This window comes from Cavia porcellus, unplaced genomic scaffold (assembly GCF_034190915.1).
Source record: "Cavia porcellus strain 051 isolate PalLab524CR breed Dunkin Hartley unplaced genomic scaffold, mCavPor4.1 scaffold_25, whole genome shotgun sequence".
In the NCBI taxonomy this organism is placed as follows: Eukaryota; Metazoa; Chordata; class Mammalia; order Rodentia; family Caviidae; genus Cavia; species Cavia porcellus.
This window is the reverse complement of record NW_026947508.1, coordinates 23467394-23536228: the sequence shown is the minus strand read 5'-3', so window position 1 is coordinate 23536228 and position 68835 is coordinate 23467394. Positions and strand designations below refer to the sequence as shown.

The window sequence follows — 68835 nt, the reverse complement described above, 5'->3', positions numbered from 1 at the left end:
AATGCATTAGCCAGCGTGTCTGCACCCTGACCATGGGCAGCTTTCGCCATGACCTTGGAGGTTCTGCTCAGGAAGGTGTGTTAGGACTGTTGTCCTTGGCTCTGTTCCTTTTCTTTCTTTCTTTCTTCTTCTGTCTTTTTTTGAGACGGAGACAAGGTTTCACTCTGTAGTCCACGCTGGCCCTGAACTCATTATGTAGCCCAGGATGGCCTCGAACTCACGATGATCCTCCTGCCGCAGCCTTTTGAACGCTAGAATTACAGGTCTAAGACAGAAGATTCGCTGGGTTTCTGGGTGCAGAGCGCCCCCTGGTGGTAGCGTGGGAACTCTGCTGCACTGCTCCGTGGTGGAGGTGGGGCCCAGCGGCCAAATTCTCTGCTGTGCGGGGCGGTGGCGGGTTGCCTGGGCGGGGTGGGGAGGAGAGGCAAGGAGGCAGTTTTCTTTCTTTTTGTGGGGGTGAGTGGAGCCAGGCTGCTCCATTTTCTGAGACACGTGGGGGCCCCTAAATGCAAATCTGCCACCAACCTCTGTCCTCAGAGAAACCTGGCCAGCTGAGATTTCCCCTTGATTTTCTAATCACTGTCCGGTGCTCTGAGTCAGCCGCTCGTCCCTGTGAGCCGAGTGGCCCTGTGTCCACCTTGTGAGCGAGCGACTGGGTGCCTGGAGACCCCAGCACGGCGCCCTGCTGCTGCTCAGCCTGGGCTCCTGCCCCTTCCCTGGCCTCTCTGGGGGCTCAGCCTCCCAGCTGGACCTGTACCATACCTCTCCCTTCTCTGGAGAAAGGGGCTTCCTGCAAGTCTTCTCTCCAGTGCTCGTTACTGATTTTCTTTTTAAATCATGGCGCCGCCCTAAAGCATAGAGGTCACCACTTCACCTCGCTCTCAGTCCAGTTCAGCAATATTAGGTATATTTCAGTCACTGGGCACCCATTGTCACCATGCATCTCCAGAACTGTTCATGTCCCAAACTCAAACTCTGTCCCCATCAAATAATGACTCCCCTGTCTCCCTCCCACTCCTGAAAACCAGGATCCGACTTCTGTCTTTATAAATTTGACTGTTGTGGGGACTTCATATAAGTAGAATGATGTAATATTTGTCTTGTTGGCTAATTTTTTTTTTTTTTTGGTCTTTTTCGTTTTTATCGGTACCAGGGATCGAACTCACGACTGCCTGCTTGCAAGGCAGGCGCTTATGCCGCTGAGCTAAATCCCCAGCCCCTTGTTGGCTAATTTTACATAGCATAACATCCTCAAGACTCAGCTATGGCCTGGTGTGGTGGAGCACGTGTATACCAGCATTTGGGAGGCTGAAGCAGCAGAATCGCTGTGAGTTCAAAGCCAGCCTGGATACATATTGAGTTTCTGGGTTCAAGGCCAGCCTGAACTACATAGCAAGAACATGTCTCAAAAAAAAAAAAAAAAAAAAAAAAAAAAAAAGACTCCACTATATTGAGTCTCAGCATTTCCTTCATTTTTAAGGCCAGATAATATTTCCTGGGTGTGTACCACATTCTGTTGATCCTTCTATCCCTAGATGGACATTTGAGTTACTTCTGCCATTTGAGCCTCTGTAAATATTGTTGCTGGGTACATGCAGGCTAAAGAATTACTAGTTCAGGTTCCTGCCTGCAGTTCTCCTGGCTCACCCTCAGGAGTGACTCTGCTGGATCATCTGGCACATTTATCTTTAATTTTTGGAGGAAGTGTCACACTGTTTCCCACACAGGCTGAACCATTTTATTATTCCTGCCAGCAGTGTACCAGCTCTACAGCCTCAGCAACATTTATTATTTTCTAGCACCCTTAAAAAAATATCTATCTATCTATCTATTTATCTATCTATCTAGCTATAATAGCCTTAATGTGTGTGAAGTGGCATCTCATTGTGTTTTGATTTTTTTTGTTTGAGACAGAGTCTCTCATGTAGCCCAGGCTGGCCTCGGACTTGTGGGATCTTCCTGGCTCAGCCTCCCAAGTACTGGGATTGCAGGTATGTGCCACCATGCCTGGCTTCATTGTATTTTTAAGTATGCATTTCCCCAAGTATTAGTGAAGTTGGAACCCTTTCATTTGCTTATTGATCTGAGAAGTTATTGGAAATGCAGATTCTCAGGCCTTTCCACGGGCCAACTGCATTGGAAGCTCTGGGGCCCTGCCCTCTGGGTTTTAACCAGCCCTTTCTTGGGGTGGGTCTGATGCAATCGTGTTGGGGGAACCACTGGTGTGGGTGTTGTGCCAGGCACTTTGCATTATTTCATTTATGACATTATTAGTATCCCCACTTGGCAGAGGAGAAAACGGAAACCGGAGAGGTAGAGGCGCTTGCCCAAAGTCACAGGGAGTTTGAGGTCTCGTCCCTGGTGCGCTAGGGGCGCCTGGGAGGGCTTTTCCTGCATGGCCAGCAGGGGGAGCGCTTGACTCAGGACACAGCACCCAGAGCGGCCCGCAGGAAGCATGGGCACCATGCAGGGGCTGGAGAAGCAGGCAGGTGCTGGGGACCAGAGCTCTGCGGTCAGCCCCGTGTCTCCTAGATTCTCACCTCTCCTTTCCCTCTTAGCCCCTGAGGGTGAAGGACTCTGGGCTGGGGACTCTGGACCAGTTGATCCAAGTTCGTGAGATTCCAGTGTCCACCTGTGTGACTCAGGGCATGTGGCTGCACCAGGCTGAGCCTCAGTTTCCTCATCTCTACAATGGAGATTGCCATGGCCGCCTTGAGGACCCATGAGGAGATGCTCTTGAACGGGGCTTTGCAGTCGGGTGACGCTTCCTGCAGGGTTCAGATGCTTATTTGGGAGACGGGGGAGTTGGGTGTTTACTGGGTGCCGTGCGAGTGCTGAGTGCTTTTATTGCGGGTTTTATTATTCGTCAACATAAAATGAGGGGCACCATCCTCATGTTACAGGGAGGAAACTGCCTTCAGAGAGCAGGATTGCCGGCTGTAGGACAGCACAGCCAGGAAGTGGCAGAACTGGAGTCCAGAGCCAGGTCCTCTTGTCTTCCGGCCACCATCCATATCAAGGGCTACAGTGCAGTCCCAGGAGGGCGGGCTGAGGGAGCGTGGCTGTCCTCTCCCGGCACGTCTCTAAGGTCAGGTTGCTGCCCTGGCTCCACCGCTGCCAGCTCTGCCCCCGGGGCAGCTCACTCGCCTGCCTGAGCCTCGGTTTTCTCGTGTACACCACAGGCATCATGAACCTTGGACTGCTCCGGATTTTAACAGTGAGACGGAGTGTCCTGGCTCCCTGCATGGGAAGCCTGAGGACAGAGCTGGTGTCAGGATGACAGCCATGGCGGAGCCTTCCCTGGCTGTTTTTTTCCCAGCAGTCTTTGTTTCTCTTGGTTTTTCAGTCTGCTTCGCAAATCTCTTGGTGCTATTTGTCTCTGGGTGGTGGCCTCACTTTGTTCCACTGCAGAAGGGCTGAGAGCAGTGGGTGAGGACAGGAGGAATCACTGCGCTCACCTCTTCCCAGCTTAGCTACCCTGGGAAGGAGAGAGTTTCTGCACCATTATCCCAGTGTAAAATCCCAGAGGAAGGGTCTGACTGGCTGGCCTTGTCTATTCCTTGGTTGATGACCACGGTCACCCGGAGATGAGACATTCCAGTTGACTGGCTACAGGTCAGGTGTGTGCCTGTGTGGTTGGGGGGGGGGTCAGAGCAATTAGCATCAGCTAATGGGTCAGGGGCCAGCACTGTTCTGAGTGCCTTAGTATACCCATTCGTTCGTTCGTTCATTCATTCATTCAATTTTCACAACTATGATCCCATTTGACAGATCAGAGGACTGAGGCTAGTGAGAGAAGCAGCACTGGGATTTGAGCTTGTCTGGTTCTGCAACTTGTTTATGTGCTCTTGGTTCACCCGAAGGGAGGAAGTGCTGATTGGCAGATGAAGGCAGTGCCTCTCCTCTGTCCCCATGATGGCAGAGGAGGCACAAAGCCTGGACCCTGGCCTAGTGGATCTGTGGAGTGAAGGGCCTCTCCATTTCCCTTGGGAAATCGGGGCAGACAGTTTTACTTCCAAGGAGCCAGACAGAGTCACCCAGTTAGGAGCCTCTATGGACAACAGGCCCAGCCTGAAGCTCCAGGTGACAGGGCTCCCTGCTGGGAACTTGGAGCAGAGCATCAGTCCATTCCCTGCTGTCACCTGAACAGAAGCCTCTCAATGGGAGGGAGCCCAGGTGAGGGGTGTGGAGTGGGGGTGGGGCTGGAGCCTGGCTCTGGGCTCCCCCCACGGTGCTGCCTGCAGTGTTATCCTTGGAGCTGGGGCTGGGCCCTGGGCTGTGGGCTCAGCAGGGGCCCGATGGGCCTCTGCTGGGTACACAAACACCGCCTCTTGGTCCAGTCCTGAGGAACAAGGCGAGACTTGAGCAGGACTAGATAAGGTTTCCAAAAACAAGATCAGGCGCTGGGAAGGCTGCATTCCTCCTCCTGCCAGCAGCTGTTAATTTATGCTAATCAGATGCGTGAAAACCCCAAGTCCCCAGTGGGTCCCCAGGGTGAGGGGAGGATCTAGCTGGCTGCCAGGAGGATGAAGTGGACCTGTGTTCGGTGCCTGCCCGCTGCTTGCTTTTCCTGGGGCCCCTGTCCCGCAGTGTTCCTGCCCTGTGGGCCCAGAGGGGCTAGGGGCTGTGGTCTCAGTGCTGGGGGTGGAGGAGGGTCAGGGCCGCTCTGTTGCTTGGGCATGATGAAAGCCAGGTGCTGCGCTGGGCCATGGTGGGCACTGACTCACCTGGAGAGGGTGAGGCCGGGTGGTTCCAGAGCTGCTCAAGGCTGCCTGGACACGGAGGCTTTCGGTGATGATGTAGGGAATGAAACTCCCGACCTACTAGATGTGCGTGCGGTAGGAGTTCGTGTTCTCTACAATCCAAGAATGAGTTGTGGGAACAACGGAGGTGAAGAGCAGAATATATTGATTGAGAGAAAGAAAGCTTCTGTCTGAGGGAAAGACAGAGGGGTCCTGAGTGGGTTGCTAGAGACTGTCTTTTCTAGCGACTTTTATAGAGTAACATCATGAGGTGAGATGTGTTTAAGGTGGAGAAAACCTGGGAAAGTTCGAGGTGGGCATAAGGTGGACAGGACGACAGTCAACCAATTAGATTAACTGCTCAGGTAAAATTGAAATCAGGGACAAATGGGAGAGCCAGTCCTTAGCACATTCTCTCTCTCACCAGGGATTGAACTCATGACCTTGCGCTTGCCACGCAGGGGCTTACACTACTGAGATAAACCCCTACCCACCTATAATGTTTCTGTAACAGTGACAGCTCTAGCATCTCGCAGCCAGCGGCTGAGCTCCTGGACTGGCCACTTACAAAGTGCTTCGTCCCTGCACTGGCCCTCCTCAGTGGGGTGGCAGGAGTACTTCCTCCAGGCGGCGTTGGGGGGTTAAATGCAATGTGGGCCCCTGGTAACCCGAGAGCAGTGGAGTTGGCCACTACTGTGTTGTGCTCTGGAGCCCAGGTTAGTTCTCCTGAAGGCCCCCGGCTCTTTCCCTGCTGCCTCCAGCTGGACAGCCCAGTGCAGCCTGGACACAGAGGGGTCCCGGGCCTCTTCTGGCTCCTTTGTGTCTCTGCCTCCTTCTCCAGGGCCACCTTCTGTGGTGAGCCGACAGGCTTTTGGGGCTCCTCTGGTGTGTGGGGCGGACCTGCGCCATGCTGCCTGCCATCTCACCTTTGCCTCAATGGACCTGCTTCCGAAGGCCCCCCACGCCCCTTCCTGGGCCACCCTGCTACTGCAAGGTCCCTGTGGACTGCCCCAAGCCGAGCCCCAGTTCCTTCCAGTGCCTTGACTTGGACGGATGGCTGCCCAGATGCATCCTTCTGTCATTCACGTATTGTTCTTCCCCTCTGCCCCTCCCCTGTCACCTGGGGAGTCACGCGCTCCTCATCCATCCACTCAGTTGCTTTCACTGTCACTAACCTGCAGCCCTCTCATATGAGTTGTCACACGCCCACCTGAGGTGCAGTGGCCTGGTGGTTTGGCACATTGGCTGCCTGGTTTGTGTCTTCACACAGGGAAGAGACTAAGCCTCAGTTTCCCCAGATACATGGGTAGAAGGATGCTAAAGACAGTCCAGCCTCCCAGGACTGTTGAGGGATTTAAGTAAAGGCCACAGCTAGCCTTGAGTCACCCTCAAGGACTGCCCCTGGTGGAGGGTGGCCCCTCCTGCCGTGCCCTCTCACCAAGGCCTCGAGGAGCTGGCATGGGCTCAGCCTTGCCCTGGCTTCTCTTGGGGAAGCCCTGAGATGAGCAGGGCTCCCTGGGCTTCCAGCACTTTCTCCGGCTGCTGCAGCCCTCGGGATCTAGATGGCCCCTCTGGGAACCTTGACCCTACACTCCTGAGAAATTAACTTAAAATTTCCATGGAGGAGCCACTGCCATCTCTGGCCTTCTGAGTTATTTCTGGACACCCTGACCAGGGCACCGAGCCCTCACCCAAGCACACCTGCCCTATGATGGGGCCTGCACACCCCCACCCATTCTTATTTCAGCTCTGCTGGGCTCTGGGGCTGGTCAGTGGCCGGAATCCAGTGTCCTGGACCCCTTGACCCCAGGGTGGGTGAAGTGGGCACAGGGCTGTAAACTGTCCCAGTTTATTAATGGCAAGGCGGTCTCTGGGACAAGCAAGGGCATCCTGAGCTGAAAAAAAAAAATAAAAATAACAAACAACCACCACATTACCCTCTGAGGCTTCCAGCATGTGACAGGGCGTGTAATGCAGTGTGAGCCCAGGAGAAAACTAATTATGGTCACCTGGTCACAGGGCCTGGGACGGCTTCCTGCTCCTTCCCACTGGGTGCCCCCAGCCAGAGGCTTGACCTCAGCTCTGAGAAGTGACGCTGAAGCCTGTGTCCTTGGCTTTCCTGGGGTGGGGCACAGAGGTCCTCTTCAGGCTGGCCTGCATCTTCCCAAACCAGTGACCCACACTCTCAAGATGAGACTACCTCAGAGTGTTTGTGGGGTCCCCTCACGGTTTGGGGCTAAAAGACTCACTCCCAGCAGGGAGAAGGAAAAGGACCAGGCTCCCTGTCTTTCTGGGTTTTTTTGAGAAGGGTTCACTGGATAGTACAGGTTACATTTGAATTCACTCTATAGTCCAGGCTGGCCTTGAATTTATAGGTAATTTCTCTGCCTCAGCCTCCCAAGTGCTGGGATTACAGGTATGTACATGACACCTGGCTTTGTTGAGAAAGCAGCAGATGCCATGTATTGAGCTTCTGGTAAGTCCCAGGCAGTTTTATTTAGTGTCCCAGCATGGCCCCGTGGGGCTGGTTCATCTGTCTAGAGGTGTGCTGGTGAACACAACTCAAACGACTGTTTGTAGCATTTGCCGCTTTCCGTGGTGTAAATGCTTCCATGAGGCTGAGGAGGGCCCTGGATGCAGAGTCAGGAAGGCCCAGGCCCAGTTAGCCCTCCCAGGTGGGATGAGCATCCTGCGCTGGGTGCTGCTGCCCCCACCATGGCTCTGAAGGGGTCAGGCACGGTTGACCCAGAGCACTGTCAGCTCTCTGCTTCCCTGTGTCATACCTGTTCTCCCAGCCTTTGTGGGAGACTCACCACTGAGTCTTCCCTTGTTCCAGCTCTGTCCCTTCAGCCACCAGGCCCTTGGGGCCACACTGGCACCATCCCCGTGCCTCTATGTGTCCAGGGGAGGCATCTGATGGCAACTGCTCCTTCTGGGTGCCTCCTGCACCCACACCTGGTCTCTCTCTGCGTGTCCAGAGGCATCCAGGACAACTCACAGGGTGCTCAGGGACCCTTGCTTTCTCCACTGTCCCCTGCACCCCTCTCTGGCCTCCAAGGTGGGACCCCCCTCTGTCCATCATGTGAGTCCCCACATTTGCTGAGCCATGGCAGGAAGCCAGGGGATCTACCCACAAGGGAACTGCAGGCCAAGCCAGACGGGAGGGAAGAGACATCCCAGAGGAGCTGGCGCTGGTGACTATTTCAATGCATCACCAGGTAAAAGAAGCAACTGCAGAGGGCAGAGGGACCTGCCCAGGTCATCCAGGAGCTCCAGCAAACCAAGCGGAACCCACATCCCCTGACCCCCAGCTTCCCAGAGCCACTGAGAGCCTATGGGATTGGACTTGCGGTCCACTTTGTTGGAGTGGAGGCCCAGAGTGGGGATGAAATTTCCCAAGTGAGTACAGCAAGTCCCGGCAGGGAGAAGGCTGGAGCTCGGGACTCCTGTGTGTCGGCTCTTGGCTCCATGGACGATGGCTTCGACACACCAGAAGGAAGGAGTGGCTGCCGGTGCCACCCTGCTGCACTGCTGCAGGACCTCAGGCACAGCTTTGGCCTCTCTGGACGTCCATCCCTCATCTTATTTGCTGGGCTGCTTTGAAAGCAGAGGGACACAGGATGCACCCATCCTTCTCTCTGGTGCTTGTCTAAGCTTCTGGGCTCTGGCCTTAGATCTGCAAAGCCTCCTTCCCGCCCTGACAGTACCAGGTATGCAGGAGAGTGACAGGTGCAGCGGGAGAAGCTCTTTTTCCTTGATCATCTGAAACTAAGTTGCCTCTATAGCGCTCTGCTGCCCATCCCCATACCTGAGTGTCTGCTTCTCCAACACAAACACTGTGGCCTGGGAACACATCAATCCCTGGGCTTTCCTCGGGTCCCCCTGGGGTCCCAGGCCCTGTGAGTTGACTTCCTGTCTCCTTGGCCTCCTTCAGCTTGGAAAGGCCACTCCTGGCTTCTTGGCTTTAAGTCCTTGATCCCCGCAGATGGTGGCCAGCTCTTTTCCGCGTGCTCCTCCTGCTGGTCTCTTGCCTGGGTTAGATCCAGGTGGCAACTTCAGGGGGACTGGACCTCTACAGAGCCACGCTGGTCCTCTCACCCTGTCCACCGGATGCTGCAGAGCTGCTGAGGTTAAGTGGGGTCTTTGGGAGTCCCAGCTAAAGCTGAAGGCTCCGTCAAGTTACTCTGTGTCTCTGCTAATGGAAAAGGTTTTGGGGCCTGAATTCCGGTGCCTAAACAGCCCCTTTCCCACCCATGTGGTCTTTCATTCATTCACTTATATCACTACGGACTTCCGGTTCCCTGCTTTTCAGTGGATGGTTTAATGGGGTTCCCTGCTTTTCAGTGGATGGTTTAATGGGGTTCTCTGTTTTCCAGTGGATGGTTTAATGGGGTTCCCTGCTTTTCAGTGGATGGTTTAATGGGGTTCATTATTTATTTTGACATTCAAAGGAGGCTGGAAGGGGCCCCTTCTTGCTGGCTTCCTGTTCCCAAGGGTGTCCCCATCTGTGTTTGAGGACCTCCTTACTTTCCTGCGCACAACTGTCCTCTGAGCTGATCTTGTCTTTTCCAGGCCCTGCCCTGGAATCTGCCATTTCCCCCAGGGCTAATTTTAGCTTTTTCACCCGATTCCCACGTGGTTATGGTATCCTGTGGGTATGTGTATGTGTGTATGTTGTGTGTGTATTAAAATAGTTTATTTCTGAAGTTCAACATTAAGGAAAAAAAGCCTGTGAGTTTTATAACTGTGGCTGGGCAGCGCCTGTTTTTAAAAATACACTGGCGGCTTTAAGGAGGCGGGACACACAGGAGAGCACCGGCCCTGCGGTTTCTGCCTCGCCCCTCAGCCTCCGGGCCAGCCGGCCAGCAAGAAGCCCAGAGGGGCGCAGGTGAGGCTGGGGCCAGGCCAGAGCAAACACAGCCCCTGCAGCCAAAGCCAACAGTCCGCTGGTGCTTGCAGAAGCGCCTGGCGCCCTGGAGGGGCGGGCTCGGGAGCACCAGGGACTTGCCTGGGTCCCAGGGTGGCAGGGGCCCCAGGACGCATCCCTGTTTCCTTCCTTCTTTCCCTTGGGGTGTGTCTGCTTCCCCCCACAGACTCTCTGAGTTGGCAGAGGGCAGGTCGGAACCCCGGACCGGGAGTCAGGAGTGCTGAGTTCCAAACTCATTTCTGTCCAGTCTGCTGCAGGGCTCTGGCGGCGTTTATCACAAAGATTGTCTCTCCCTGCAGACGACCAGCTCTGACCTTCTGCGCATCCTCTAAGTCAGGCCGGAGGGAGCAGAATTCCTCAAGGCCCAAGCAAGGGCAGCGGGTGGGAGGCTGGGTTAGGGAGCTGGGGGTTGCGGTTTCCGGTGGGAGTGGTGCCTGTGCATGGCTTCCCTGCTCCCTCTCCTTGTCACACTGCCTCCCGTGGGTGCTGCTACCCTGCTGGGAGCTGCCAGGTTGGACGATGACACGTGGCCTCCAGGGAATGGTCAGCCTCTGTTCCAGCCTTGGTGCTGCCCATCCGAGTTCCCCCAACTCCAGCTGGAGCCCTTGAGCCCTCTGCACAGCAGCCTGTTGCCCACCTTCTCTGTGGCCCTGTCACCTGGGCCACCTAGTTTTCAATTCAAGTTGTCCCTATCCCCTTCAGGGAGAGTCCTGAAGCACATCCTGGGCACATCCTGCCCCTGTGTCTTCTGTCCCATTCAGCCCTCGAAGAAGCCAAGGATCTGCTTCAGCTCATCCCAGGCCAGTATCTGACTTTGATCTGCCAATCACTGTCAGCTGCTGACTGGCTATGTCGCCAACCCCTCAGAGCCTTGGTTTTACCATCTGTGAAATGGGAGAACAAAACAATGGATCTGTAGGTGGTGGAGAGGCTGTAGGTGGTGGAGAGGTAGTGTGCTACAGTGCTGGCACTCCATGCACATCCTGGCTCCAAGCCTGGATCCCACCTTTGCACAGCAGGGCCTCATGCAAAGCCTGCCTCCTCCTGAAGCCTTCCCTGATTGCCAAGGCCTTGGCTCTACTGTCAGACTCAAAGCAGATCTAATTAAAAAAAATTTTTTTTATATTTTTAAAATTTATTTTTATAAAAAGGTAAAATTAAACATAACAAAACAATAAAAAAAAATAAGAAACCAGTGTAAGAGACACAGATTTCAAAGCAAGACCACCGGAGATCTTCATTGTCTATCATATTGTCTCTTGTTTTCTTCCAAATAGTTGTCCATATCTTCACACACAGTGAAGTCATACCGAACAAAATAGTATTAAACTGATCAGAACAGGATAATGAAGACATTTTAGGTCTTCAAGACCAAACAATAAAGAAGTCAACAATGGCTGCCATAATGTTTCTCATTCTCTTCAAAATAGCTGTCCATACCTTCACGTATGTTGAAATTAAACAAAACAAAACAGACTTGGGACTGGGGATTTAGCTCAGTGGCCTAAACACCTGCCTGGCAAGCATGATGTCATGAGTTCGATCCCTGGTACCAAAAAAAAACAAAAAACAAAAAAAAAAAACAAAAAACAAAAAAAAACAAACCCAAAACCAAAAGTCAAAAGAAAAAAAAACCAGACTAAAATCACTCTGAACAAAGAATATTGCTGGGTTTCATATCATGATGATATGGAATCAGCACTGGGTGCCTTAGTGTCTCTTTTTCTTCAAAGTACCTGTTCATTTCATCATGCATTATATTATTGATTCTCATAAACTTTTAAAAAGTTCTATGCATGCACGAGTCTCTACATGTATACCTATCCTTTCTGTATTACAGAGAAAAATATAATAAACCAGGATAAAACAAAACAAATTCCTAGAAAAACATGAAATGAAAAAAAAAATATAAACAATAGCAAAGAGCCCAGAACACTGACAATGTAGGCCTTCAAAACAAGGTGGTAGGAGCATAACTAGGGTGTTATTTTACATAATGAGCTTCAAGAGTTTCTCAGATCACCATTCAATAATATGCACAATTGTTCCAATCCTATAAATGTTAACTATTTTGTTCCGAGAACTTATAGAGTTTGTAGCGCAATCATCTTAGCTATTCTAAGTGTGTTTATATAATTTTAGACATTTTTTCTTTTCCTTTCTTTTTTCTTTTTCCTCATTTTCCCTGAGATATTATTTTTCTCCCTTTAAGCAGAGTCTTATCCTTTCACTCTATTTATTGAGATGTTTGTATCTTATGTACTCTTACCATTTCTTAACTAGGGAGACTATATGGTATTTACACATGTGAGTTTGATTTATTTCCACTTATGAGTATGGTCTTGTGTTGCATCCTTTTACTCATAAATATCTCAATGTGATCATTCTTTATAATAGAGTAGTATTCCATTGTATAAAAATACCACATCTTTTTTATCCATTCCATTCCTTTGATGGGCATTTAGGTTGTTTCCAAGATCTGGCTATTACAAATTGTGCTGCTATGAACATAGGTGCACATATATCATTGTGGTATGATGTTTTCAGTTTTTCTGGGAATATGCACAGAAGTGGAATAACTGGGTCAAATGGGACTTCCAATCCCAGCTTTTTGAGGAATCTCTAAACTGACCTCCACAGTGGCTGCACCAGTCTACACGCCCACCAACAGTGCAGAAGAGTTCCTTTTTCCCCAGAGCCTCTCCAGCATTTGTTGTTGGTAGTTTTCTTTATCTTGGCCATTCTTTCTGGAGTGAGAAGGAATCTCCATGCTGTTTTAATTTGCATTTCTCTAATGACAATGACGCTGAACATTTTTTCATGTATTTATTTGTCATTTGTATTTCTTCATCTGAGAACTGTGTATTCATCTCAGATGCCCAGTTTTGGATTGGGTCTTTGAATTTTCGGTCTTTGAATATAAAGATTTAAAAATTCTTTATATATTCTAAACAGAGTCCTTTGTCTGAAGGACCATTTACTAAGATTTTTTTTCCCAATTTGTGGGTTTTCTATTGGCTATGCTGGAGATTTCTTTTGACACACAAAAACTCTTTAATAGGACTCTGTCCCATTTATTGAATCTGTGAAGCATTTCATGTGCAGTTTGATTCTTGTTCATGAATTCTCTACCCACCCCTATGTCTTCAAGATTTCTACCTACTTTGTCTTCCAACAAATTTAGTATTTCTGTTTTTTTTTTTTATACATTTAGACTTTAGTATATGGTGATAGGCATGGGTCTAGTTTTAGTTTTTGGCATATGGAGAGCCAGTTTTTCCAGCATCATTTATTGAAGAGACTATCTTTCTTCTAGTGGATGTGTTTGGCTCCTTTATCAAAATAAGATGGTTGAGCGTGTTTGTAGTTGTGGTTGCATCTTCTAACCTATTCTATTGATCTTCAGGTCTGTTTTTATTCCAGCACCCTGCTGATTTTATTACAATAGCTTTGTAGTATAACTTCAAGTCAGGGATTGTGATGCCTCCTGCCTTGCCTTGTTGATTAGAATTACCTTTGCTATTCTGGGTCTCTTCTGGTTCCAGATGAATTTTAGGAGTGACTTCTCTAGAACTATGAGGTATGCTAGTGGTATTTTGATTGGGATTGCATTAAATCTGTAAAACAATTTTGGGAAAATGGCCATTTTCACAATGTTTGTTCTTCCTATCCATGAACAAGGGATGTCTTTTTATTTTCTGAGATCCTCTTCAATTTCTTTTTCAGGGTATTATAATTTTCCCTGAATAGATCTTTTGCTTCTTTTGTTAGATTAATTCCTAAGTGTTTCATTTTGTTGGATGCTATTGTAATGCATGTGGCTTCTCTTATTTCTTCTCAGTGATTTTGTTGTTAGTGTATAGGAATGCTATTGATTGTTGACTTTGTATCCAGCTACATTACTGAATTTATTTATTATACCTAAGCATCTTTCAATGGAGTTTTGGGGGTCTTCTATGTACAGTATCATGTAATCTGCAAATAATGATAATTCAACTTCTTCTTTTCCTATACTTACTCCTTTTATTTCTCTCTGTTATCTAATTGCTCTGGCTAGTATTTCTAGCACTGTATTAAATAGGAGTGGTGATAATGGACATCCTTGTCTTGTTCCTGATTTTAGGGTAAAGGCTTTCAGTTTTTGGCTGATTAATATGATGCTGGCTGTTGGGTTGTCATAGATGGCTTTTATCATATTGAGCTAAAGACCACCTATTCCAATTTTCTGTAAGGTTTTTATCATGAATAAGAGTTGGATCTTATCAAAAGCTTTTTCTGCATCTATAGAAATGATCATGTGGTTCTTATTTTTGGCTCTGTTGATATGGTAGATACATTTATTGATTTGCATATGTTGAACCATCCCTGCATTCCTGGGATGAATCCCACTTGGTCATGGTGTATAATCTTCTTGATGATTTGTTGCATTCTGTTTGCCAAAATTTTATTGAGAATTTTTGCATCTATGTTCATTAGGGAGATTGGCCTGTAGTTCTCTTTTTTGGTTCGGTCTTTCTCAGTTTTGGTATTAGAGTAATGTTTGCTTCCAGGAGTGAGTTAGGGAAAATTGTTTTCCTTTCAATTTCATTGAAGAGTTTGAGGAGTGTTGGCATTAAATCTTCTTTGAATTTCTTGTAGAATTCTGCAGTGAATCCATCTGGACCTGGGCTTTTCTTTGTTGGTAGAGATTTAATTACATTTTCAATTTTGTTAATTAAAATTGGGTTATTTAGCAGTTTTACATTTTCTTGACCAGCTTTGGTAATTTATATGTTTCTAGGAATCTGTCCATTTCTTCTGTGTTATCAAGCCAATGAGAGTAGAGGTCTGTAGTGATTTCACCCTTTTCATTCCTTATTGCATGAATTTGAGTTTTTTCTTTTCTTTTGTTAAAATAAGGTTGGCTAGGAGCTGATTGATTTTATTTATTCTTTCAAAGAACCAACTTTTTGATTCATCAAAGAACCAACTTTTTGATTCATTGATTCCTTGTATCGTTTTCTTAGTCTCTATTGCATTGATTTCTGCTCTGACCTTTATAATTTCTTCCTTTCTTTTGGCTTTGGGCTTGACTTGCTCTTCTTTTTCTAGATGTTTGAGGTGTAGCATCAGGTTGTTTATTTGTGTTTGTTCTGTTTTCCTGGTGTGGGAGTTTACTGCAATAAATTTTGTTTTGAGGACCATTTTCATTGCATCCCATAGATTCTGGTAAGTTGTATTTGTATTTTTGTTTGCCTACAAATATTGTTTAATTTCCTCTGTGATTCACTGATTGCTTAGAAGTCTATTATTCAATTTCCATGTGTTTGTGCAGTTTCTTTTGTCATTAATTTCTATTTTTATGGTGCTATGATTTGATAACATGCATGGGATAATTTCAATTCTTTTGCATTTACTCAAGCATGTTCTGTGGGCTAGTATATGGTCTATTTTAGGGAATGTCCCATTACTGCTGAGAAGAATGCATATTCTGATGTTGTTGGGTAGAACACTCTGTATACATCTACTAAGTCCATTTGTTCACAGGTGTGATTCAATTCTATCATTTCTTTGCTGATTTTCTGTCTAGTTGATCTGTCCCTTTGTGTCAAGGTTGAGGTCTCCTGTTAAGGTCTCCTGTTATAATTGTGTTATTGCTTATTTGATTTTTCATTTCTGTTAATATTTGTCTAGTATAGCTGAGTGCTCCCAAATTTGGTGCATCTATATTTAAGATTGTTATGTCTTCTCTTGAAGTTTTCCCCTAACTAGTATGTGGTGGCCTTCTTTATTTCTTTGGATCATCCTTGGTTTGAAGTTTACATTGTCTGAAAACAGAATAGCTACCCCCGCTTTTTTTGGAATCCTGTTGCATGGAGTATTGTTTTCCATCCTTTGACTTTCAGTCTATGAGCTTCCTTTTGGGTTAGATGGGTTTCCTGTATATAGCATATGGTTGGATGTTGTTTCTTGATCCATTTTGCCAGTCCGTGTCTTTTAATTGGTGAATTGATTGCTATAACTGATACATGTTGGTTTACTTTTGACATGTTATCTTTCTGCTGTTGATTTTTTACCTTTCCACTCTGTTTAATTGTTTGCCTTGCTTAGTTTTTTTTTTTTTTTTCTATGTCTATCTACTGAAATGTCTTTCAATATCCTTTGCAGGGTTGGTTTGGTGGTCATGAAGGTCTTCAGCTGTTCTTTGTCATGGAAGTATCTTATTTCTCCATCCATTTTGAAGGACAGTTTTGAAGGATACATCAGTTTGGGTTGGAAGTCATTTTCCTTTAGGATCTGAAATACTTCACTCCGTGCTCTTCTTGACTTCATTGTTTGTGCTGAAAGTCTTCTGTTATTCGGATTGGCTTTCCTTTATAGGTGATCTGTCTCTTCTCTCTAGCAGCTTTTAATATTTTGTTCTTATGTTGTATTTCTGGGATGGTGATTATTATATGTCTGGGCATAGTTTTATTTTGATTATGGTTATTTGGAGTTCTGTCTATATGCTTCACTGATCTGGATGTCCGTTTCCATTCTCATGTTTGGGAAATTTTCAGCTATTACTTCTGTAAATAGCCTCTTGATATCATATGTGTTGTCACTTTCCTTTTTGTTTAGCCCTGTCAATCTTACGTTGTTTTCCTTTGCATCATCTTGCAGTTGTGTAATTGTTATTTCCTGGTTCCTTGTTATTTTAAAAGATCTCTCCTTTCCTGTTCACCAGCTGCACTCTTGTCTTCGAGGTCTGAAGTTGTATCTTCACTTTCACTGAGGTTTTGCCAACTTTCGATGGAATTTTTGATTTCCTGTGTATCTCTTTGAATCTGCTTCACGCATTCTGTTTGTTTCTTATATTCTTCATTCATAGTTTCCATCTGTTTGCACTGTTCCTCTAAGTTTTTAACTATGTCTTCTTAGACGTGTTCAGCATTTCTTTCATTACATTTATCATTGCTTCTTTTACCTTGGAGACTATTTCTGATTTGAGTTCTTTTATAGCTTCCCAGAGTTGTTTCTTTACTTCAATTGATATCATTTCAGGCATTTCAGGTGTGTGGCTTATATTTTCTTCTGTGTCCATGTCTCCTAGGCTTGCTTGGGTTGGGATGGAAGTTTGAGATTGCATTTTGCTCTTTTGTTTTGTCATTTTCCTATATTTCCGGGTTTCAAGCCATGTTTCAAGGCTTTCCTCATGCACTGAGAATCACCTGGCTCACCTTTGGCTTCAGAGCAGACAGGAGGCAATAACTAGCTGCTTGGAGTTCACTGGGTGTGGCCCAGTTAGACCCTTGGGGACTCCCATGCCACCTCCTGTGATTTCAGGTGGGAGTGTGGTCTTACCACCTGGGAGCAAGTTTCCAAGGCTTCCCTGTGTCCTGGGTTTCAACTCATGCATGCTCTGAGCCCGAGACTCAATTCAGGCCCATGCTGGTTCTTTTTTTCCATTAAAAAACTATATAATATGTATATATTTGTCTTTTTGAGACAGGGTCTCTCTATGCAGTTTGGGCCTGCCTTGAGCTCATTCTGTAGCCTAGGCTAGTCTTGAACTAGAAAAGAACTTCCTGTCTCAGCCTCCGGAATGCTGGGATTACAGGCATGAGCCACCACACGTGGCTCAGCAGAATGAGTTTTGAGGAATGGGAGAGATAGGGAGATAGGAACCAGCCTTAAGAGCACCTCACACAACCTTTGCATACCGAAGCTCACCAGGAAAGTTGCTCTGATTGTACACAGGGGTAAACTGAGCGTTGGAGGAAAAATCTGGACACAAAGCAAGCAAAACAGGGGTGACTTCTAGGGCTGTACCCAGCACAACATCTAGTCTTGTGATGCATACTTTTTCCATTCAGGTAGCTCAGGGCAGAAGCCTGGGTCATAGCAGTAGACCATCATGTTTGCACAGCCACTCGGTGCCTAGCATCAGCCTGGCCTGCTGGAACCTCCAACCCAAACCAGCACACAACTAGGAAGGTGAGACAGCATATCTGAACCTTAAACATAGTAAAAACCAGGACGCATAAGTAATTCAGAAGAGGGAGTGATTCCACAATAGCATTAAAGTGTTAAAACCATACAGGAGGGATGCTTTTCTAGTCATATAACAGATACTGTTAAATTAAAATATCAGTGCATTCAAGTCTCCTTTAAAAATGGCAGGAAAATCAATCAAAAACCCCCAAAGGTTCTTGCAGATTACATTACAAGCCAAGATGAGTTTTCTTAATATGTAAAGAATGCCTCCAAATCATTAAGAAACAAACCAATTAGCAGAAAAAATGAGCAAAAGATAAGAGCAGTTTCTGGAAAAGAAAATGCAAATAGTTCCTAAGCATATTTATTCTTCATTTTATTCTAAAAAGAATTGAACTGCAGTGCAAAACATTTGCACCTATCAGATAGGCAAAGATTACAAAATTTGATAACCGTGTTGGCGTGGCTGTGGGAAATGAGCATCGTCTTACTTTACTGGTGAGAAAATAAATTTACCCTCTATGAAGAGCAATGGAGCAAGGTTTATCAAAACTGGAGAGCTCGTCCCTTTTCACCTAACACTTCTTCTTTTAGGAGTCTAATGTAACATGTGCTCAATCAGGCGAAAGCCATGCTTGTACAGTAGTACTTACTGCTATAACATTTGTAATTGTGAAAGGCTGGAAATCATCTGATGTCCTGCCATGACTGGAATGTGTTCCCCAAATGTCATGGGTTGGGAATCTAATCCTCAGATTCCTATGTCAATGAGATTTGGAGGCAGAGCCTCTGGTAAACACTTAGGGTCAGCTGAGGTCCTGAGGGAGGGGTATCCTAGGATGCGATTAGTGGCTTTATAAGAAAAGGAGGGAGCTCAGCCTGCTCTTCCCGTATGCTGCTTCTGCCCTGTGGTGTGAGGAGAGGACCCACCGCAGACGCTGGCGCCAGGCCCTCGGACGTACTCGCCTGCAGTTCACTAAGCCTAAAAATCCCCTATTCTTTTTAAAGCACTGCATTTGTGGTATTCAGTTATAGCAGTAAACAAGGACTAAGAACTTTGCCCCGTTAAAAGGTTCCTTATCATACTGAGGTGGCTGCTGCTCACTGTAGCCCTAGACAGCCTAAGGTGGGATTAGATGGAACCAGCTCCAAACAGAGGAACATACACCTAGGAACCCAGGAACTTGTGTGTACTTCTGTGTGTACACAGAAACCTCTGGAAAGCAGCCTCAGAGGCCAAGTGCTAGGGTGTGCCACGGGATAAGGTAGGATGGATGATACATCTACTGGGGGCAGGGTAGATACTTGTTTTTCATTGTGCACCCTTTTGTATATTTCCAATTGTATACCATGTGCTTTTTTTTTTTTTTTTGTGGTACCGGGGATCAAACTCATGACCTCATGCTTGCCAGGCAGACGCTTATGCCACTGAGCTAAATCCCTGGCACCATGTGCTTTTGTTATGCGCTCAGAAGTCAGGACAAGGTGGGGCTTTATCCACAGGGAGACTGGCTTGTGGGTCACCTCAGGCATCTCTACGGGGAAGTGCAGAGGATGTTTGCACCTCTCATATATCAAGTTCTTTCCTGTCCTGAGGAGCATTCAGAGGAGGTCACACAAGCGTGGTGGAGGGCACACGTAATTTCGCACCTCAACCCCTGCTATAAATGTACTCGGGGGCCCAACCTAACTCACTGCTGGTATCTCAGTTTGGGTAGTATGTGATCACTGCTGTCCATCAGCCTGAGAGAGTGGACCCCTCTGCTTCCTCTGTCATCTCAGGGAACCCTCTGTGGTGGGGCCCAGCTCCGTCAGCTCCCAGGCAGCGGCACACGGCCACATCACTCAGCAGAGCGGTGGGGCGCGTGGAAAATGTTGACATCAGATAGCTGGATGGGAAATGGCGTGCCTCTCCAACCACAGACGCCCCCACACTTCCCTCCCCTGGAGGGATTTGGGGGTGGGGCTGAGGCTGGTGACAACATGACATCACCAGGCTTTGTTCCTCCAGGCCTTCTTGGCCAAGGCCCCTTGAGTTGGAGAGAGCATGGCCTGGTAGAGGTGCCTAGACTAGACCGGGCCACACAGGTCTTGGCTTTACTGGAAGCCACAGGGGGAGTGGCAGCCACAGTTCAGGGCTCTGTTGTTGGTTGGGAAGGAAGGGGTCCTGCAGGCCATAGGTGATATAGGGGAATGAAACTGCAGACCTACTATATCTGGTACTAGCTCATGTTCTCTAGAATCGAATGAGTTTTAGGAACAACGGAGGTTAAGACTAGAATATTTATTGAGAAAAAGAAAGCTTCTATCTGAGAGACAGAAGGGGACTGGAGCAGGTTGCCCAGGACTCTGTCTTTTCCAGGGACATTTATAGAGTAAAATCCTGGGGTGAACTGGGTTTAAGGTGGAGAAAACTGGGAACTCACAAGGCAGATGGGCATAAAGTGGGACAGAACTATAGTTAGCCAATAAGATTATCAGTTCAGGTAAAATTGATTACATTAGGGACAAATGAGAAGGCAAGTCACTAGGAAGTGGCATTCTTGGAGCTGTGGCCTTTCCCCTAAGGGGATGGCATAATAACTCCAGGGTGATAGGGAGCTAATTAGAGTATCAGTCCTTAGGATGTGGATGCATTTGTTTGATCCTTTGTCTTGAGGCCTGGCCCACAGCAGGAGGAGTCTCTCTCCCCCATAGTTGTAAGGTTTTCTGCACTGGCTCCTTTAAGGACCTAGCCCTGTCTCACTGTCTATAATATTTTTAACTAACTTGGCTGCCTGCAACATAGGGAGCCTCTGAAAGTTCTTGATCGAGGCAGGGCTTGTTAGGAGCCAGCCTTTAGGCAGAGCAGAAGGTGATGGGATGGGGGACGTGTGGGGCCTCACGGCCACCTGCCCAGTCTGATTCTGATACCTGCACCCGTACCTTATCTTCACAGTAGTTCTGCAAAAAAGGTCGACCTACCATCACCTCCATTTTATCGACGAAGAAACCCGGCCCCAGAGAGGCAGCGAGGCTGACCCTGTCACACAGCTTGCGGGCAGAGCTGACACGTGAGCCCAGGTTTTGTCCCCCCACCCCCCAAACCTGTGGACTTCCCCACACCCGCTACCTCTCAGAGGAGGTATTTTTAGCCCACTGGTGTCATCTCGATCCTGCCTTTTACTAAGAGGTGGTATTGTCGCCCACTCCTGAGATGCTCTTACTAGGGCTGTGGTTTGATGGAGACCACTAAGAAGTGGCTCTGAGCACGACTTCAAACTAACCAGTTGGCTCTCTGTGTTTACTTGTGTGTCTGTCCCAGGCCTTGGCCCCTTGTCCGGAGATGGGCAGTAGATTCATAATAAGTAAAGCTCTATGAATCACTGCTCCTGGCTGAGGCCCTGTAGTGGTCTGTGATGCCGTGAGGCCTCAGAGGACAAGACGAGGCCACAGCTGAGGATGCCTGACTCCAACCCCAGTTAACTGACTAGAGACTGCAGTTGCAGGTGTCTCACTCCTGTGGTGTAAGTCAGCCTGGAGACAAGGCAGTTCTCCTGAGTAGCATAGTTTACTACTTGAGGAAGTCTTTGTACTGACTCCCAAAGTCCTGCTTGGTTTCCCCAAGTGGTCCTCAGTATTCTCTTCCTTTGTTCAAACACCAAATAAATATGGGTGTCTCAGCCCCCAGAGAATCTTGAATTCTCTTAGATGCTTTATCCTCCTGGAACCCTAAAATCAAATTTTCTCAAATTTAAACTTTTGCTGTCCACTCATTTGGGAGGTTGTGGGTCTGGTCAGCCCACAATATGGTTATTTCTGGGCCCCGGTTTCCCATCTGGGTTTTGGAGGGAGTCACTAGGCTGCCAGCTATGGCCCCAGCCTGAGGCACAGGAGACACGCATGGAGACCTGACCCTGACTGCCATGTGTTGGTCACTGCTGCACCACCAAGGCTCTGTAGCTGGCACACAGTAGGTGCTCAACAGTGACTCTGTGTTCACTGGGTAAGTAAAGGAGCAGATGCCTGCCAGGTAGCCTACCGTACTGACACCCAGAGGAGGAGTCCAGCACAGAGCAGTTTCCCCTTACAGTGAGACTGGCATATGCCAGGCCACAGAGTCTCTGGACGGGGGCACCTCTGGACAGGGTGCCCTCAATGCACTGGGACCAGGTCTCAGGGGCCTCTTCAGAGTCACTTGGGTGGTGCACCTTATAGTTAGGCACATGTCCTGGTTGATCCTTTGCAAAAAATCTTACTTGTTCAGCTTACAGCTGTGCATTTGGTAGCCCAGCCACTTGTTCCCGTATGTTAGAAGACAGAGGACCCAAGTTTGGGGTGTTACAGCAGACCCCAGCCCTCCAGGCTGGGGGAGGAGCGGAGTAGGCTGGGCCAACAGCCTCTGGAACCTGCTCTCCTGGCCCCTTCATCTTCTGCCCACAGCTAAGGCCAGGAGAGGTGGCAGGGCTGGACCTGGTGACAAGGCAGGAGAGAGATGGAAAGACTTGGGAGGTGACAGGAAGCAGAGTCCACAGTGTTGGGTGGAGACAAGGGAAGGACATGGAGGAGGCTGAGGCTGCAGCCCCGGCTGTGGGAGATAGAACAGAAAGTATGAGATTGCCCTGCGTGCACCGTGCAGGGGCAGAGGTTCGTGGCTGATCGGGGCAGAGATAGTGGCCTGAAGACCCCAGCAGAGTCAGCTCCTCAGCCCAGCCTGCAAACTGCCCAAAGGCAGTGCCCGGTGCTGTCAGGGAGGGGCCTCTGCCACAATTAGGCTCTTCAGCTTGCAGCGGGCTGGGCACAGCCCTTTCAGCACTTGCTTGCAATTTATAGGTGTCCCTGCAAGAGCTGCAGGCAGGAGGCCTCCCGCTGTTTACCCAGCGCTGAGGAATCTGAGGGCGGTGACAGCTCAGTCTGGCTGGAGGGGTCCAGCCAGGCACAGCAGCCGCTCAGAGGAACCTGCCTGGCCCCCGTGCCTGGCTGAGAAGGCCAGGCTCATAGCATGGCCTTGGGCCTGTCCCTGAAATTACAGATGGGAAAACAGGTTAGAATGTGAACTGTGACCGTCCCAAAGTCCCACACTGAATCTGTGCTCCAGTGAAGCCCAGAAGACAGGCTATGATGGGCAGAGCAAGAAATTCCCTTGCTGAAGAGACTTTGTGCATGGTGCTGTTTAGTGGCTCCCCCACTGGAACATTCACTCTGACAGCATAGATCTTGCAGGTCTTGTTCATGGTGATGTCTGAACATCTAAAATGTGGATCGTTGTGAATGCAGGAAGGAAGTCAAAAAGCTGGTCACATTACAGTATGTCCAGGGGAAAGGAGTGCAGACACTGGGCAGAGGCTTCTGATGGCACCAGAGTCCAGGCTCTACCCATCTCTGCACTCCTGTTGTTGTCTGAGTGTATGGCGTTTTCCCCTGATTCTAAACTGGCTGCTGTGCCTCCGGGCAGTGCACCTGCATTTCTGGCAGGAAGAAGAGATTTAAGACAATGGCTAGAAGGCATGTACTCGTGGGACCTGTCCCCTTTAGATCAGAAAAGCTAGTTTCCTAGAAATTCCTGAATAGCACCTTGGCTAAAGCATTCTCTGCCTTGCTCTTTAATTTTAATCTCTCCTAAGGGCATGACCTATCGCTTGTTTGGCTGGTTTTATTGTTGTTTTTATTTGATTACTTACACAGAAACCTGAATCTGAGAGGAAAGGCCCTTTTACCACCAACCTCCTGGGGGGCCTGGACCAAAGAAGTTCTGTCCCAGGGTGGGGCTATCAATTGGAGAGGGAGCCGCCAGAGGTTGGGTTTCACAGGGTCACCCTCTGGCCCTCCCAGCAACCCTGGGCAGGGTGTGATAAACAGAATGAGACCAGGGCCAGGTGGGGAGCTGGCTTTCCCAATGCTCTGCTCCCTCGGAGCAGTGCTGGCTACACTATGGCTTCAAATGCTGCACTCTGTCTGTTCCCAGAACTGATTTGTACCCCAGGGCCTTGGCATGGCTCTTCTGGTCATTTATAGCCCATGTCCCCTCCCAGCCCTGGTGGCATTCCCCTGGGGCCACCTACTGCAGAACACGAGGCAGCATGGATGAGTGGAGGGTATGACTGTGCCCTGCAAGCCACCCCCTTAGCACTGCCAGGCTGAGAATGACAGCCTCAGTGCAGGGCCCTTGGAGGGCCTGGCTGTCACTGGTCCAGACCTAGAGGCTGTCCTTGTGTTGGTCCACAGGATGGGGTGGTCAGCAGCTGCAGTGGCTGTGTGAGCCAGCTCCAGGGGAGTGGCTGGAGGTAGGAGACAGGGAAGGAGAGGGTTGTAGTTTCATTCATTTTCCAGGACCTTGGCCTTGGCCTGCAGGTCCATCTACACCTCAGGCCAGAGTGTGAGGTGCAGGCAGTCGGGAGGGAGTCACAGGCCTTCGCCAGGCAGCAAGAAAACTTGCAGCAGGGAGAGAACCTTGATGCATCCCTGGGCTGCCCTCAGCCTCATCCCTTCCAAACCACTGTCCCCGAGGAGGATCTGCTTCTCCAAGGCTCTCCTGCTGACCCGCTGTGTGTCCTGCGGCAGGCCACTGAACCCTGCTCCAGCACTCAACACTTCCCCTTTCGTCCTCCTGGCTTGGGGCAGGGGAAGCTCCCTTGGGAAAGGGCTTGGCTGAGACAGAAATAATCCCAGCAACAATCACAATCAAAATAGTCCCCATTGTGCAGACCAGCTGTGACCCCAAGCCTCCCAAATGCCTTATCTGGACCAATTGAAAAGACGCATGACCCCCACTCTTTGTTTAAACATGAAACCTGGCAGAGTAGGGAGTTCTATTTTTACTTCCAGGCTGGTGGGTGGGGAGGGAAGTTCCAACAACGAACGAGAATAAGTAATTCTGCCTTTGAGGAAACCAAGATGAAGGTTTAAATATTAATATGCTCCAGCAGGAGACAATGGGGCAGAGCAGTGGAGATGACTTTTCAGGATATAGGAGTCACCCTTATAACTGAGGGGTCTTAGAAGACTCTTGGCTCAGAAACACCATTTGTTGAGGTCCTGAGTTCAATTTCTGAACAACAACAACAACAGAAATACCGTTAACAAGGTCAGCTTCCCAGGCAGGTTTGACTCAGGCCTATTGTGGCTGTGCAAACGGGGCGGTTCTTTCTCAGACAGATGAGTCTGATGGGTCTGCATTTCTCAGGACTTCTCCGAAAGGAGGGTGTAGAATGCTGGAGCTGGGTATGGGGGTGCACACCTGTGATCCCAGCACTCTGAGAGGCTGAGGAAGAAGGATCACAAACTCAAGCTCAGTTTGGGCAATTTAGAACTTGGTGAAATCCTGTCCTACAATAAAAAATGAAAAGGGCTGGGGATTAGCTCAGTGCAAAGGCCCTGGGCTGCATCCCCAGCAGCTCAGAGCATGTGATTTGTAACGAAAAGAACAAAGTGCGAATATGGGGGTGATTGCGGTTCTGCCCCTCAGTGTGTATGTTCGTATTTGAGCCTCACCCAGGAGGCGGGTGTTAGCCTCATCTGCTCTTTGTACAGGAAGGGACTGAGGTCCCGAGAAGCTCACAGCTTGATTGGTGTATGCAGTGAGGAAGCCGCAGGCTGCATTTGTGTGGGAGGGACCGGGGTCTCCGTGGAGGGTGTTTGGGGCTCCAGCCGCTGTAGACATTTCCTATCGCTACTCAAACAAATGATCATACACAACACACAAAAAATTGTTTTTGTTTTTTGTTTTTTGAGGTAGGGTCTCACTATGTAGTTTAGGCTGGTCCAGAACTCACTGTGTAGCCCAGGCTGGCCTCAAACTCATGGTGATCCTCCTGTCTCAGCTTCCTGGGTGCCACCATGCTCAGTCCACAGTACACATTTATTTTACAGTTCTGGAGTCCAGAAGCCCAAAATGGTTCTCTGTAAGCTAAAATCAAGCTTTTAGAAGAAAATTCCATCCCCTGACCTTTTCAAAAGCTTCTAGAAGTCATGTATTTCTTGGTGTATGGCCTCTTCCTCCATCTTGAGGGCCAGCAGTGTGGCATCTTCTGATCTCTCCCAAGGAAACCAAAATAGATTCCTCATCTTGAGACCTTGAATTTACTCAGTCCGATGAGGTTCCTTTGCCCTGTGAGATCATGGACATGACCATATACCACAGGTTTCAGGTACTAGGAGAAGGATGTGTGTGTGTGTGTGTGCGCGTGCGTGTGTGCGTGCGTGCGTGTGTGTGTGTGTGTGTGTGTGTGTGTGCGCGCGTGTGTGTGTGTGTGGGTGGGTGTGTGTGTGTGTGTAAGGATGGGGTGCTTTATCTTGAGTACTGCAGTGGCTCTGGCTAAAAGCTCCTACTTTTGGGATAACAGTCATGCACTGCTCAGGGAGTTGTGGGGAGACCAAGCCTGTGTTCACAGGGACTGAGCAGGGGCCCAGCAGGTTACCTACATGTGCTGCAGGCTGGGTTCAAATCCCAGCTCTGTCTCTGCCGATGGCCCCGAATAGTGAAGGGAGAGGAGGGAGGAAACAAACAGATGCACCTGTGTGACCTGATTTCATCTTTACTGCAGCCTTGCGGCAGACTCCTGCCCCCTCACTTAGCAAATGTGGAAACAATCGCTCAGAGAGATCAAGTGGCTTTCCTGAGATCACACAGCTACTCAGCAGAGAGCTGGGTTTCCGAGGATTGTGATCCTCAAGCCAGTGATGCCCGCTCTACCTCCGTGGCTGTCTGCCACATCTGTGTGCATGCTAAGATTTCTTAGTATTTTCTTTAAATTAGCTTACTACCTTTTAGTTTAATTATATCTGTTTGAAAATGAAACTATATTATTCCTGTAAGTGGAAAAATCACAGAATTCATGGGATATATATATATATATTTCTAAGGTACATTAAAATAAATTTATTATTATCAAATGAAAAAACGTTCTTTTTTTTTTTTTTTTTTTTTTTTTGAGACAGGATCTTACTGGCCTTGAACTCACAATGTAGCCCAGGCTGGCCTCAAACTCACAGCCATCCTCCTGCCTCAGCTTCTGTGGTTCCGGGATTACAGGTGTGTGCCACCATGCCTGACTCTTTATCTTGATACAGGTTTGGCTGCCATCTGGCTTCCAAGGTGCTGGTGAAGGTCCTGAACGGGTGACCCTGTGTAACCCAGCCCCGGCTAGGGTGAGTGTTGAGGGTTAGGCTCTGTCCTCCCCTGGCCCCCTGAGGTGGCAGAGGCCCTGCGGAGCTCTCTGAGGCAGCTGTGGTTCTTCCCCCCCTCACCCTCTTCCCCACCACCCCACCCAGCTGTGACGCCTGTGCCCCTGCTGTCTGGGGCAGGGCGGAAGTAAGGCGGGTAGCCGGCAGCTTCCCCTTTTCTGCCTAGCTCTGGGCGCTGGCTCCTTCCCCTCAGCGCCTCAGAGGAGGGGACGCAGCACCATGGCTCCCCGAGCAGCCCCCGTCCGCCAGATCTGCTGCTGCTTCAATGTCAGGATCGCCACCACTGCCCTGGCCATCTACCATGTGGTGAGTGTGTGGCCAGCCAGGAGCTGTGTGCATGTGTGTGAGAGACCCCTAACCTGCCGAGCCTCTCCAGTGGAGGACTGCCACCTTCACCTCCCCAGGGGACTCTGGACAAATCCTTTCCTGCTTCGAGTCTCAGTTTCCCCCTCTGTCAGATGGGGAAGGAACGCAACAGAGCAAGGTGGAGGAAAAGCTTTCCGGGCCAGTGTAACTCGCCTTCCCTCTGAGACTCGGTTCTTGCCTCAATCAAATGGAGCAGAATGGCAGCTCCAGGGGCATCAAAGCTGCAGCGGCAGGTGTGAAAGTGCTTTGAGGCGAGGATCTGGGAGGAATGCGGCAGGGCTTCAAGACTGTGCCTCAGACCCAGGTCTGAGTCCTTCCTCCAGGGCTAGACAGGCTTAGCTGCTCTGAGGGTAACATCTTTTCTTTGTGCGCTCACTGGGAGGCAGGAGGCTGAGCCCTCGTTCCTCTCAGTCCAGCCAAGCTCTGGTCTCCCCCCAACCAAGAAAACTTGAGATCCTTGCAGAAATGTAGGGTGACTGCCCAGCCCCAGCTCCCCCGGACCAAAAGGGTGCGGCTCCAGGGGTTCCGCTTTGGGGGATGGTGTGGCTTTTGTCTCCTGTCATCTCAGTGTGCCCCTGGCAAGTTACAGGGTCAGGTTAAGGTTCTCCACTGGACTCTGATGGCAGAAGGTCAGGGTCCCTGTTGTATTCTAGACCCACACCCCATCCCCAACTCTTGGCCACACGCAGCTGCCCCAGGCCCAAGCGTCCTCTTGCTAGGGCTGCTCAGAGCCTGTGGCTAACAGTTCAGGGGTCTGGAAGGGCTTCCTCAAATGAGCCCAAAGCAGCAGGCTGCGGTGGGCTGCTGCAGACTGCTGAGAGCTGACTGCATTTGCTTCTGGTCACAAGTAAGGTGACCAGGGCAGTGTCAGGAGTGAGCCTTCGTGAGCTACCGCCACTCAGAAGTAACAGAAGCCTTTGGATCCAGACTCCAGGGTACCAGCTCTGGCTTCCTTGTTTCTTAGCTGTGTGGCCCTGGTAACTTACTAAACCTCTCTGAGCCTGTTACCTCATCTAGAAATTAATGCCTGTCTGATAGGGTTGTTGAGAAGATTGAAGAGTTAATACAAAGCACATAGAACAGTGTTTGGCACACAGTGAGCGCTCTACTAGGTGTGTCACACGTGCCACCAGTCACTGATGCACTTGGACCCAGGCTGTCAGGTCCCAGGATGCCAGTTTGAGGAGGAGCTCGGTTCCTGCCAACGTAAGACCTGAGATGCATATGATGCCTTGCCTGCCCCTACATGAAGTCCTTTGGGCCTTCAACCCCTGGATGTGCAGCACACTTAGAAGGACAGTGTGGTGGGCAGAGATGTACCTGCAGAAGGTTCCTGGGTCCTTACCCAGCTCTGCCTCTAACTGTCTGCATGGTGTTGGACAATCCTATCTCTCAGCCTGGTTTCCCTTCAGAGGTTTTTGGGGGGTGTTTAAGGGTTTGCTGCACAGGGTGTCAGAGGTGGTGGCCTTCAGAGTTCAGGCAGATCACATGAGTGCTTGGGTGGGCAGAGGGATCTGCACAGGCTCTCTCTCCGTGCATCCTGGTGGCCCTTCTGTTTGTGGCACTTCTGACTTGTGGAGCAGTAGGAAGCTGGCTTGCATGTCTCAGCTGCTGATGCTTCAGTGCCAGTGACCAGTTCCAGGTGAACGTCCCCCTGCGTAGATACCCCTGCAGAGCTCCTATCCCACTGGAGAGAGTTCTCACCTATGGGCTTTGCAGGTTGAGCAATGTACAGTCCTCATGCACGGAGCTGCTGGCCACAGCCGAGTGATCGGGGACACACCTTGGAGCTGGCACAGTGGGCCAGTGGTGCAGTCTGACCAAGAAGGTGTGGACAGGGGAGGAGAAACGGTGTGCAAAGGGGGTGTGTGTGGCACTTGTGCAGGGGCTACTGCAGAGACCAGCTGGAAGCTGGAGGAAGAGGAGATGACAAGGGCTGTGGTGCAAGCCAAGAACCTGAATCCCCCCCTAGTGCATCACTGTCATTTGGACAGTCACTATGTGTGCAGGAAGTTGAGCAACACCTATGGCCTTCGCCCACCAGATGCCAATAGCACTGCCCCCACCTGCCACCTGTGTCCCTAGATCAGGAGCACAATGTCTCCTAGCGGAGAATCGCTGACTATAATGTGAATCATGGAAAGCTGAGGAATGTTCTAGGGCCAGAGAGGGCATAAGAACAGAAGAGTAGCCTGGAAGTGGACACAGGCCCAGCTGGCCATCCCTGGGCTGGGATCTTTGGCTGACTCCAGTGGGGGCTTATCTTCCTATCGTCTTGGTGAGAGGCCCCTGCTCCTTCCCCGAAAGGGAGGGGGCTGGGGGCTTTCCCGCAGCCCAGCCATGGGGTGCCAGCTGTACTGACAAGACCTTGAACATCTGCACGGTAAGCGACGCCACCATGCAGATGTGTCAATTGCCTAGGTTGGCCGTCATCTGGAGCCAGCCATGGGTGACGGCTCTGTGTGCTGTGAGCTATTTGTGGATGTGTCAAACTCTCTGGGGAGGCTTAAATTGGGCCCTTGACGTCCCGGGAGAGGGCCACGTTTTGCCGAGCTGTGGGGACGTTATTACGAGAAGTGGCTTTTGGGCCCAGCAGGGAAACCAGTCCCTTGGCTTCTGGCTCCGGGGGCTGGAATCTTGCTAGACTTCAGGGTACCTCACATAAAGGAAGTTGGGAGGCTCTTAGTCCTGTCTGGTTATCAGCCTCAAGTGCCCTTCTTTGGTGGCAGGAGCCCCAGTGGACCCTTTCACCTGGAAATCTCTCCCTCCCTGGCCTCTCCTACCTTGTGCTCTCGGAATTGCATCATAGAAATTCATATCAGGGTAAAAACTTACACCTGCTGTGATAAAAAGAGAACCTAGATTTCATCTGTAGAAACAGGATATGTCAGAACCAAGCGAGGAGGAAATGCATAACGCTAACGCTGTCTCTGGGCTGTGATCTTGAATGCTCTGCTTTCCAACACTTTCTCTCTTTGGTGCCAAAGACAAGTACTATTGGCTGGGTGTGATGGTGCACACCTGTGATCCCAGCACTTGGGTGTCTGACGCAAGAGGATTACCGAGAGTTCGAGGCCAGCCTGAGCTACACAGCAAGACCCTGTCTCAAAAAAAACCCAACCCAAACCAAACCAAACCATATCTACTGTGTGTGTGTGCGTGTGCGTGTGTATGTGCGTGTGCATGTGTGTGTGTGTGTGTGTGTGTGTTGCATGTTCCTGGAAATCAGACCCAGGGCCTTCCCACCGAGCTACATCTGCATTCTCAGCCCTTTTAATTTTGAGCTAGAGTCTTGCTAGGTGACTAAATTGCCCTGTAGTCCTCTCCTGCCTCAGCCTTCCAGAGTGCTACGTCTATAGGTATGAACCGACCACTGTGCCTGGCCACGTTGTCCTACTTTTCAAAGTAAACTATTCATGTTTAGTGCTGTCTTGGATTCCGGGAAACATTGCGAATGGAGTACAGAAAGCCCCTCACCCTTAGGACCACTGTTAATGGCGCAGTTGCCATAACTGGTTGCTGTCTAGTGCTCATGCCTCACCCTCATCCCTTGGCTTTCCTGAAATACTTTCCAGCCCAGGACCCCACCCAGGGCCCCCCAGGGGACATTCATTACATGAGTCCCCTGCCTTCTTAGCTCCATCTGTGCAGTTCGGTTTCTCCATGCTCTTGTTCCTGGAGACCCTGATGGTTTCAAGGCCCGCTGGTGGGGTGTTTGTTGATTATTGGTCATGGGGCCTTTGTCTGGTGGTTTTCTTGTGATGAGACTGGGATTCTGTGCATTTGGGTTTTTGTTTGTATCTTTGTTTGTTCGGGACAGGGTCTCCCTGTGTAGTTCAGCCCGGCCTTGAACTCAGTGTGTAGCCCAGGTGGGTTTGAACTCAAGGTGATCCTCTTACCTCAGCCTTGCATGCTGGGATTACAAGTGTGCGCCACCACACCTGCACATCATGTGCTTTTGGGAGGAAGAATGGGGGCATGGATGCCAGGCCCAGCCTGGCGGGATCGTACCAGGCGTGGTGACCCTGCTGCCGGGCTGAGGGAGCCTTTGTCAGAGGTCCCCACTACTTACCCTTTGCCCTGCCTTGCTGTGCTTGGAGATCCCCGCACAGCCCGCCGGGGAGCACAGGAGCGGTGTCTGCCTCCTTGAGAAGCTGCGTGGGTTCCGGGGGCTCCTCACGGGTGGGAGGGAGCTCATTTGCTCTCTCCACTTCCCAAGTCCCCAGATGATACCTTTTTTGGAGGAACTCATGGGTATTTATTTATTTACACACTGCTGGGAATTGAACTCAGGAACTTGGCACTGAGCTGCATCCCCAGCCCTTTGTTTTTGTTTTGAGACAGAGCCCCCTAAATTGCCCAGGTTGGGTTGTAACTCTTTTATATTTTATTATATTTTTGGAGACAGAGTCACGCTGCCTTGAACTCACTCTGTAACCTGGGCTGACCTTGAACTCTGCATCGATCCTCTTGCCTTAGCCTCCAGAGTGCCAGGGTTACAGGTGTACAGCACTTTGCCTGGCAGGCTGGAACACTTGGCCCTCCTGTCTCAGTCTCCCCGTGCGCTGAGATTATAGGTGTGTGTCACCATGCCCAGCTTATTAATTTCATGGTTGTTGCAATTTTAGGCTGATTTATCTTGTTGCTCAAATGCTCTGCTTTTCAAATTCGGAAGAGCAATGGAGCCCAGTACTCCTAGAGAGGTTGCACTGTGTTATGAGCTGTGCCTTAGATCAGCTCTGGGCCAGGAGGTGGCTGACTCCTCTCCTTCTGTCTGATCCTTGAGGGCCCCAGTCTGACCCGGAAAGCTATGACAGTGTGACAGATGACACTGCTGGCTGCCGCGGGGCACTGGATGGAGGGGGTTCAGGGAAGGCTTCCCAGAGGAGGTGTCACTCCCAAGGGTGAGCAGGATTCGAGTTTCTGTGTTGGGTAAGGCGCACCCCAGGTGGAGGGGCAGCATGGGCCAAGGCTAGGAGGTGGACAGGCGGCGGTGGGGTTTGGAGAAGCCGGGAGGTGCATCGAGCTGGCTCAGGAGGGATGCCCCAGGTGTGGGCTTCACAGCTACAAAGAGAGATCATGCTCAATTTAGTGGTGAGAAAGCAGGACCTGCGGAAGGCCCACAGGAGGCTGCCTCGGGTGGGTGAAATGAACAAGAAGTGGACAGAAGCTTCCTTTCTGAGCCCGGGCTGGGCTTCCCGACTGTCCAGGCTGCCCTTTCCTCATCTGGTTTCCCAGCATTCATGTTATCTGCGGTCCATCTCAGGGGAAGCCTCTGCCTCCAGATTCCTTCCTGACTTGTCCTTCTCAGAACTCTTGGGGTCCTTCTCTGCCCCCCTTTAGAAGCAGAGGCTGAAAAGAACAAAAGTCCATCTCCATCACTCAATGGCCATGTGATTCTGAGGTGACCAGTGCCTGTGTTGCGTGGGCCTCAGTTTTTCCATCTGTTAAATGAGGCTGTGAACCCTGCCTCAAGGCAGGGAGGCATGGAGCTGAGTGGCCCTGGTGCGTGGGGGCCGGGAGTCGGCTGCAGGGGGCCCTCCTCTTTTGAAAGCTGGTCTGTTTGAGCCCTTAAAATGGATCCTTGGAGGGTCCTCTGGTGAGGGTCTTTGGAAACCTGCCATCTTCATGTGTGAGGTCTCTGGCTGGACAGAGGCCTGGTTCTTTACCCCAGCTGTTGTGTGTCCTCCTCAGTGCATAGCCAAGGGCCTCGCTGGGACTGTTTTGTAGCCCATCCTCCACTGACACAGGACTCTTGAAGAAGCTGTGCCCATGGGACCCAGGATGCTCTGAGGGGCAAGGACAGAGTTGGACCCTTAATGTTACATGATGCTCAGGGGCCTGTGAGAGTGGTCACTCTGCTGTGGGACCCAAATTAGGACAGGTCAGAGCCCAGCCTGGGCACCATTTCCTCCAGCTCAGGTCTCAGGCTCAAGCCCGGGTACTTCTGGGAGCAGCACAAGGTGGTGGCTCCAGAGGTTGGGGTCACCTTAGTTGCTGTCCGAGGGGCATCAGCCTAAGGGGTCCCCAAAGTGAAGCTTGGGATCTCTGGATGTGCCCCTGCTGGGGGACTGGAGCGGGGCAGGCCAAGGCTGCCGTGTGACTGCCTGGGCCTGAGCACCCCAGGAAATGAGGCCGAGCAGTGGCTTGGAACTGGGACGTTGCTCTGAGCTCACTGTGAGGCCAGCGTTGGTCTCCCAGGGGACCCCACCCTGCCTGAAAGGGGACACAGAGCCCCGTGAGGCAGGAAGCAGAGCGACAGCTGCTCAGGAGTGGCCAGGACAACACTGTGGTCTCAGTTTCCTCCCTGTCACGTAGGGTCAGCCCCCTCCCAACCTTTGTGAGCATTTCCAGGGTACAGAGGAGGAAACCAAGGCTCCAGGGGCTGAGCAACCTTGCAGATGGTGGTAGATGAAGAACCAAACCCGTGGTCTTGCTCTAGAAGGACAGGGGAGGGGTTGTGTTCACTGGGAGGCCTGTCCTCGTAAGCCGCACCCACATCTGCAGATGTTCCTTTCACCTGTCAAACAGGAGGTGGGCTAACACAGAAGCTGCCTCCGATGGCATCTCTCAGAGGCGCGGGAACAACAGGAGCAGCAGCTCTCATCATCACGATGGTGGATCTTTCTCTCAAGATCCCTGGGGAGGCCATGATGGGAATGGTTTGGTGGATGGGGATTCGGAAAGTGGAGGGTGACTAGGCCTTGGGCTGAGCCTGGAGACCAACTCTGAGTTCCCAAATGGCTGCCCCTAAAGAGAGATTTGATGACCTCCTTCCGTGGGTGTCTGTGCTCTTCCCTGGGCTGGGGGCCTCTACCCAGTCCCCTGAGCCTGCCTGGGGTGGGGACTACCTCTCTGTCCTCTCTCCCAGGGGCAGGCTTGCTGGGAGTGCACGACACTGGGCTGGCTTTCCCAGAGCCCTGGGCTGGAGCTGGCTGCTGGGCTTCAGGTGCAGTTAGACCCATTCTACAGATGGCAAATTGTGTCAAGCCCCATTGGCACTGCTATGCTCCGTGGGTCTCAGGGCCTTTGCACACACTGTTGATCTTACCATGCCAGAGTTCCCAGCTGTGGACCTGTGTGTCTCCAGCCACTCCTATATTCTTTCCACTCACCCCACCACACACCTGCTACCATTTATCAGGGGCATATTTTATGCCTGGCACACAAATGACCCTGAATGCTGTTCACCAAAAGGAGAGTCTCACAGTTTCCTGGGTGCTCATGCCATTTGCTCTACCTGACACCATTCCCAGTGTTTTGGGAGAAATCTGGAAGGCTTGCTTCCGGTGAGAACCCTTCCCTGAACCCCTCCCCACTGTATTCCTCCTCAGAGCCCCCAGGTCCTGTAGCAGGTATCTGCAAATATTTAACTCGGGCATCTTTTACCTATGGAGGCATGCAGTTCCCCCAAGGGCACACCTCAAGGGCTGCTTACCAAGGAAGCACGCCCAGGAGCCTCAGCCAGGACCGAGACCCCAGACAGGCCCAGCAGTGAGGACCAAGCGCGGCTCCTCGTCGCTCCCCAGCTCCTCTGCCTGCGACCTCCAGCTCGGAGCACCGGCAGCTGCAGAGTCCCACGCATGCAGCTTCTTTCTCGGCAGTGCACGCAGGGCTGCACCGTACAGCGTAGGCAGCTCTGTTCTCTCGCTGTGGGGCAGCATTTCAGGGCATGAGCTGGCCAGGATGAGTTGCATGCTTCCCTGCAGAAGGGTGTTGGGCTGTGACAAATGGGGCCTGGCCCCTGGCCCTGTGTTGGTGCCCACATGCCAGCCTGTCTTTCTGAATCACCGTCTTCAGCAGTAGATAGATGTCACCTAGGCATTCCTCATGGCACTGTCCCGGGTGGATGGCTTTTTCTTTCTCTCCTACAGCTGGGAAAACTGAGAAACTGAGGCAGAGAAGTAAAATGGCTTGGTGAGAGCCATGTAAGGCTTGGGGAGGTGGCACTGGGGGCTTTTTTTTTCTTTTTGAGAAAGAGTCTTGCTAGTCAGGCTGCCCTCGAGCTCACTATAGCCCAGGCTGACCTCGAACTCAGCCATCTTGCCTCACCTCCCGGGAACTGGGATTGCAGTGTGTGCAGCACCGTGCCTGACCGTGGACTGGGCCCTCACAGGTCTGTGAGTCTAGGCAGAGGAGGAGACAGTTACACGGGGAGGGTGTGGAGGATGAGGGGCCCGCGATAAGGAGGTGAAGGCAGTTGGCTGGTTGCAGCTGAGGGTGTCACCCCGGGACAGGGGGGTCTCGATGCTATCTGGGCTCGGCAGAGAGGGAGCTGGGGAGATAGCAGTGGGGGAACGGCCCCACCATCGCCTCTGATAAGCTGGGACAGGAAGTGTGGGTGGGGGAGAAGGGTTTCCTCTCCCTGCTGACGCATCAGACTGTCATTTGCCTCCTTTTCCCAGGCAACTCTGGGGACCTAAGGAAATGGGGACAGGTGAGGAGGAGCTGATAACAACCAACTAGCATAACGGCCTCGGTGTGTGGCAGCCTAGGCGCCCCCAGAAGGCACCCAGGGGCAAGGTGGGCAGCCCCGAGATTAGCGACAGGAAGGGGTGCACACTGTGTTATCGTGGGGGAGGGTGAGGCAGGCCGCTGCCCCAGGTCACGCAGCAGAGCCCCTGCCTCGAGGACAGCGAGGAGCCACCGTAAAGGGGACAGGTGGGGAAGGCCCTGCACAGAGCTCAGATTTAACCCTGAGACTCTCGGGAGGTGGAGGGTTTCCCCTGCTTCCTCTGAGACTGGAGTGAGTGTGTCCAGGGTGGGACTGGGTGAGCTCGTCCTGTCCTCCTCAGAGGGAGTAGAGTTGGGGCGGTCTGATATCACCACCCACCCTTGTGATCTCCATCCTCACCATCCCACCGCGTCCCCACCATCGTGACCCCACCAGTGTCATCAGTGTCACTATCGCATCATGTGCCCCTGCGGTGAATTGGGCTTCATCCTGGGAGGACGAGGGTGTCTCTTTCCACTGCCACCTCCCCTGCCAGGTTTGCCCTCATCTTGCCATCACCAGCTACCTCCAATGCCACCCTGGTCACCTCTGTCAGGCCACATCAGCTCCAGCAATGTCACACAGCTTTCTTCTCCAGGACAGTCACGATTGCCTGTCTCCTGCCCAACACTTCCCTCCGTTTATCAGCCCGACTGTCACCCTGGCCAAGCTCAGTGTCACCCAGTCCCATCATCCCCACCGTTTGTCCCCTCCTGCATGATCCCTGCCCTTTTGAGCTCAAGCTGCGGGTTGCACCGCAGAGCTACCAGCAAAGAAACCACGTCTCCTGTCCCCTGAGTCATTTCCGCCCCTGCTCAGCTTAGGGAAGCGGAATGGGGAATTGAGACCCAGGAGGAGCAGAGGAATGGGTGAAAAAGGGGAATGGAGAGTGGACTGGAGAGGGCAGGGCTGAGGGGGCTGGGTGGCCACTGTGAAGCTGGAGGGCTGAGCAGGTTGTGACTGAGCTGGGTGACTGGGAGCTAGCTGATCTCTGTCTCTCTCTGGGCCTCACTTCCCCGCGGGTAGTGTCCCCTTTCTCAGAGAAGAGACAGCTTTCCCTGGGGGATATGACATATCTGTACAGTTAGGCCCCTGGGCCTTTGCACAGGATGCTGCCACTTCCTGGATGCTCTCTTTTCTGTTGGAAAGCTCCTACTTCCAGAGCATGCTCTGTTTACACCTTGGCGTCCCCTGGAGACTGACACCTGCGGACCAGCGTGGGTGGCTAATCTAGACGGACGGAAGCAGTAGGAGCTTAGAGTGTTTCTGGGTGTAAACGAGGCCCATGCAGCAGGAGGCTGCTGCTCCTCAGGGCTGGCTCACGACACCTGTCCTGCCCTTTCACCTCCCACAAATGTGGGGCCAAGGCGGGTCTGGTGATCACCCCCAGTCCCTGGGTGAAAAGCCTGAGGCCCAGAGAGGTTAGTGGCTGACTCAGGAGTGCAGAGCTTGGGTTGGGCCCAGGGCCATCTGATTCCAGCCCCCAGCTGTAAGGCACAGTGGCTCCCATCAGGGAAGGAGCAGGGGCAAGTTGATGGAGGAGGCTGTCTGGATATCATGGAGGGGAGAGGCCTGGTCCTCATGACAGGATGGCTGGAAACCCCAACTTGGGGCTCTGGGCCTCTCCCTAGGTCTGGATCTGCTTGAGGCTTGGAGGAACCACACTGTCTTCTAATGGGGAGGGCTCAGCTTGGTGGCTGGGTGAGTGGGAGGCCCCAGCAGCCTGTGTGTGATGTCCCACGTGTAGGGAGCTCTAGCCTCATGACCTCTGTTGTGCAGTGGTCCTGGGTGCAGGTAGAGGTAACTCTTCCTCCAGGGAAACTGAGCCCTCCTGGCCCCTGCCATTGTCCCTGGACCTCTTAGTGTCCAACATGGGGGTGGCTGCTGTGGGGAGAGGACAAGTGGCTGTGAGGATCTCTGGCTGGGGAGCAGAGGCAGCAGGGTCCCCATGGTCACCAGCCGGGTGAGGCAGGGAGTAGCTGGGCTCAGCCTCTGGCCCTCAGCCTGGTTGGTGCACAGGTCAGAGCACAGGAGTCGGCTTCTCTCCACCCCCACTTGGGACTGGGGGTGCAGACGCTGAGCCTCTCCTTTCCCAGGGCAGGACTGGCTCTTGAGCTGAGGCTGGGGGAGGTTTTGAGGCCACCTTGTTTGTGGCCTTGGGCTGGTCGCTGCCCTCTGTGGGGGTATGAGCCTGCCCAGGACTGCTGAGAAGGGGAAGCAGGGTGGAAGGAGGCTGGGCCAGGCACGCTCTCAGGCTTCTGCGGGAGAGAGGCGCGCTGTGACTCACCTTGGGAGCGGGCTGGGGACAGGCGGGGAGCCGAGGGGGAGGGCTGCCGGGCAGGCAGTGCAGGGCTGGGGACACTGACTTGGCTGGGAATCCTGAATCCGAGTCCAGTCTGAGAGAGGGTTGGCTGGGAGGCTGTGGAAGCCCAGGACCTCTCAGGGGCTCATGGCCTCAGCCATGAAGACGGGTCGGGATGATGAAGCCCAGTCTCTGGCTGGTTGACCCCAAGTCCCTTGGATGAAGTTAGACTGTGCCAAGCCCTCTCCAACCCCTTCCAGGATCACCAGCCAGAGGATCTTATAAAACAATGGAGGGAGGCCCCTTCTAGAAGCGGAAGTTGATGTTGTCTGATTCTGAGCTTTGCTCACCTCAGTGATAGTCCTGGGTTCCTGTAGCTTCAAAGGTCTCCTCATGATGCACCTGGAGATGCACACATTCCCTTTCTAAGCTGAGTGGCGACTCATCTGTGCTCTGCTTCCATAGCCCCAGTGACGGGGAGCTCACCACCTCGCAGGGCGACTACTTCTGACTGGGGCTGAACTACCATCTGCCTCTCCTTCCCTTTCTCTCGTTAGGGTGAAACTGGGAGGAGAGGAGCCGGGGCTTCCACCCCTGGAGCTAAGGGAGTGGCTTTTGTCTCCAGGCTGCTTCCTGAGGGCACAGTGCACCTGGCTCCTGTGAGCAGAGCCTTCCTGGTGCCGCTGTCGGGGAGGGGCTGCCGGCGTGAGCCCTGCTCAGCGGCTCCCGCAAACCCCCAGCAGCAAAATCGGTTCTGTCTTCTGGTGCCTGAGCTCAGCGCACTCCTGGGCGTGGCCCTTCCCAGAGAAAACTCAGGCAGGTAAAGCGACTTGCCCAAGGCCACACAGTGAGCTGAGTTCAAATCCATCTCCATGGGACTCCAGAGCCGGTCCCATCTGTCTTCTGTGCAGGGTCTTTCAGAACCTGAACAGGAAGTACCATGGCAGGAAGATAAATCAAGACCTGTGTCTGAGATACAAAAGAAAAGAAAGAAAGAAAAACCCACGTGGTCCATTAGGGGAAACAGACGGTGGTTGTCAGCTGAGCCTGAGTTGCCAGTACAAGGCCACCTAAAAAGCCAATGTAGACTGGGCTCTATTAATAAAGGTAGAGTGCCCACTCCAAGGGAGGGGATAATCACCTCAGGGGCCAGATGAGGTTGTCCACTGTGATCCAGGAACAGGTGCTCTTCAGGGCCACCTAAGGCTGTGCTGATGGCTGCAAGGGTACTGAGTTCCATAAGGCTCAGGTGTCAGAGCCTGGCGTTATTACAGGGCCAGATGGCCCATCAAGATTCAAACAGTCCTTCCCAAGGACCAGGCCTGACTCTGAGTCTCTTCAACAGAGACTCCTACGCTAGCTACTAGAATTAGCCCCATTTTGCAGATGGGGAAACAAAGGCACAGAGAAGTCAAGTAATTTGCCCGAGGTAACACAGCCAGGAAGCTGAAGGACCAGGGTGATAAGTGGGAGCTGTCCCTCAGTCTAAGCCACTTTCTTGGGACTTCCCACCTCCCCAAACTCCTGAGTGCAGGCGCTGACAGTGCTGTGTTCTGTCCCCAGGTCATGAGTGTCCTGCTGTTCATTGAGCATGCGGTGGAGGTGTCGCACGGCAAGGCCTCCTGCAGGCTCCCTAAGACTCTCTACCTCCGGATCGGTAGGGCCTGGCTGGGGCAGGAGGCTGGGTCTGGTCCTGCCCGCTGGGTGGCCCCTCTCTTCTCCCAGGGGGAAGTGGGAGCTCCTCTGGCCCTGTGGCCTCCCTGACTGCGGCTCCTCTCTGACACCTCGCTCCAGCCCTGCTGCCCACCCTGGCCTCAGCCCCTGTCACCTGCAGTCCTGTCACTCACGGGCCACTCCTCCAGGCCACCTGCCCCGACCTCCCTCCCGGGCTGTAGCTGGCCCTCCACCCAAGCCTCTGTTACACCCTGAAATGTTCTTAGGTCTTTGTCCCCTCAAGGCTGGGGACTGCATGAGGGCAGCCTGGGTCTCCCTGTTCACTCCCATGGCCCCATGCGAGCGGTTCCCAAAGTGCGGTCCTGCTCGGAGACTTGCTGGGGTTCCATGGCAACCTGGACCCCCAAACCGGCTCTGCCTTCTCTCTCAGCCGACCTGGTCTCCAGCTTCCTGCTCATCTCCATGTTGTTCTTCATCAGCCTGAGCCTGCTGGTCGGTGTGATCAAGGTAGGACGGGATGCCGGGGAGCCCTGGCTGCGGTCCTGCCCTCCTGTTCCTTGGGGGAGCCCATCTGTGCCCTAGGGGTCTTCACAGCCTCCTTTGGGACCTCCTTCCCCAGAGGGCTCCTTGGTGTGCTGGTCACTGATAAGGGTGGGGAGGCACTAGCTGGTACCCACATCCTGTCACACTGCCAGCGCAGGCAGGGATTTTGAAAGAGAAAAGTGTAAGGGTGGCTTTGAGGCCTGGGAGAGGAGACAGCAGCAATGGCTTTGTCATCAGGGGTGGGAGCCAAAGCGTCACAGTGCGGCTGCATCCAGCATGGTTCCCAGGGGTCAGCTGGTCCCAAGACCCCAGGGCTCCTCTCTCATTGAGGAACAGTCCATAGAGAGACAGGGAGCCAGTGTGACAGCCTCAGGTCCTGGCCCAAAAGAAGACTGGAGGAGATGGAGGCAGGCCCTCCCTCGGGCCCAGGGAGGCAGGAGGTAGCCTTACCATATTGTCCCCAGGAAAAGTGTTCTGGCCTAGAGTGGGTGACAGTTTGGTGTTGGTTTGGAATGTCTCCACCTTACCCGAAGGCTGTGATTTATCCCTTGATAGCCTACTCTGTCTTGGAACCCAGGCCCCATCCACCTCAACCTCAAGTCCTCATTGCACAGGATGGCTGCAGAGATTCCTGCAGAAAATTGAAGGGTCCTGCTAAGAAAGTGGTGGAGTCCCCACAGACTCTGTTTCAGTTGGGCTGTCCCTGTCACTTCCTGAGTAGTTTTAGTCACCCACACAATATGATAGAAAACCATCCTTTCTTTCTTTTTTTTTTTTTTGTCTTTTTCCTTTTCATCGGTACCAGGGATGGAACTCACGACTGCCTGCTTGCAAGGCAGGCACTTATGCCGCTGAGCTAAATCAAAAAAAAAAAAAAAAAAAAAAAAAGAAAACCATTCTTTCTGTGATTTATCCCCACCTGTGGCTGCATATGCAGGAATATGGGTCACTCTCAGTTGAAGGACTGGACTCCAGCCCTGGGGCTCTTCCTATGACTTCATGCACCCAGCAGTAGTGGACATAGGCAGGTCACTGACAGCAGGGCATCTCCAGCCTGGGCTTGCACTGACCCTTCAGACTCCAGGACCCGGCCCATGCTCTCTGGCCTCTTCCTAGGCACCTTCTTGATGCTACCTGGTGTCCCTTCCCCAGGGTGTCCCCTCTGGTCCTTGTGTCCCTTCCCCAAGTGTCCCTCCTTGTCCCTTCTCTTCTGTATGGTGGGCACGAAGTCCTTCCATGCTGCATTCCTGGGACAAATTGAGCCAGGTCCTTCTTGGAGGGCCCTGATAGATGGGGACAGTCCCTGAGGTCCCCTGAGACACAGAGACCCCTCCCTAATCCCAGGGAGTCACTCAGAGAAGCCTGAGGACACAGGTGTGAGCAGGGGGCTCGGCAGCCAGGGAGGGAAGGGACACAGATGGCGGTGGCCACTGTGACGGTGCGGGCGGGGCCTGCCTTGCAGAATCGGGAGAAGCTGCTGCTGCCCTTCTTGTCCCTGCAAATCATGGACTACCTGCTGTGCCTGCTCACCCTGCTGGGCTCCTACATCGAGCTGCCTGCCTACCTCAAGTTTGCCTCCCGGACTCGGTCTGTGAGTACCAGCAGGCGGGGTGGTGGGGAGCGGAGCAGAGGCCCTGTCCCGTCTGGTGTCCTGAGGCGAGGTCTCCCGGGTGTCCTCCCTGGGCCTTGCCTGTCCATCACCGGTCCTGGAGGGCTCCGAGGGAACCTTTGGAAGCGCCCCTCACTGCAGGCTACCTGGCTCCAGCCCCAGCCCCAGGAAAGACAGCAGAGCTGGCCAGGACTGTGGTGGGGTGGCAGGCAAGGCGTGGTCCCTCTGGAGTCACCTTTCACAAGTGCCTACTGTTGTCCTCGAGTCCCTGGTTCTAGTCCTGGGTCTGCCCCATCCCTGGCTGTGACCACCAAGGCGTCCCTTTCTTTTTTCTTGTTTTTGGTAGACAATTAGGTTTTTAAAAATTATTATTTTATTTCCCACCTTACAAAGCAGTGGTGTCTGCTTAGAACTTTCTGTTTTGTAATTCACGAATGCCAAACCAAAACCAAGTATAATTTTTGTCATATTATCTTTTGATTTGGCATAAAACCAACGTGATCTATAATACTTTGTTCTCATTAACTACAGTGAATAGCGGTACATATATTTTTTCTTTTTCCTTTCTTCCTCTCTCCCCCTCCCCAATTTCCCTTTCCTTTGAATAATTTTTTCCTATTTCGTTTCTTAGTTACACTTTCAGTTCTCATACCACAGAGACAATGCAATATCTATCCATGTGTGTCTGATTTATTTCACTAAGGAGTATAGCCTCAAGGTGCATCCATTTAGTTACAAATGTCTCGAGTGTAGCCTTCTATATGGCAGAGTAGTGCTCCTTTACATAAAAAAGCTGCATCTTTTTTATCCATTCCTCCGCTGATGGCCATTCAGGTTGTTTCTAAGATTTAGCTGTTACTAACTGTGCTGCTTTAAACACGTTGTACATCTGTCGCTATGACCTGATGTTTTTAATTCTTTTTTTTTTTGGACGGGGGATCGAACTCATGACTGCACTTGCAAGGCAGGCACTTATGCCACTGAGCTAAATCCCTAGCTCTATGTTTTTAATTTTTTACCCAGAAGGGAGTAGTTGGGTCAAATGGAACCCCTCTTCCTAGTTCTTTGAGAAACTACACACTGATTTCCACAGTGGTTGCACCAGTCTTCCGCCCACCAACGTGGAGAAGGGTCCTTCTTCCCCACAGCCTTCCAGTACGTGTTATTGGTTGATTTCTAGATACTAGCCATTCTTCGTGGGGTGAGGTGGAATCTCAGTGTTGTTTTAATTTGCAGCTCTCGAATGACTGATGATGTTGAACATTTTCTTCATACACTCATTTTCCGTTTGTTCGTCTTCATCTGAGAAGTGTCTGTTCATTTCGGAGAGGTGTCCCTTTCTGTCTGTGGACAGTGGACTGGAGAGTCACCATGTCCCAGGCCCAGCAGATGTTCCTGCAGTGGCTGGGCCTCCCTCAACCCTCTCCTTTCCTTCTTGTCCTCCCCAGGGCCCTTCCAAGGTCCCCTTGATGACCCTGCAGCTGTTGGACTTCTTCCTCAGCATCCTGACCCTCTGCAGCTCCTACATGGAAGTGCCCACCTATCTCAACTTCAAGTCCATGAACCACATGGTGAGTCTGGGAACAGCCCGGCCGTGCAGCCTTGGGCAAGCTAACTCGCCTCTCGGTGCCCTGGTTCTCAGGCTGGGTTTCCTGGAGGACCAGACTCATGTGAGCGCTTTATTGAGGCAGCACTCTTGGGAAGAATCTTGTAAGGAGTGAGGGAAGCAAGTTCCGGAAGGGGAGGAAGCCCAGTGAGCAAAGGATGGCTTTGGGGGAGCCCCACGTGATCCCAGGGTCCCGGGACTGGAGCCATTTAAGGAGATAATGCTAGTTTTCTTTTTAAATTGTTGCACCAAAACTTGTTATTCCTTGTGGTTTCTGAGGATCAGGGATTAGGAGTGGCTGGCCTGACTCAGTTTCTCTTGAGGCTGCAGCCAAGTTGGGGGGCCACACTTGGGCAAATCCGAGGGGTCTGCACCCAGGTGGCTCCCTGTGTCTGCTGGTGCCTGGCTCCACTTCCTCACATGTGGCCCTTTAGTAGCACTGCTGAGTGTCCCCAGGATATGGTGGCTGGTGCGCCCCCACCCTGAGGATCAATCAAGAGGGGGGTATGGGGGAACAGACAGCAACGCCCCATATGTCCTTGTCTGGGATGTCACTCTTTGTGCCACATGCCTGGGCAGAAGTGAGTCACTAAACCTAGTCACACTCAGAGGTGGGGAAACGAGTTCCATGTTTAGGAGGAAGGAGGGTCCCGGAATCCGTGCACGTATGTGCCAACCACCCCAGAGATTTTCTCCGCAGGGAATCGGTCTGGGTGTGACCTCCCGGAGGTGACAGAACTAAGTGGCTCCTACCGGCCAAGGCTTTCCTTTAGTAACAACACAGGGCATTGCAGGCAGTCAAAGCTACCTGCTGGGTGGTGTCCAGCAGGGGCTAGGACCCCAGAGGCAGCAGGACTCCTGCCTCTTGATGTGACCACCTGCTGGAGGGGGCTGAGGCTCACACCTGCCTCTTAGGGTTGCTGTGGTCAGTGACCTGGGTGATGGCTGTGTCACCTGTGCTCCTGTGGGTGTGGGATGTGGGTTCCTTGTCCTCCACGGCTGGCTGCTGCTGGAGGTCCTTAGGTCAGAGGTGAGGTGGCCGCATCTGTTGCAGAATTACTTCCCGAGCCAGGAGGGCGTGACCCACAGCCGGTTCGTGCAGATGATGCTCATCTTCACCATCGCCTTTATCAGTGTCCTCATCCTGAAGGTAGGTGACCTGCCGTGCCTGACTGTCGGGGAGGGATGTGCGTCCCTAATGTCTCCTGCCCTGCTTTTGTTTTTGTTTATTGGCACCAGCACTGCACATGCTGCTCTGTTGTTTACTTTGAAAAACAACGCATCAGAGGCAGTTTAGAGGAGGACTTTCCCCACTGTCCAGTCTCCGCATGGCCAGGGTCCTCCGCAGTAGTGAGCTCCCATCACCGGAGCTGTCAAGCAGGAGCTTCAGGACTATTGCCCAGGAGCCTGAGGGTGGGAAAGCGCTGGCCCCTGAGGCATCTCCCAGGCTTCTAGGCAGCGAGCAGAGGACCGCAATGCACAGCTGACCCTGTCCCTCCATAGGTCTACATGTTCAAGTGCGTGTGGAGATGCTACCAGTTCATTAAGTACATGAACTCGGCCTCAGAGAGGAGCGACTCCAAGAGTCCCCCGAAGGTGAGCCTGGCTGCTGCCCAATCCCTGCGCCCCCACTATGCCTTCATACTGTGCCACCTGGGGACAAGATGCTTTCCCTCTCTGGGCCTCGGATCCTCTACATTTAAGATGAGAACCTTTAATCACGAACCTTTTCAGCACTGATAGTGGAATACTTCATTCATTCAGCTTTTTCTGTCTCTTGCTCTTTTGGTTCTGTAGCCAATCCTGGGTGCAAAGAGAACCAAGATCCTCCCTTTGCCCTAGAGGAATGTAGAGCCCAGGAGAACCCAGGTGTAGACACCATTGCAGCTTGATGTGAAGCACAGGGACAGAGGAGGCATCTGGGATACCAAGGCAGGCTTCCTCAAGAGGGGATTCTTGCATGGTCAGTGGGCACAGTCAGCCAGGAAAGGGGAAGGGGGCTTCTCAGGGGGAAGACAGGCATGGCTTAGAAGTAGCTGACTGCAAAGCGTGCCTGGTTTAAATGATTTTCCTCATCTGTGACGCGAAGGTTGTATTACGCAGGATATTTTTGGTTGCAAGTAGCGAAGACCTAGCTCTCTCTAACAAGTAAAAGAGAATTTACTTGCTCACAGAGCTTACAAGTCCAGAGTAGATCTGATTCAGGCCTGGCCCAGCCTTGATGGCAGGATATGATCTCCCTCTCCATCTCTTAATTCTGTTTTCCTCATTATCAGTCTCATTCTCTGGCAGCATTTTCCTTATCGTGGCAAACTGACTGCCAAGACCCTCAGCCTGGCACCCTACACTCTTGGCTCCCCTGACATCCAGGGGAGTACATTTGAGCACTGCTGCTGGAGGTCGTAGGTGTCTTTCCCAAACCCACGACTCTAGCCAATGGGATGAAATTCCATTTTGCCTGGCCAGGCTTGGCTCATGTGTCTGCCTCGGGAGCTTTTTTTCCCTCTTGGAGTACTAAGGATTGCACCCAGGACCTTCACACAGACCTACATATCAAGTTCAACTTTTAATTTTTATTGTTTTTATATTTTGAGACAGACTTTCTGTAAGTTGCGTAACTGTCCAGGCTGGGCTTAAATTTGCAGTCCTGGTTCCTTAGAGTGCCAGGGTTACAGGTGTGCACCATTACGCCTGGTGGAACAAATTCTTTTGCAAGCACGTGGGCTGAGATGGGACCCTTAGGGGAAGTGGGGAAAAGTGGGATGGTATGGAAGTGGGGGGACCTCGGCTCTGAGCAGGCAAAGGCAGGACCAGAAGCCACTGTTGCCACCTTCACTACTATGGTTCTACGGGTTGGGCTTCTGGTCTCTGTATTTCCTGCTGGAACTGTCTGTCTGTCCTGCCAGGTGAGGCTCAGCCCTCTCGTCTGTCTCTGTCTTTCCCAGGTGGTCCTGCCGTCCTATGAGGAAGCCATCTCTCTGCCCTCCAAGTCTCCAGTGGGGGGGCCGGCACCGCCGACGTACTCAGAGGTGTGACCTCTGCCGCGCCCCAGCCCTAGTGCCGGGAGGGGCAGAGCTGCCTTGTAATCTGCTTCTTCGCTTTGGGGGCTCCCGTGGCCTGGGAGGCCCACCCGGCTGACTTCAGGACAATCTGCTTGTGTTCCCTCCCTGGCCTGCTCCTTGCACAGGGCTTACAAGATGCTCGAGATGGGGTCAACCTGCTGGTTTCCTTGAGCCCCTCCCAGGTTATTTCCATCAGTTGTACTTCATCAGATGGCTGATCATTTCAAACTGCGAGGCTGGTTACACAACTGTCAGCCTGATCAGTTTCACCAAGCAACTGCCAAATCAAAAAGGCAGATCAGTAAAATAATTTGGCCAAACAACAGTGCTTGGCATTAATTTGTGATTAGTTGTCCGTTCACGAGGGGGTGGCTCAGCCAAGTCATCACCAAGTAGTCACTCCCGCTCCCCTAAATATAGACACATCATGCGTTCTCTTGCTTAAACAATTAGCAATGCGGCCAACCATCTGTTACTGAGGATAGCGATAAATAGAATTATGATAACATTCAATAAAAAACTGAAGTATCTTCCAAACCTTTCATTTCAAACTAGCCCAGCACCTGGCCCCCAGCTCTGCTCCTCGGCTGCCTCCTAGTGGCTGAAGCATTGTGAATTCCTAGGAGTAGATGACAATTGTTACACGGTTGCCGGCTGTCAGCCTGTTACAGGAAGTAACAGTGTCTCCATTCTCAAAAGTCTCTCTACAGGATTGTTTTGCTCAAGCAGTTGGCACCGCCCACAGTCAAACACTGCCCTGGCCGCTCCCTGGCTTGGGCTCAGTGTGGTCATTGTGCTGGATTCCGTGCCAGGGCGAATTCGCCCTGGAAAAACTAAGTGTCAGTCCAGCCCGATGCCAGGCTGCTCATCGTGGAGGTCAGGCAGTGCTGTCCAGGGCTCGCAGCCAGGAAAAATCCCGCCCTGACTCAGGCAGGGCCGTGCTGGAGTGGACCCATGCAGGTCAGGCACATGAAGACAGACACATCCTCTGTGGTTCAGACTCAGGTGTGGGTGTAGGGGTCACAGGGGGAGGTGCTGTCCAAACGCCTCCCTGCGGTGGGGACCTGGCCGCAGCGCAGGTCCTCCGGTCCTCGTCAGGGTGCTGAGAGGCTGCCTGGCTTTGGGAGGCTCTCGCCCACCTCCTGTCATTGCTTTTTGTATGACTGGGAAGGGTTTCAATAAAGCAGCAAGAAGCTTTGTTCTGACTGATGTGGTTCTTGACAGATGGTGTAGGAGGGCCAGGGGCTGCCTTCTCCCTGCCACGCCAACACTTGCACACACACACACACACTCAGCACCACCTCTGCCACCTGGCCAGTGCTTCCCCAGCCCTAAGCCACGGCCTGCTTCTCCCTCAGGGCTTCCTTGTGGCCAGTGAGTGCTAGGATGCAGTACTGAGACAGATTCATGAGTAATTAGAATAGTCTGTGGCTTAGTGCCTCCACAGGGAAAATCTGAGCAATGGGTATAGCAGGGACCAGACAGGACTTCTTGGAGGAGGGGTCCCCAGGCTGTCGGGAAGGGGTGTGAGACTCACATTCCTGAGTCTCCAGTGCCCATGTTGGGTTGCTGAGCTGCTTGTTGAGGGCCTGCCTGAGAACCCAGGGTAGTCTGAGTTGGTATCTGTCGTCAGCACTGTAGGAGCCTGTCGGTGTCACTCCCGGCCGGCAGGAAGGACACACAACAAAGTCTGGCAGTGGACAACCTTTTCTTTTATTTTCCTTCTCCGTACAGCCTGCCCCGGGAATCCTCCCGGCCGAAGCCTCTGTTGGTCCGCTCCCCGCGGCTCCTTGCGTGCTTCTCCCTACAGTCTGTCCCGAAGCCTCTACCGGTCCGCTCTCCGCGGCTCCTTGCGTGCTTCTCCCTACAGTCTGTCCCGAAGCCTCTACCGGTCCGCTCTCCGCGGCTCCTTGCGTGCTTCTCCCTACAGTCTGTCCCGAAGCCTCTACCGGTCCGCTCTCCGCGGCTCCTTGCGTGCTTCTTCTGCTTCTTCTTTTCGTGGCGGGAGAGGCACTCACTTTTATAGGGTTACAGTGGCCAATCAGTTCAAAGCGCGTGATGCGGGCTGATTGGCTAACATCAGTTGTTGCTAGGCAGACTATCTTACAGGGCGGGTTGTGAAGCAGGAGATCTTACAGGGCGGGTTGTTTACCAAGCAGGAAGCAGGAGATCTTACAGGGCGGGTTGTTTACCAAGCAGGAAGCAGGAGATAAGCGCCATCTTAGCACACTCGATGGGAGGGGTAATCTAGCTCAGGCTTTGCTCTTTCCTACAGGCCTCACGTCCGCCAAGTAAGGCGACCGGGCTCGGCCGCGGCTCCCAACAGGAGCCCTGCTAGAGCTTTGAATGCCATGCCAAAGAACAGGGGTCTTTGAAGAGTTGGCCGCCCAAGTAACAAGGTCAGGTTTGGGTTTTGGGAAGGAAGATCTCAAACACAAGGACTGTGACAAGGCTGGTGAAATGACCCTGCAGGGCGGCAGAGGGGCCAGGTGTGAGACTATTGTCACCCTTTTGGTATTGTCTTTGGTTGGTAGACTTCTCCATAGATTTTGTCTGCTCTTGATCAGATCCCCAAGCAATGGATGAAGCATGTCTAACAGAGGTGGAAACCAAGCTCCTGTTCACACAGGAGGGAACAGAGGCCCAGAGATACAAGTGATTCTCCTGAGGCCATATAGCAGGGTTACACTCAGCACCTCGTCTGTTGGGAGGGCTGGCGTCCCAGCCCTATGAGCTTGTAAAGATCAATAGGAAGAGGGATGAAGGTCAGTGTCTGTGTGTCTGTGTGTCTGGGGAGCAGGGGCCCTGAGCTGGCTGAGGACTGTCCTGTTCTTCCCAGGACTGTTTCTCCTCCCCCCAGCCCTGGCCTGGAGCCAGGCAGCAGCCTGAGTTGTGTGGCAGGATTGTGCCCAGGGAGGGGCCAAGCAGCTGGGATGGGGTGGCAGAGGGACAGGAAATAGCTGGGTTTGGGGAAGTCTGTGTGGCCAGCCAAGCCAAGCTCAGCAATTGCCAGGCAGCCTCGGAGGCCGGTCACTGCTGGCTTGAGGCGCACACAGGGGCCTTTGACAGCAGCCCCTGGAGAGGCCCAATGGAGCTGGATGCCCGGAAGTTGCTGGGCGGAGGGAGGGGGTGTGTGGGATGGGTGGGCCAGGGTGCCCAGGGAAAGGAGGCTGCAGAATGAGCCCAGGCTGCTGAGGAGCATAATTGAGGGTTGTGACAGGGACAGGAACATACTTCATGGCCCACCGGCCCTTCGGAGTGTCACCTCCTGAGTCTCCAATGGCCTCATAGGCTAGTGTTATGCTACAGCCAGTCCTGAGGCCTGGGGAAGGGAAGGTGCTGCCTAAAGTCACATTCCCACGCCTGGCTCTGGAGTTCAGGGTGACAGGGATCTCTGGGTGGACAGGACATTGCAACTGGCCACAGAGTATTAGGATCTTGGGCAAGAAGGGACCTCAGGGGCTGCGGGTCCCCTGATTCTGGGTGCAGGCTTCTGCCATGGATGGGGAGCCCCTGCCCTCCTAGCTGGGCTTTCATACCAGGTTGGCTATTATGAGCAGTGGGCAATCCGTCTGCTGCCCACCATGCCAGGAACGACCTGCAGTTGCTGTCATGGGTACAGCAAGTGAGTCACAGAGGAGGAACTGCAACCTGGCATGATGGGTGCTGGGACGAGAGGAACGGGGGCAAGGCAGCTTCCTGGGGAGGAGATTCCTGAGCTGGAGCAGGGATCCAGCCAGGCGTGTCTGGGGGAGGATGTCTGTGCTGGGGAGGACTGGGAGGGCTTGAGGTGGGCAGATGGGGCTGCATGCTTTTTTTTAAAAATTTGTTTGTTTGTCTCTTTGAGTCAGAGTCTCTATGCAGTTCAGGCTGGACTTGAGCTCACTTTGTAGCCCAGGCTGGTCTCGAACTTGCAACGATCCTCCTGCCTCAGCCTCTCGAGTAGGGTTGCATGGTTTAGAGAGGGGTCTTGGAGTACTTGGATCCAACCTCTGCCCAACAGTAGGCCACGCTCTGAACCTCAGTTTTCCAACCTCTAAAATAAGGTTAAAAGGATCCTCTACTTTATGGAATTCCTGAGAAGCAAAAGAATTAAACATATAGATGCTTAGAACAGAGAGCGTGTTCAGTCAGGAGTGTGAAACAGAGCAGAAACCTCCACACTGGTGACTTGGACAGTTTGGGATCTTTTTTTTTTTTTTTCATATATAGCAAGAAATCTAGAAATAGACAGTTATTCATGTAATTTCATCATTTTAAGAATATTAGAGCTGAAATCTCTTAATTTCTCCTCATCTTTTCCTCATGCTCTTAACAGAGTTGCTGCTACTCCCGCCAACGTGACAGTTTTTAAGGCAGGAAGGCAAAATTCTTCCTACGAATGTGGTGCCCTTTCACTCAGCAGCTGCTGTACCTTCCATCGGTCAGTTTGGTCACACGGTGCTGCTAGTTGCAAGAGAGTTTGAGAAACAGCATTTTGTAGGGCAGTGCCTTGATAAACCTTAAATAGCACTTGCTAAATGTGCAGGTAAAGGCATCTGACGGTAGGTCCAGAGCTGAGGATGCATTTAGGAAAGAGAGAAGCAGGGAGCCGGGTGCAGACCCTGCAGGGTCCAAGACACCAGCCTCAAGAGTGTGGTCATGGCCCTGTAAGCTCTGGGCTCTTGAGAGATGGGGGACAGAAGGGCAGTATGATTTCAGAGTTTGGTGATCTCCCTGACGATAATTAGCACCTAGGCCTCGCCACTGCTGAGTCCCTGGGCCGCCCGGAGGGGCTGCTTCCTAAACACGTCAGGGAGAAGGAAGTGACTGCTCATGGGAGCCCTGTGCGCCTCCTGCCGAAAGATGAGAGAGGAGGTACACCGTGGCCCAGGCAGAGGCTGATGGGAAATGGTGCAGGTGAGAGGTCTGGGGTGTAAACTAGGGCACAGAATCAGGAGGGAGGATGCCATGGTGCAGGTAGGTGTCCAGACGGGAAAAGCATTTGGCTGCTGAGGTGCTGTGATGTGGTGTTGTGACTGGGGATTCTGGGGAGACCTGATTCATGTCCAACCAGCACCCAGTGATGTCTCTAAGTTGCAGTGGAATCATTTTAAGTGTCAAGCAAAACAGACCAAAGGAAGCGGGGGAACACCTACCCTCTGGCTGACTTTGGCTCTGGGGGATGGCGGAGCCCTGGCTGTCCCGGATGAAGCAGCCCCCATGGGTGTCTGTGACCACAGGTTCCTGCTTGCCACTGGTTGGTGGGGATCTCTGGTCCAGTGCTCACATTCCAGCCTCTCTCCTAGGACCCAGAAGGGGGTACCCTAGTAGCCACCAAGAGCAACCTGACAGGCAGTAGTTCCCAATGCCAGCCTGGGAGCCACAGCTGGAAATAGAGCCCACATAGGCAGCCAGTTCATTGCCACCCCAGTGACCCAGATGATTCAAGTGGACACTGGCTCAGCTCCCTCTCCCTGTGTGCTTGGCTGGGGTGGGTGGGATGCTTAAGTCAGGGGTGCAGCCTGGCCTTATGTTAGGGAGGGACACATTCTCACCTCTAGTAACCCATGACCTGGACACTATGGCTGTATTCAGCCTGGACTCAGAGAGGACGAGGTCCCTGCAGCCTTACCCACAGGTGTGGCTGAATTCCTGTGGGGTGCTCTGGGAGAAGTGGGGTGTCTGACAGGCCTCAAGGGGGATCAATGGCAGGGACAGGGAAATGTTGGACAGCTGTGCACTTCCTGGCCCTCTGCCTGGGGTTACTACTATGCCAGGCATCTCAGAAGATATGAGGGGAGGCTGTGAGCTGTCCTGGGTGGGACATCCTTACAACAGACGGGGTGGAACAGCTTTGACATTATAGCATTTCTCAGTGGTACAGTGCTCGCCTAGCAGGCACCAGGCCCTGGGTTCCCCAGCACGGACAAGAAAAAAAATCTTCGGTGGCCCACAGCCCCCTTGCCCCTCACAGTGGCTTTCCCTGCGTTGTTGAGATGCACCATGAAGGGGCCTGGGGCGTCCTCCTCAGGGCTACTCTGCAGGAGTGACCACCCAGCCGTGTTTTGGGTGTGTTCCTTAGCATGCAGGCCTTCCCATGCATAGGTGACTTCCCTAACCCAGAATGTGCTGTGTCCTGGTCAGTGCCCTGTCCTTCCCGCTTTGGTACCTGTATGCATCCCCGGGGCAGGTAGAGTTACGGGTGACTTTTAGTGACTGGTGCCCTCTCCTTGAGTGTAGGTAAGGGACAGGGCTCCTGTGACTAGGTTACAGGATGTGGTACAGCTGATTTTCAGAAAGAGATTAACCTGCATGGGCCTGTGCGAATCAGGTGACCCCTTCAAAGGGACAACACTCTTCCTGAAGGAGGCCTCAAAGCAGGAGAGGAACACAAGTGGTCATCTCTGTTTTGAGGCTTAGGGGAAAGAAGCAGGGATTTGGAAATGGGGCAGGGGGAGATCTAGTTTTCTAGCTGGAGGATTAAATACCAGGGTACAGGAGGGTCGAAGGCCACATGCCATAAAGGACAGTGATAGGAAATTAGGTGTTTTTCATTAAGGAAAAGGTGACTCGGTGGGGTAGGGCCATGATCTGGTCCTGCCACACCGGGGCCCAGCTGAGCTCCTAGCTGGATGGAGCTAAGCAGGGTACTGAGCTCTGAGCGCAGGTGCCTCCCCAGATGCAGACCCAGGACAGCCAAGCCTTCCCAGGCTCCCCGAGTGCTGCATCTCTGCATGAGGTGGGGAGCAGTGAGTCAGTTTCAGCAGAACCAATTGGGGGGCTCAGGAAAGCCGAGTCACCAGGGTTGCTGTGCAGCCTGGGAATCTGTATTTCGCTTCTGTGCAAACTTAGCCAGACTTTAGCAACAGTCCGATGGAACAAAAGGAAGTTGTACCCAGCAGGCAACCTGCAAAGGCAGCCAGGTGAGGACTCTGCTCTGAGTCTCGGGTCCCAGCAGGCCAGGCCTCACCAGCAGGGCCCCCGTCTCCCTCCCTCCCCAGAGGCCCCGGATATAGGCTGGAGGTGGAGCAACCTTTCTGGAGCAGCCCTAGCACCGATGTGGGTGCAAGCAATTCCAGGAAACATAGTGGGAGTGGAGAGAGGGAGGCCGAGAAGGGAGACCACATATAGAGGTGTGGGGTGTTTATAAGCACCCCCTCCATGCCCGACAGAGGCCCTCAGAGGAGCCCTGCATCCTGGGGTGGAGGCGGGGAGGCTGGGTATGTGTTCTCAGCTCCCAGTCCTGTTTGGGGGCTCACTCCCCAGCACCCTGCTCACTGTGTGTCCACAGGAACCACCTGACACAGGCGACCTGCACTCAGAGGTGGGCTGCAGGGCCACAGGGCAGACAGCAACCAGCGGGCTGAGCTGAGGATCCCAGGGCCAAACCTATGCCTCCCACCAGTGCTCCCTTCCCCTTCCACAGGGTAAGAGTCACTCAGCGCATAAGATCTGATATGGAACCGGTTCCAATTAAGGAAAAAAATGTACTAGCAGAGGCTGAGGACAGAGTGACTCATCTGGTAGCAGAGAGGAGAGGCGGATGGATGGAGAGAGGCAGGGGAGGTAGGGAAGAGTGAGAAGACCAACAGTGGCCTGAGTGCACGAGTGGCCAGAAGACAGGAAAAGCTTTCAGTGCCACCTAGGTCTGATTTTGGGGGGATATATCTTGCTATGTTGCCCAGGCTGGCCTCAAACTTTTGGGCAAGCCATCCTCCTGCCTCAGCCTCGTAAGCAGCCGGGATCTGTTCCATTATGCCCATCCTAATCCTGAAATCTGATATGGCTATGACACAGGTGGGTGACAGAAGCTGTCAATTCTTGTTAGGTGCCCACATCCCACCCTGGTGACCCAGCAGCCAGACCATGCTCGGTCCTTCTCTGAAAGCTAGGAAGGACACTGTGGTCTGTCTTAACCACGTGGGCAGACACGAGGACATGAGACAGCCATGCAGACTGCTCAGGAGAGGTTATGCAAGGAGGCTCCTGCTGGCTGCTGCATTTCGTCATGGGAGAGAAATGAAGCCCAGCAAAGCCACCGGGTCATGGGGTCATGTTTGTTACTTCCACGTCCCCTCTGCTGATTGGTGCATGAAGGCCTGGGAAGAACAAAACACATCCACTCAGTGTCACCTGCATTTCTTCCCCCAAGCAGCCTGTGACATTAATGTGGGGGCCTGATGTTACAGACTCGAGGAAGTGCAGAAAAGGGAGGGAGATACAGGGGACCCTTGACTTATGAACGCAGAGTAGGTCCCGAGGGCCAGTTGTAGCTTAGATTGTCAACTGGAGGCTCGGGCCTTCGTCATCTCTCTCCTGTACACGGGCAGATCTCAGTGTCCTTAGAGAGACACCGGCCCAGGATTTCTCAGTTAACCCCGTGCAGGACAGGATGTGGTCATGTTCCTTCAAGAACTTTTAGGATTAAGTCTGTATCTGAGACCAAATGAAAGCATAAGCGTCTGGCATTTGGGTCAGGCCTCAAGACTCCTGCCGTAAGTTAAAGCTAAAATTCCTGTCATTACCCAAGTTGTTCATACATCAGGCCAGTCACAACTCGAGAGTCTGCTGCCCCTGGAGTCCTTGTCGCTGGCAGGGGACAGAGGCCAGAATCAATCCGGCTGTCCTCCTGGGAAGTCCTTCCACATCTTAGATGCCTCCTCCTCCCCCGGTGTGCACACTGCAGGCAGATGCAGGAGGACTTTCCTGCTCTGCACAGAAGTTGAATTTAATTAGTTTGGATTTATTTGCATGCTCACCGGAATAAACACTGTAAACGATATCTCAGCCAAGGCATCTCATGGCCATTATGTGCTAGGAGGAGGAGAAATTTTTAAAAAGTAGGTTGTCCCAGAATTAATCGAAGATCTTCGCCTTTAATTAAGTAAATAATACTAGCACAAGGTCACATGGATACAGCCGGGTGAGGGGGGGCACACTGCACGGTGGAAGAGACCCTGACTCCTGCCCAGGAGGCCAGGTCAGCTCTTTAGGAGAACCAGGCTGGGAGCACTGGAGTGGGAGTCCCCTCCCTGCCTGGCGTCCCTCAGGCCATCGCAAAGGCTGTCACTGGCCCAGACACCAAAGCTCTCGGTTTCTGGAAAGCCAGGTGGTGAGAATGGCAGCGCCCCCTGCCCCCCACCTCCAGGGTCGCCCCAGGGACCTGGGCAGCCTGAAGCAGCCCCCCTCCCCCACCTCTCCCACAGGCGTTCCCCTCTGGCTGACACCGGACACTCTGTTCCCAACATTGCGTCCTGGGGGAAAAGGTTTTACATTTTAAAACATACAAATATTGATTTTCTCTCCCCAATGTATAGGCGGAACCTCCAGCCCCATTGTGGCCCCGCTGCGGAATGTGACGGCGGCCTGCGCCCTGGAGGCCAGGCCGGGTCCTGAAAGCCGACCCGCCGCCCGCCCGGAGAGAAGGCGCCTGTGTTCCCCGGCCGCCTCCACAGACCCGCCATTCACACGCGGCTCAAAGGGGGTTTCATGGGCCCCGCGGCCTCCCAGCCAACAGGGCTTTGTACCCTGGCTCGGGAGGGGCGCTGGCCGGGGACCCCGCTCACGTTCCCGCGTCCACCGCGGCCAGGCCGGATTGCTGGCCCCTGTGTGACCTTCGGTGGTTGACAGGAGATCGCGTCCACTTGTCACTGACTCCTTTTCATTCATTTCTTCATTTGATCTGCGGATTCCCAGGGGTGCAGGGGTGACAGAGATGGGTAAGAACCCCGGGAGGAAAGGGGCACATTTGCAACCTGACCTGGGGAAAAGGGGTGCACCACAGTCCCAAGACCCTGCGGCATCTGCAGAGCAGAGAGACAGATCTCCAAGGTGTGAGGGGAACAGGCTTCAGATTTTGGGGGCACCATGAACAGGAGCAAACGAGAATTAAAAAGAGGCAGGGGAGGAAAGGCCCCCTGCCTTTTCACTAACATGGATACATGAGAGAAGGAGGCATGTGCTTCTGGGCCTGACCACTCTTAATCTGGCTGGGCAGCCTCAGCCTATGTTTGGGCCTCAATTTTCCCATCTGACAAATGGGCTAATATACTCCGTTGGATCTGCCGATCTCACAGGTTTGTTGGGAAAACAAAGCAGCCTGAGCGAGTGACTTCACCATGGGGAAGGGATTGCCATTCTTATTGCGGGACACTGAGAACAACTGGCTGGACCTGGGTTTCTTTTCTTTTCCTTTTGGTGATATTGAGACTCGAACCCAGTGCCTTCACACTGAGCTACTTCTCAACACCTTTTCTGTTTTCTATTTTGAGACAGAGTTTCACTAAGTTGCTTGGGCTAGGCTAGAATTTGTGACCCTCCTACCTCGGCCTCCCATAGTACTAGGATTACAACTCCTCTATACCTCAGGTCACCTGAGGAGGCAGGCACTGGAGTCATCCTTCAGTTCCGGGGGACCCTCTGGGCTCAGAGAGGTGAAGTAATTTTCCTGTGGTCGCACAGCAAGTGGTCGTCCTGTTTAGCAAACCCAGAAGATCCGGTGCCCACTTCTGCTCTGCACCAGCTGCCTACCACCTGTGTGCAAAGAGGGTGCAGCTCCGTGCTGGCTGCTGTTGAGGCCTTGAAGGATCGTGCTAGACAGAAAGGATCATGCTAGCAGGCGGAAAGCGTGCTCCAGGCAGGGGGCCTCACACTGCAAAGACCCGGTGACCTTGGGGGAGAGCTGGGGCAGCTGGGGAGGAGAGGCAGGGACAGCCATGCTGCAGAAGGGGAAGCACGTGGCTGAGGATTTGGGATTGGACTTGGGCTGGGGAAGGACTGGGTTGTGGGCCAAGGTACAGGACAGGCTGAGGAGAGGCCACTGCCTTCGATCAAGCGTGGCTGGGTGGCAGCTCCAAGTCTGCACGAGCTCAGCCACCCCGCCCACCGGAGATTTCCTGAATTCCAGCTGCAGCTCTGGTTGCTTCTGTAGGCAAAGGAGCCCTTGTGGCTGGAGGGGCCCCTTGCCGGCCGGGCCAGGGCGGGCGCTTCCTCCCCCCTCGGTACACACACCTCCATTCAGCATGGCCCCGCCCCTGGGCTGTCAGGGGGGGCTGCCTGGCCGGTGAGGTTGATAAGACGGGGGCTGCCGGCCCCCACACCACGCTGGCCACTGCCCGCGCCGCCTTCACCATGAAGGTCATCTCTGGCACCAGCCTGGGGTTCTGTGCCCTGCTGCTGCTGCTCCAGGCCCCACGTGGCCATGGCCTTGTTCCCCAGTCCAGAGGTGAGGGGGCTGCGCATTTTGGGAACACTGGGCCAGAGCTCCCGATGACAGCTGGAGATGGGCAGAGGCCACCTGGGATCCAGGGTGGGGGGCAGGAAGCAGAGGGGCAGCGGGAGGCCAGAGGTCAGGGCAGGCTGTCGGGGACCCAGACTTCGAGAGCAGCTGGGGCTGTGGGCTCAGGGCTGAGTGCTCACTAGGCTCACTCACCACACTTCTTTTCCTTTCTTTTCGGTTTCTTTTTCTTCTCTGGTACTGCTGCTTGAGCCCAGAGCTCAGGGAGGCCCTGTACCCCTGAGCTATCTCCCCAGCCTCCTTGCCCAACTTGGTTTTATTTTGGTGTTGGGAATTGAACCTACAGCCTTCCCACTGCAGCCCTGTTTTAATTTTTTATTTTGAGACAAGGCCTCACTAAATTGCCCAGACTGGGCCAAACTTTTGGTCCTCCTGCCTCAGCCTCCAGAGTGCTGTGACTCCAGGTGTGCATCCCTGCACCTGGCTGTCCTGTCCTTGATGAGTGCAGATTGGGGAAATAAGGGTCCCCTTGCCCATCTGTCCTGCCTGCACCCCATGTTCTTCTGGCATGTCTGCAGTCTTTCTGGGTCTGCAGGGACAATGTACCTCAGGCAGTGGCTTGGGGTACAGCTGGTCTGGCTGTCAAGATGGCCACTAAGGATTGCTGCTGGCGGCTCTCCTTGGGAGACCTGAGTTAGCTGGCTCCACCAGGTCCCGGGGAGCTGTCTCCACTCTGCCTATTTACCTTACCATCAACATGGGCATCACAGGGGCCACCACGGCTGTGCCCACCACTTCCCTCCCTCCCCACCCTGCTGAGCCTACAGCTGCCCTGCATTCTGGGCAGCAGAACTGGCCTGAAACGTGAAAAGTATGTTTTGAAGGCTGTCCCTGTACTCACGTGCTGGCCTCCTCCGTGCCCGCCCGCTCATCCTCAAAGGCTTTTATAAGGGATGGGTTGTCAGGCACAAAAGAGGAAACTGAGGCTCGGGGGAAGAGGTGCCCTAGGGTGGTGGGGACACTGTCTTCCCACAGGCCAAGCTGCAGCCTTCGCAAACCCCTTGGTGGTATGTATACGCTGACCCATGGACACCACTGAAGTCCACGGTCCCCGGCCTGAGGACTCAGAAGCCTGATCTCGGACCTCAGCTCCCACTTTTTACCTTCTCCCCCCTCCCAGGGCACCTCTGTCGGACGCGGCCCACGGACCTGGTGTTTGTTGTGGACAGTTCTCGGAGCGTGCGGCCGGTGGAGTTTGAGAAGGTGAAGGTGTTCCTGTCTCAGGTCATTGAGTCGCTGGATGTGGGGCCCAATGCTACCCAGGTGGGCCTGGTCAACTACGCCAGCTCCGTGAAACAGGAGTTCCCGCTGCGCGCCCACAGCTCCAAGGCCGCGCTGCTTCAGGCCGTGCACCGCATTCAGCCTCTGTCCACGGGCACCATGACCGGCCTGGCCCTCCAGTTCGCCATCACCAGGACCCTCAGCGATGCCGAGGGTGGTCGCACCAGGTCCCCTGACATCAGCAAGGTGGGTGTGCACCAGCCCGGTGCAGGGGAGAGGAGGCCGCTCCAGAGCTAGGGGAACTGAGGGCCCAGGGGGAGGTCAGCAGGCACAGGTCCAGCTGGGAGTGGCAGAGCTGCCCTGGGACCTGCCTTGTGCCCTGAGGACTGGAGCTGCCCCCTGGGGGAGCTTGCGGTCATTTCCTTTCTACTCTGTGGTCAGTCCAAGTCCTGGTGGATCACGCCAGGCAGGTGCTTATGTGACAGGGAAAGCACGGCCCTGCTCTCTTTCCATCTGGGCTCAAGCCACTCCTCCACATTGCCACTGAGTGTGTTACTTCATCCCACGGTGCCTCAGTTTCCCTATCTGTGAAACACCTGGCCAGCAGATGATCTGACGGCCAAGGGCATTTGAATCATGTGCTCAGAGCAAATGTGACACACAGCAGGCCCTCTGTGCGTCAGTCCAGGTTGACAAAATCCCCTGAGCACAGCTCTACATCCATGTGGGCACTGTGTCAGGGCTCAGCGCAGGGCCTGCAAGGCCAGCCCAGATTCCTTCCCACAGCTACCAGCACCTCCTCATAGCAGGGCCCGTCCAGGTCCTGGGCACGGTTTCCCTTTTATTCTTCTCTGGCCATAGAGAGGGTTTATCCCTGTTTCACAGGTAGGGAAGCTGAGGCACAGCTCAGTAGCCGACTTGCTGGTTTTCCATCATGGGGCCACTTGGGATTCCTGCATGAGGTGCTGTGGCTGAGACCGACGGTCACGGCCCAGAGGATGCCATGGCTGTGAAGATGATGGCAGGGACCCTGCAGCTGCACAGCTCCAGGCTTAAGGCCTGGGGCAGGCGAGGGAGGGTGGTGCTCCTCCAGCAGGGGACGCAGAGGCACAGGAACCTGCACCAGGAGGAGGTGTTCTGCCTGGAAGCCCCTGCTCGCAGATCCGAGGTAGAGGGAAGGTCTCAAGGCTGGGTGCAGCTTGAAGAGACAGCAGGCCTTGGAGAGTGTGGCAGCGTGTGGCAGGGAGGAGTCACAGTTGGGTTTTCGGTACCGGGAGCCTGGATGCTTGTTGGGGAGGAAATTGCAGGTCATCCCTCCCCCTGGTCCCAGGGTAACGGTGCTGGAATGACAATTGTGGCTTCCTGGTTCCTCATCATGAAGGGTCTCACTTGGCCAACCACAAACCCTTTTCACAGATGGAGAAACTGAGGCTCTGGAAGGTGGAGGTGTGTTTCTGCCAGCCTGTCCTAACCACTCTACCACAGAGCTCTAGGACAGGGCTCAGGCCAGGACCCAGAGCAGGGCCCAGCAGCAGGCAGCCCAGGAGCTGGGGGGCAGCCCAGGAGCTGGGGCCCCCCAGGCTGGGCAGAATTGTGCAGACCCTGGTGAGGCCAAAGAAAGGTGTGTGCACATGCGTGTGAGCCTGCCTCCTTGCAAACACATTCTTCTCCTCTCTGGGAGAGGCATCACCATCCTGGGGAGTGGAAGAAGAAAAGGGCGCATCTTCCCTCCCCAGCTGGTTCCTTGTAAGGTTGGCGCTTCCTGGTGCACAGAGACGGATGCTGCCTGCCTGGAGGAAGCGGCCCATTCATTATCCTCGGCCGCCATCTGGCGGCTACATTGCAGAATGCACGGTGTTGAAGCCTTCGCTTGGCCACAATAGGGAGTGACCGGGCCTCGAAGCCTGGGGATTCTGTCCACGCTGAGCCACAGAGTCGAGGGGCAAGGTCCAGCCGGGCGTGACTGTCAGTGACCTTAGGGCTGTCGATCTGCCTGGGAGGAGATGTTCGAGGCCCCAGTCAGGTGGCACCACCCGAGCCGGTCTCCTCCCTGGGGTCAGCTCCTGTGTGGCCCTGCGCTGTCAGTTTGGCTCTTCTTCTGTCAGGGCTTCTGGCTGGGCCCGCGCGGGGAAGGGAGGGCTGCTCCTCACCGGGCCCCCGTGTCCCAGGTGGTCATTGTGGTGACGGACGGGAGGCCCCAGGACAGCGTGCAGGAAGTGTCGGCACGGGCGCGGGCCAGCGGCATCGAGCTGTTCGCCATCGGTGTGGGCCGCGTGGACAAGGCCACGCTGCGGCAGATGGCCAGCGAGCCGCAGGATGAACACGTGGACTACGTGGAGAGCTACAGCGTCATCGATAAGCTGTCCAAGAAGTTCCAGGAGGCCTTCTGTGGTGCGTGGGGCAAGGCCGAGGTGGGGCAAGGCCGAGTGGGCGGGGCCTAGGTGGGGCAAGGTAGGGCGGGGCTTAGGCGGGAGGGGCGGGGCTTAGGTGGGGGTGGGGCGGGGCTTAAGTGGGGCGGGGTGGGGTGGGATCCTTCCATTTGTGAAATGCGTCTAAGGAGAACAGGGCCCTTGCTGTGAGGGTTAATAAGATAAGGTACAGTGCACTGCTCAGTGCATAAAGATGAAAACATTCTTATTGTGGTTCTACATGCTGTGTTCAATGCCATGTGCTTTGTGGCGTGCGGCAGTGAACAGAACAGACCAAGAAAGCTTTTCCTGTGGCCTTTTCTTTTTTTCGAGGGCCTTTGTTTTGATCACGAACGTTCTCAGCTCCTTCAGGGAGTTTGGTCCCGATGCAGAGATTCCTTCCTGGGCTGAGACTTCAGCTGGTGTGTGTGTGGGGTCTCGGTTCCCCTGAGTGTGTGAGGAGCTCTGGTCTCCTGATCGGGGAGGGAGACGTCCAAAGACTTCTTTCTGTGAGATCTGAGCCTCCCTTATGTCCCCCAGTGGTGTCAGACCTGTGTGCCACGGGGGACCACGACTGTGAGCAGGTGTGCCTCAGCTCCCCGGGCTCCTACACCTGCGCCTGCCACGAGGGCTTCACCCTGAACAGTGACGGCAAAAGCTGCAATGGTTAGAGGGCTGGAGGGCTGTGACCCTGGGGAGGGGGGAGGGAAGTGGTGGGCTGAGGCTGCCCCCCAGGGAACTTGGCCAGTGCGGCGCACTTTGGTGCCTTAGAGTTTGGTGCCTGCACATGGCTCTTTCCTAACTTGTGTCCCTCTCTTGATCCCACTGGGTGTTAGGTTTAGTGTGGTGGAAACAAGTCACATAGTCTTAAGCTCACCTCTCAGTGCCACCACCGCTGGGCTGTGTGATCTGTCAGATGTTCCAATGCTGTATGGTAAGCCCGTAGTCCTGGCTTTAGAGAGAGGACTCTGAAGATAAAAACAGATGATCCCCTCCCCAGAGAGCGTGTGGCAGGTGCCAGCCATAGGCGGGACCCATGACTCTGTCTTTATCTTCATGGCTTTGTCCCCTCTCCAGTCTGCAGTAATGGCAGTGGCAGCTCGGCCACTGACCTGGTCTTCCTCATCGATGGATCCAAGAGTGTGCGGCCAGAGAATTTTGAGCTGGTGAAGAAATTCATCAACCAGATCGTGGACACGCTGGACGTGTCGGACAGGCTGGCCCAGGTGGGGCTGGTGCAGTACTCCAGCTCTGTGCGCCAGGAGTTCCCACTGGGCCGCTTCCACACCAAGAAGGACATCAAGGCGGCTGTGCGGAACATGTCCTACATGGAGAAGGGCACCATGACTGGGGCTGCCCTCAAGTATCTGATTGACAACTCCTTCACGGTCTCCAGCGGTGCCAGGCCTGGTGCCCAGAAGGTGGGCATTGTCTTTACAGATGGCCGGAGCCAGGACTACATCAATGATGCTGCCAGGAAGGCCAAGGATCTTGGTAGGTGTTGCCTGGCTGGACCCTGGATGCCACTGATAGGGGCACACATGGTTTACCTGGGTGTCTTCTGATTAGTGCCCTTAGCCCAGCTAAATTTAAATGAAAAGGAACTTGTGAGCCAGCTCGCTCTTACAGGGATGACAGAACTGAAGCCCTAGAGGAGTGAATGGCTTGTCTTTGTGGTTTTTCTGTGGGGAAGGTTTGAAACTTTTCCCGCTGAACATTTATCCTAAGCAAGCCACAGTCATTGCAATGCAGCCCCACTCAGGAACAGGCTGAACTGCCATTTTATCACCTGTGAAATGAGGAAAGTAAAAACCATTAGATGGGTTTGAAATGAAGCTCCTGGTACAGTTTTACACATAGTAGAACCTCAGTAAGTACTGGGTTCTCCTTGGTCTCCGTCCAGGCATTTCCCCTGTAATTCCAGCAGCTGCCACCAGGAGGTGTCTGCCGTTGGCTGCTAGGTGGTTCCCTGGGGGCCCTGACGTCCTTGTAGCTAGTCTTCCTGTCTTCTGCCTCTGGCAGGGTTTAAGATGTTTGCCGTGGGTGTGGGCAATGCTGTGGAAGATGAGCTGCGGGAAATCGCCTCAGAGCCCGTGACAGAGCACTACTTCTACTCAGCTGATTTCAAGACCATCAACCAGATTGGCAAGAAATTACAGAGGAAAATCTGCGTGGGTGAGTAGGCTGGGGCATCAGTGGGAGGGCAGGTGGGCTTTAATGTGTGTGTGGAGGTCACAGCCATCCCTGAACTGGGTGTGGGTGGGGAGGGCAGGGGCAGATTGGAGTCAAAAGCTGGCAGTGCCAGGAAGTGGCTGGATGGGACGACTTCTGTTCCCAGAAGACGTATATCAAACACTCTCCTCAGCAATGGCACTGATCTCAGCGCTATCCACATCCGCCATCGCTTTTCTTGCTTGGAAGGAAGATCATTGCTCTCGTATTTTAAACAGGGGAACCAAGGGTGGCCAGGAAGGGGTGGCATGACTGTTCATAACAGGGGAGCCAGGCTGAAGCCCTGCCATGTCCCCTGTCCCCCTGGTGCCCTGGCCAACTGGTCCAGGTGGAACATCTTCTGGGCTCCAGAGCTACCATGGTGGAGTTTGCATCTTGCTCTGACACTGAAGGCCATGGGACCTCTTTTCAGTCTTGGATTCTTCACTTGTAAAACGGAACTGATGACATCAAACCCAGAGGAGTGGTGTGAAGAGTCATTGCAGTAACACAGAGGCCTGAGCCGTGCCCAGCACGCAGTAGGTGCTCAGCACAGGAGCTGTTACTGTAGTTCCTTGTCGGGCTCTGAGGAACCGGGAAGACTTCCAGGGTCACCTCTCTGTCATTCCCTGGAGTGCAGCCTTTCGGCTGTCCACTCTCTGTCCTCTGCCCTCCCAGATACCCTGGGCTCCTCACCTCCTCGGTGTCCCTAGTGCTGGCCCTGAGAGGTGACCCAGCCCTCATCCCTGCAGCCGCTCAACAGCTTCCTGCCCTTTCCCACTTCTTGTCTACGCAGAGGAAGACCCGTGTGCCTGTGAGTCCATCGTGAAATTCCAGGCCAAAGTGGAAGGTCTGCTGCAGGCTCTGGCCAGGAAACATATCCTTTTCCAGGAGCTGGGCTGGGAGTGCAGGAGGAGTAAGCTGGGCATTGTGGGGTCAGGTTGGGACAGGGTCCTCCCTGCCTGAAACCTGATGAAGGAGATCTAGATTCTGCCAGAGGGGTAGGCACCACCCTTGGTATGGTATCAATTCGGAAGTTCCTAGAGGGTCCTCAGAGAAACTGAGGCAGGGCTGAGCTGTAGGTATGGGATGCACACAGACTCTGGAGACATTCAGGAAACATGGTTCTTCAAGGACTCCCCACTTCTTAGGCTCACAGTGACACCCTGAACACCAGCCTCATTTAGAGATGTTTTGGACCCAGACTAGACTTGGTGGGGACCTGCAGGGCTGAGCCAGCCACTGAGAGCGAGGGTACCCCAGGGTTCACGATCGCTGGCTGTAGTTTGGGAAAGCACCATTCTGAGCAGCCTGAGTGGGTGAGTTTCAATGACAGGAGGATACAGGGTGGTGTGGAGTGGGGAGGAGAAAGCCCAGGAAGTAGGGCTGACAGGAACAGTAAGTGGGTGCTTTTCCTTAACTTGGCCTCCACTTGAGGCTGTGAGTAAGCGGTTGGCCATCTTGGAGAACAGAATCGTCTAAGGCCAAGCGTGCCTCGGAGTCCTGCATGTGTCCCCGGAGCCCCGGTTTAGTCTAGCTTTGCCATTTTAGGGAGGCCTCCCCAGCTTCCGCCCCTGGGCGGCGGGGGCAGGTGGGGGCTGTCTGCATGTCTTGTCAGAGGCGTGCTGCATTGGCGGCTGTGTGAGGAGGAATGCGTGTGCACCAGTGAGAACACAGCGGGGACCGGGAGAAAGACTGTGTTTGCATTTTTGTCCAACCAGAAGCTTAATATATTCCTATATTTTTTTTTTAGTTGATCCTTTCCTGACTCCAAGTGCTGTGAATTTCTCTCTGATTTCTCTGTTCCCTGATGAAAACCAATTAAATGTGATTTAACTTAAGCACTGAACGGGGCCAGGAGCAGTGTGGTTGTGGGTGGGGAGTGCAGGAGGGTGGTGGATGACTGGGTCATTGTAGGGATGGAAACAGAGGGGATCATGGTGACCAGGACCACACCCAAACCAGCTCCTGTCTTCCCTTCCTTTTCAGTTATAAACTCATTTACATGTCGCACTTCATCCTCCCAATGTGCTCACCACCCCTGTTCCACATATGGGGAGGCCAAGTGTCTGCTGACCCAGCAGTGGGTCAGGGGCAGAGGCAGGCCTTGAATCAGGGACTGTTGGGCATCAAAAGTGAAAGGGGACAGAGAGAAAGGGCAAAGGCATACATCGGACTCCTCTGTTCACACTTTCCTCATTCATTCATTCAGTTATCAAATGCTCACAGAAAAGCCAGAGGCGCTGCCTTAGGGATGCACAGGGGACGAGGGGCTCTCATAACCCCCTCGCCCAGCTGGAGAAGAGGGTGTGCTTAGGCGTTGTCCAGGCTCTGTGCCTCTGCTGGGCTCTGGGAGCTCCGGGAGACAGAATGTGAGTGTGGGTGTGAGCAAGATGACAGCCTTGAGTCTGGCTGTCAGGGGCCCCTGCCCTTCTGCCACGCCCCCTGGAGTCCTCTCCATTTCTTGGTACATTGCAAACTTCACCCCACAGACAAGGCAGAGCAGCCCCAGCACTTCAGGGACTGCACAGGGAGAGTCCAGACTCCCAGCTTCTTGGCCCCACCCTGCTGGGCTCCGCCAGCCACACGGAGACCCCAGCTGCTTCCCCGGACCTTGACAGCGGTGAGCTCTATTCTCCATGGCTCACCTCTCAGAGCGGGAGCTGTTGTGATTTTCTGAACTCATTCTTGTTTAATGGAGCGTTTTAGTGTTACTACTGGATTCACACTCGAGAGCACGTAAAACGCTTTTACAAGAAGCTCAGACCATCCCGAAAGAGCTTCCTTGAAGGCAGTTTAAGGAGGCAGAAAAACAACAGTAACCGCACTCCAGAGCCACAGCAGTTAACAGCACAGACACACAGGAGCAGCCTTCCGGTGACACAGCCACCCTAGCCCTGTGGCTCCACCACCACGTTGCACAGTGCTCATGAAACACTTTCTCTGTGCCGGGTCCTGGGTTAGGGATTTTTCTGCGGTCTCAGGAGGCTCCTTGTCACAGTCTCCATGTGGTCATTGATCAGCTCATGCTTACTTTCTTCTGAGACTCGCCTGCCCCCTACCTGTTGGGGCGAGGAGCATCAGCGTCAATGCTGTGTAAGCATGGTTCCTGGCCTCCAATGATTGGCCAGTGGGTGAACACCTGACCCAAGTTGGACCAATCAGAGCCCCTCTCTTGAAACATGGCCCTGGAAACCTTAGTTTCTTGACTTGGTGGTGCAGGAGTTGGGGAGACTTCCATCTTTTTCTAGGTACCCTGAAAGGCAAAGATCAGAGGCTGCTCTCCTCACATAACAGAGAAACAGCATTTGCATTCAGTCCAAGGATGTTTCACTTAGTTGTTGCAGTGTAACACACAGTTCCCATGCTTAGTGGCTCAGAATGGCCCTTTTTTATTGTCATGATTTAATGGGTTGACTGGGCTCAGCTGGTAGCTTTTCTGTTGCTAGGCGCCTTGGCTAGTGCTGCAGGTATCTAGTTCACAACTGCCTGGTGGCTTGGTAGAGATGACTGAAAGTCTGGGCCTTTCTATTTCTGCACATGCTCTGCAGCGGGGAAAATGCACTTTTCGTGTAGTGGCTCAGGGCTTTCAAAAGCTTCCTAGGACGGAGGACCCAAATCGGCATGACACTGCATCTGATTGGGCAGAGCAGTTTCTTGCCAGCTCCAATTAAAGGACCAGGGAGATAATCATCAGCTCTGCAGGGGAGGAGAGTGACAAAGAATTTCCTGCCACAGGGGGTCATTCACTGATCTCTTTGTTGGACCTGTCTGTACCCTTTGCCCAGAGGCACTTTATGTAGTAGCTTTGTGTATCATTAGAACAAAACACCTGACTTTTTTTTTCAAGATAGGTTCTTGTTATGTAGCCCAGGATGGCTTTGAACTCACAGTGATCCTTCTGCCTCAGCCTCCTGAGTGCTAGAATTACAGGCATATGCTACCATCCTGGTAACACTGTGACACCTGAATTTGAGATAGGTAAGTCCACAACATTGGAGGTCCAAGTCCAAGATGATGAACTTGTCGGTGTGGGCAGGTGTGGAAATAAAGGGTTAAGTCTCAAACCTGGGGGGGGGCAGGGAGACAGAAAGAGAAGATACAGAGAGAGAGAGAGAGAGAGAGAGAGAGAGAGAGAGAGAGAGAGGAGTCTGAACCCTTTAAAGGCTATGCCCCCAATGACCCGAGGACCCCACTCCCCCAAGCCCTATCCCCTAAGGGTCCTACCATCTCCCAGTGGCACTATTCTGGGGACAAGCTCTGAACTATAGGCTTTTGCAGGACACTCTGGCCTATACCCAAACCCTCACACCAAGAATCCTTGTCAGCACTCACACTTGGTCAGGTAGGTTTCTGCTCTCCAAGGCGCGAGAACTCTGGCTGAAAGGTCCTTTTCCACTTCCATCTCCTTGCATCTGTGTGGTGGCCTTAGAGTCTTGGTTCTCCCCCTTCAGCTCTGGGAGGTGATCAGCTCATCCTGGTCCTAGGCTCTGCACCACTCTGCCACCCAGTGGCTTGGCAGGGTCCTGCGGCTCTCAGAGCTCCAGCTAGGACATGGGACACAGGGTTACCTCCTGGCTTGCTGAAGACATAAGGAAGAGCAGGCCTCTTCTCTCTGCTTCTGAGTGGAGCTGGATCACTGCAGTCATGTGAGTGGCTTCCTGGCCTTGGGAGCATAGCCACACTTAATTTCCTGAAACTCCTTCAAGATGCAGTGGACACCTGATCTGAAATGTCCACTCCAGAGTGCACACTGTGAAGTTTACAACTCTTATGCCCCTCAACAGGGAACTCAGCCCACCAGGATCTTGAGGATGGACACTGAGCCTCCAGTCTGTCTAGGAGGTGGAGGCTGAGACAGCCTTGTCTCCCATGATGCTTTGCTCTGAGCATCTATGGCCTGAGAGTGCCAGGGCTAGGGAGGATGGAGCTGTGTGCACATGAGCTTCCAGAACAGCAGGTGTTTGTGTCACTCAGTCAAGCAACACACATTTGTAGCACACCTGTGCCAGGTCCTCATCTAGGCACTGAACAGAGAACAAAGACAGGGAAGTCCCTGTCTTCCTGGGCTGACATTCTGTCCACACTCTACTTACACTGGGCTGTGTGAGCCTGGACCTGTCATTTCGTGTCCCGTGGGCCTTATTTCCTCCTCTGTTACATGGAGGGATGCTCCAGAAAGGAGGAAAAATCTCCAAGGGGGAACAGGGTGACCTTTCAAGGATCCTAAGCTCTCAGTTGTAAGATAAATCAAGGATATAAGGGCCCAGGAGC

At 52.9% G+C, this 68835-nt stretch overlaps 2 protein-coding genes and 1 long non-coding RNA gene across 3 annotated transcripts; 2 read left to right on the top strand and 1 right to left on the bottom strand.

Annotated features, from left to right (window-relative positions):
- The first annotated feature begins 26923 nt into the window (after positions 1–26923).
- Positions 26924–47641, top strand: Laptm5 (lysosomal protein transmembrane 5). Its single transcript, XM_003471249.5, has 8 exons — positions 26924–27093; positions 39513–39606; positions 40054–40130; positions 41629–41757; positions 43224–43346; positions 44436–44531; positions 44885–44977; positions 46327–47641. Exons 1-8 carry the CDS (start codon positions 27007–27009, stop codon positions 46414–46416), a joined length of 789 nt encoding a protein of 262 aa, XP_003471297.2. The 5' UTR covers positions 26924–27006; the 3' UTR covers positions 46417–47641.
- LOC134472979 (uncharacterized) lies at positions 31388–35268 on the bottom strand. Its single transcript, XR_010043047.1, has 2 exons — positions 34592–35268; positions 31388–32942 (listed from the first exon to the last, which is right to left on the bottom strand). It is a non-coding gene; the product is annotated as an uncharacterized LOC134472979 (long non-coding RNA).
- Positions 47642–57155: 9514 nt separating the features above from the next.
- On the top strand, positions 57156–65402 carry Matn1 (matrilin 1). The gene is made up of 8 exons (XM_013153789.3): positions 57156–57649; positions 58842–59188; positions 61111–61333; positions 61891–62016; positions 62428–62844; positions 63373–63525; positions 64358–64438; positions 64994–65402. The coding sequence occupies exons 1-8, from the start codon at positions 57556–57558 to the stop codon at positions 65041–65043; spliced, it is 1491 nt and encodes a 496-aa protein (XP_013009243.2). The 5' UTR covers positions 57156–57555; the 3' UTR covers positions 65044–65402.
- Positions 65403–68835: the final 3433 nt, after the last annotated feature.

Excerpts from the sequence above, each read along its gene's own strand:
- Matn1 (XM_013153789.3), top strand. The coding sequence starts at position 57,556 with ATGAAGGTCATCTCTGGCACCAGCCTGGGGTTCTGTGCCCTGCTGCTG. Across the intron at positions 62,017-62,427 it reads TGACGGCAAAAGCTGCAATG|TCTGCAGTAATGGCAGTGGC; the intron begins GTTAGAGGGCTG and ends TCCCCTCTCCAG. Across the intron at positions 64,439-64,993 it reads GCAGGCTCTGGCCAGGAAAC|TTGAGGCTGTGAGTAAGCGG; the intron begins ATATCCTTTTCC and ends CTTGGCCTCCAC.
- Laptm5 (XM_003471249.5), top strand. The coding sequence starts at position 27,007 with ATGGCTCCCCGAGCAGCCCCCGTCCGCCAGATCTGCTGCTGCTTCAAT. Across the intron at positions 40,131-41,628 it reads TGCTGGTCGGTGTGATCAAG|AATCGGGAGAAGCTGCTGCT; the intron begins GTAGGACGGGAT and ends CCTGCCTTGCAG. Across the intron at positions 41,758-43,223 it reads TTGCCTCCCGGACTCGGTCT|GGCCCTTCCAAGGTCCCCTT; the intron begins GTGAGTACCAGC and ends TGTCCTCCCCAG.